At 36.8% G+C, this 72,089-nt stretch overlaps 2 protein-coding genes and 1 pseudogene across 2 annotated transcripts; all 3 read left to right on the forward strand.

Annotated features, from left to right (window-relative positions):
• Positions 1-12,626: 12,626 nt before the first annotated feature.
• Positions 12,627-13,246, forward strand: LOC149154933 (uncharacterized; the record flags this gene model as incomplete). The annotated part of the gene is made up of 1 exon (XM_089444261.1): positions 12,627-13,246. A coding segment is annotated over exon 1 (468 nt), but the record flags the coding sequence as incomplete, so codon positions are not given.
• A 1-nt stretch (position 13,247) lies between these two features.
• LOC149154934 (uncharacterized) lies at positions 13,248-13,629 on the forward strand (annotated as a pseudogene).
• Positions 13,630-46,271: 32,642 nt separating this feature from the next.
• On the forward strand, positions 46,272-47,369 carry LOC149154935 (uncharacterized). The gene has a single exon (XM_089441424.1). It carries the CDS (start codon positions 46,495-46,497, stop codon positions 47,074-47,076), a length of 582 nt encoding a protein of 193 aa, XP_089297550.1. The 5' UTR covers positions 46,272-46,494; the 3' UTR covers positions 47,077-47,369.
• The last annotated feature ends 24,720 nt before the right edge of the window (positions 47,370-72,089 follow it).

A 72,089-nucleotide genomic window follows, 5' to 3' on the forward strand; every position in this document is an offset into this window, starting at 1 on the left:
CATTCCATAGTACACACTTTTTGTTTTTAGCATCGTTTTTCATGTTTTTTTCGGGGCTTTTTGGCTAAAGTTCTCGTTTTGAGTTTATAGTTCTCGTTTCAAAGTTTACATTGTTTTTTGCTGTTTTTTGCTGAAGTCATGGTGTGGTTTAACGAGGAAGATGTTCCCCAAGGGGGAGGATTCTGTAACAGCCCTGGTGAAAATTTCATGTAATAAAAGTTAACAAAGAAAAAATAAGACCACAATTAAGGGACACTTATTCCATGTTGAATGTTGGGCAAAGATATCCTAGTGGGCATCACTTGATGTGTGTTTTGGCTAAGTAAATTGAAAAAGGAAAAGGCGTTAAAAGACAAAAAGGCATTTTTGGCATATTTATTTATGAAAATAAAGGAAATTAGGAAAAAATGAAGGTAAAATCTCATGGGTTGCATGTGAGGAGGAAATTGAAGGAAAATAATGGATAATGAAGAAATTAGAGGCCTCATGCATAAAAGGGCTTATGAGGATCAATTCATGGCTTTTGTCAGTTCAAGTTTGGAGCTCTCTCATTATTCTCTCTCTCACTCTTTTGGCCACTTAGAGTTTTCTTGGAGCACTCTAGTTTGGATCAAAGAAAAGAGAAGGCAAGGAAAGAAAAGGAAAACCATGCAAGGATCAAGGAAAGGAAAGAAGGCTCAAGCAACTTCAACGGGAATACTTGCAGGTAACCTTTTGCATGTGTGATTTCCTAGCTGGTTTGGACATGCATGGATTTTCATGTTGGTGTATGGTTCTCTTATTGTCGGGTTATCATAGTGGATTTCAACCTAACCTAGATTTTTTCTAGATGCCATAGTATGTTGGGATGTTTATTTCAGTTTTTGAGGTTTGGTTTGTTAGATGGATTTCAGAATCCGGGGCGAAGGTAGTTTGAAGGTTCGTTCCCAAAGAACTAGGAATCCCTTGACCAGTTTTTGCAGGATACATGGTAGAGCTTGAAGGAGTGGTCTCGGTTTAGGGCCTAGTGATCCAGGTTTGGATTGCAGTAAAGTCTGAGTGACAAGGAGATGGAAAATTCCTCAAAGATAATGATGGATTTCGGATGGCATTCCAAGTTCTGTTCAGTTGTGATCGGAGCACCGATTTTGGTGTGATCACAGTTGGATGAGGGTGGAGGTGGTTTAACCTCTAGATTCCCTTGATTGTTCTTGAATTGGTTGTTCTATGAGATCCCATATTCATGCTTGGAATATGGCATGTGGGTGACTGGCTGAAAGAGAGATTTGGTTCATCCATGTTTATGGTTGGGTGGTACATGGAAGTCCCGAACCTGTTCAGATTTGCCTATGATTAATAAAAGCTAAGTTATCTTACTTTTTCATTGATTTATATGTGGATTTAATGGTTGTCATATCTCTGATATTTATATGGTTCTATGCTGGTTATAAGCATGGTTGAATGATCAGTTCATGTCATAGTTATTTCAGATATTTACTTGTAACTATTAAATGGATGGATGCAAGACCTAATTGATGATGTAGTAGTTCAATGGAGAAGGAGGTGATCCTATTGGATATGTTTCATAAGTTGTTTCAGTCATTTATGCTTTGTATTGTATCTTAGACCTGTAGGTTGCATTGATGCCAATTGTTTGACAGAATGTCAGTCCCGGTTGGGGATGCTCAAGCCTAGTCCTGAGGGTGATCTTTTATTGATCAGTATGGTTATCATATTTTTAATGATTTCTGAAAGTTACAACAAGTTCTTGGCAGAGGCCAAGATTCCGAGCTAGAAAAGTGGCTCAAATCTCGAGTTCGCTGGCACAAAACTGGTAATTTTGGACCATAGTCGCTGGCAAGCAAGCCTGTGAGAGTGACTTTAGGTTGTTGGTCACTCCCTTGAGCATAGAATGAGAGCGATTATGGCCTAAAAGTTGAATAATAGTTGTGGGACCCAAGGATAAGCTGTCTGAGTGGCTAACTTGTCTCCTGAGGGGTCTGTTGATGATGTTGGATGGCTATATGTGATGTTTTGTCGATTCCACTTCCTTAAGGTGACATAGGAGGTTGAATTTGATTGTAGCAGCATCTCTCCTCATGTTTACCCTGATTAGCATGGTTACTTTGGGTAGACTTGGGAGGGGGTGTTACAGAAAACCCTCAGTGGTTTAGACCAATTTCTTTTTGTAATGTCATCTACAAAATTATCTCGACCATCATTGTCAAGCATCTTAAACCACTCTTTCCAACCTTGATATCTCCGGAGCAATATGGGTTTGTGGAAGGATGTAAAATTCTTAACGGTATCATAACATCCCAAGAAATGGTTCACTCCCTCAAGTAGTTCAAAACGCCCAGCATGATGATCAAGCTAGACCTATCCAAATCCTATGATCGCCTGAGTTGTTCCTACTTAACAAGGATATTGTTAGCCTTTGGTTTCCAGCAAAGATGGGTAAAATGGATCCTATTTATGATGTCAACCCCGGTGTGCTCCATATTACTCAATGTATCCCCTTCCTGAAATTTTAATCCTGACAAAGATATTGTTAGCCTTTGGTTTCCAGCAGAGATGGGTAAAATGGATCATATTTATGATGTCAACCCCGGTGTGCTCCATATTACTCAATGTCTCCCCTTCCTGAAATTTTAATCCTACCCGGGGCCTTTGACAAGGAGACCCTGTCTCCCCTTTCCTCTTCATCTGCAGTTGGTAAGAATTCCTTTCCCTATGGTCGAGCCTGCTTGCGCAACCTCTTGTTGTTGAGGGTATGGGTAGGTTCCTAAAAGCAGAGGCCTAATCTACCAACCTAAAAGGCCTCCGACCCTGGGGTCCTGATCTACCTATCACCCACCAACAATTTGTAGATAACATTATGCTTTTTTGTCAGGTCTCTCTGAGGGAAGTTCAGAAAATTAAGGAAATCCTGCAAGAATTCATGATGGCTTCAGGCACGATGATTAACAATGAGAAATCAAACATCTTCTTTTTCAACACCCCTAGATCCACTCAAGTTTTCCTGGCTCGCCTAATGGGTTTTGGTATAGGAACTATGCCAATGAAGTATCTTGGGATGCCTCTAGCTTTTAACTCCCTAAAAACCTCCTACTGGAAAGACCTCCTAGTAAAGATCCAAGCAAAGTTGAGCGGGTGGGTGTTTTAGGTGCTTAACTTAGCCAACAGAACAGTGGTGATCAAAGTAGTCCTCCAATCGATTCTGATATATCAACTCTAAGGTATGGTGGCCCCCAAAACTTCTTGATCATCCATGGTGGATATATTCAAAAATAATTATGGCAAGGGGCTCAAAGTGCACGAAAGTGGGTATTGGTATCATGAAGTATGATAACCCTTCCAAAAGGGAATGGAGGATTAAGCCTCAGGGACCCATACATAGTAAACCAAGTTATGGGAGAAAAGATGTGGTGGAGATGGATAAAAGGGCGAGTAGACTTATGGAAAAAAATCTGGACCCAGAAGTACAGTATGCCAAGCCAGATTGAAGACATCCTCAGATACAGAGACCCTCCATAAGGATAAGCTATTTTTATTTTGGCAACAAAGAATAAGGACCTTATAGAACAACAATTCTTCTGGGAAATAATAAATGGACACATAACACTATTTTGGCAAGACTCATGGCAGCAAAGAGGAAAATTATTTAGTCGGCAGGACCTTGGAGAGATTTTATTATACACTACTAGCAGGAACTATCTTACGGTGGACTAGTTTTGGAAAAATGATCTCCAATATAAAGGATGGCAGAAATGGAAGAATATGGGAGATTGGCACAACTCTCCACCCTCGGAATAATGAAAAGCTATGGAACAAGAACTCCAATCGCGAAAAATAACCTACCAAGAGGGGGAGGACATATTGAGATGGGGATACACGACCAAAGGAACCTTCAGCATCAAGGAGGCTTACAAACTCAAAGGAGAAGAGAAACAAAATCACCAATGCCCCCTATGGAAGAAAATCTGAACAAGTAAACACTGGTTGAGGATAATCCAATTCCTATGGTTGGTCGGCCATGGGAGAATCCTAACTTGGAATCAGCTTCAAAAAAGAGGCCAACAAGGTCCTTCCAGGTGCATTCTTTGTGGACTACACACTGAAACCTTGGAACACCTATTGAATTCATGCCCCTTTGCTAACCAAAAGTGGAATCAGCTCAAGAATGTTTTCGGACATCTCGACAAAGATCCCCGGAGTATTAAAGAAACCATAATCCAATGGCGCACAGGGATCTTCTCGAGCATAGTGGTCAACAGAGCTTGGAACCTAACCTTGGGTTTCTTAGTTTGGGCCCTATGGAAAGAAAGAAATAGCAGAATTTTCAAGGATAGACAAAATTCTCAGGAGGCAATATGGGAAGGGATCACCCAGAACATAAGAGAAACTATCATATTAGAATGATGACATATGGATGAATGGAAAGCAGGTCCAATTGAAGTGAGTATTCTGAAGCAATTGAATCTAACAGCAAGCATGATAACCTCCACCTCATGGAAGGTTATGCAATCCCCTACATCATTAGCACTTTCCTTTACAAGGCCTCCATATGGTTTTATCAAACTTAGCTTCGACGGGGCCTCAAAAGGGAACCCTGGAAATGCGGGGTTTGGAGGATTATTCAGGGACCACTAAACAAGGACCCATCTCATCTATGTCGTTGATTGTGGGTATGCAAGCAACAATGAGACTAAGTTCACAGTGGTCAAACAAGGCCTGCTTGTAGCTCGGAAAGCGGGTTACAAAAGACTAGTGATCGATGGAGATTCACAATTGGTCATGGATATAGTTAAGAAGCTAAGCCAAGGCTCTCATTGGGAGAAACTGAGTCACAACTGGTGTATAGCCCATTTGGCACAGGAGGTAGGAGAAATCATGCCAACATTTGACTACATAATCACCTCACATGTCAGACGGGAGGGGAACATAGCAGCTGACTTCCTGGAAAATTGGGGATGTGGGCGCCCAGGTAAGACAATTGAGATGGCTTGGCAACCCAATCTGATGGAGGAAGAATTGATTCAACTCCAAGGCATATTATAGAAAGATAACAAAGATAATCATCAGCAAGAGGAGAACAGAAACCACTGCCCCGGTAGTAGTGCGAGCTAGCCTAATTAGATGTATGAGGCCATGAATGTGAGTTAGGTCCCCGCCACCTTCTGCATGCAGCCAACACTTGGAAAGGTGACGGCAAGCATGTAGGAGTTAATGCATATGAGTGGGGAGAATTTAAGGCAAGGGGGAGTGGGAAGAGGGTCATTTCGACTGTGGAGGAGCTGAGCACGAGAGAGGAAGGTCCTAGGGAGGTGGAGTGAGGTATAGGTGCTAGCAATTATGGGGGTTCTACGTTGTTGGGGGATGACATCTGCTGCAAAGGGGAGCGCTCTCTGGTATATTTTACTTCTAATTCCTGTAAATCATATTAGTATGGAGGCGAATTTCCTGGCCCCTGTCAAGCTTCCAGTTTTGGGTTGGGGGGGTAAAGAGTTGGAGGAACGCTAGAGGCTTGGCCTCGTATGGAACCAAGGTGGACCAGTTGTAATTGTTATGTTTGTACCAGTGTCTATGAAGTTTGGAATTTTCCTGTTGAATATGGGGGTATGTCGGGTAGAAGAGGAGGAAGGGAGGGTGACTAAAAGGGGGACCCCAATGGGTTTAGTTGAGTGGACTGAGGGAGAGAACCTTAGAATGGATCTAAACCTTTGGTTTCAAATTCCTTGAACTAGGCTTATGGTTACGAGGGAAATTCACCTCAGAGACAGGGAGAGGTTGTGTGTCCTTGGGTGGGGGGGGATTCCATCTGACTTGGCCCAACCCGGAGCCAATTTCCTGTTTTAAATCTGATGCTAAAAGGTTCTTCGCAACGCGTTCAAAGGGAGTGGGGCTCGGACCTGAGGGATACTTGTAACCTCGTCCAGCCATAACAATTTTGCTTGACCAATTCACTTGAATTTTGTTGAAAACTGGAATTCTATGATGGAGGATATGAGGTATGCGAGAACAAATCCTTACTGCTTGGTCCATCTCTATATGAAGTAGGGAAAGGATGGTCATCATGAATTCATAAGCATATAGGGGTGGATTTCAATCAATGACAGACAATGGAAGTAGGCTCTTACTTGGTTTGAATCTCGTGACTGTATAGCAGGTATGTTGGAGGGACGAGACCACTGGTTATGTCGAGTTCCCATCCTGCAACCCAAGATTACAATAGAGCGGAAAGGCTAAGGAGGAGAGGAGAAGTTGAAGGTCTGAGAAAGTATGGCGTGAGCGAAGGGGCCTTGAAACAATGTAGTAGGGAACAAAGGCCATGAGAAACAAAGGAAGAGTACTCAGGCTCAGGACAGCCGGCCTAGTTCGTCCAACGGGGCGATAGGGAGTGGCCGTGGACGTAAGGTGATAACAAGCATCATCGAGGAGGTCACTCAGGAATACCATGCTAGCAGCTCGAACTTGGTAAAAAATCTAATTGCAGAGTGGGAGAAGGAAATTCGCCAGACTAGGGAAGAATTTAAGATGGAACTGGATGAGTGGTAGGAGGTTGCACTAGACCCCGATTATACGAGGGGGATAGTAACTCAATATCATCAAACAATTTGACTGTTTTGGATGATGAAAAGTATATTGGCAAAAGCCATTGATCATTGTCCTTCTGACCAGCATGCACATACCCATTCAGAGCAGCGTGAAGGCACTCGAGGCAACTCGGAGAAGTCGAAGCTCATGAGGGTTTTGGAGGAAATTTAGTTTAAGCTACAACAATAGAGCAGAAGACTGAGTCAAATTGAACAAAACAACCTGTGCATCCCTCACTCGGAACTTCCTAACTCCAATGTGAAGGATCTTGCCCCAGTTGACTCGGATGATGAAGATCAGTGACAACAAACTCTAGTTATCTTTTTTGAATGCTTTTATATAGATATAGACTTGTTTACAGTTATATTTATTGTTATCTAGTGCATAGGAAGTACAAAGGCACTGAGGTGTATATGGCATGGCTTGACATACTTAAAATTTTGTGTTTACAGATGGCTTATTCTGCAGATAAGTGACCAACTGACCTAGTTTCCCACTGGGCAGGTTAAGGCCACCTAACTCATGGTTATGTGGATGTAAACTACCTTATTTATGAAAATTAATAGAAAAAACCACTAAGCTTACAAAAAGTATATATATTTAATAATCTACTATATTAAAATTTATTAATATATGTTAATGTCTTATATATATATATATATATATATAGATAGATATAGATATTATATTGATAATAAAATTTTATTTGATAAATATCAAATGTTATAAATCATTATTATTTTAAAAATTAAAATATAAATATTATAATAATAATACCAAATAAATAAATGTAATTATTAATCTTGTCTTTATTTATTTATTCCTAAATTTTCATTCCATTTTAATTTGTATTATTTTTTATGGGATTTTTGCCTAGTTTTTATGCTCTTTTAGTGGGAGTGTTAAGGTTTTGTGCATTTCATTAAATTTTTACGGGACAAAATAAAAATAAAAATAATAGTTTAGAATGTTATTATGACTCTATTCAAAATACTTGCTAGTTTTATTTTTATAAATATAATAATAATAAAATTTGAAAATGCATTTCCTCAATTATATAATTAGGCCGATAGGCCTTCCTATTGAAACAGACTTTCGTCGTCCTTTTCAATCTCAGATTGACACCTGGCATCCATATTCGGTGGGCTTCTATTTATTCTCAGTGCCGAGAACTTCCGGGTTTCCGTCCGTTTGGTAGCATCTGTCGTGATTTCTGTTTATTCGCGCCGAGAACTTCCTGCTTTCTCTGACTCCGAGCTCACATCTCTACACCGCCTTTGACCTCCAATCCAGATAGACCAAACCGTTAGATTCACCGCCTCCTCCAACTGTTGGAGTCTTCCATTACGACAATCTCGCAGCATTTACATTCACCGCCTCCTCCAACTGTTGGAGGCTTCCATTACGACAATCTCGCAGCATTTACAAACTTTGTAGCGGCTCCTTCAACTGACAGTGGCAATGAGACCACAAATAACCAACACAGGACTCGATGTGAATTTTAATGCAGGTACAACTCTCTGTTTCCCAGGTTCCCAGGTTCTCAGAATTCCTCTGTTCTGTTTAAATTGCAGGTTAGTGCTCTCGAAAATGGGTAGGCTGAAAAAGAGCGCTCCAAGGTACAGATTAGCATCACTTGAGGTTTTATGGTGCATTTCAGTCCTCAAGAATACAGTGGCTCCAATGAAGGCAACAATCATAATCTGCAAAGAGAAATGGTTCCAGTAAGATATCCTTTAACCTTGTGCTGATGATTCTTATGTAAGATTAACATTTTCAAATAACGCATCAGTTATCTCAAATCAGACAAAATTATAGTCTGAAGCATCTCACCTGTACAGTTTTAAAGATATAAACAAAGGAATTCCGCTTGACAAGAAGCCATTCTTTTGCAAAACAGGCCTTGAAGATCTCTATTTTTGGGACAAGATTCCTATTGAACACCAACGCTGCTCTGTGACCTCTGTTCTTAGCATACGGGACTGATAACTTGTTTTGCGAATCCAAACCTACATTAAACTACTTGAATCTGAATACAAATTCCTTGACAGGGACATAGCGATAAGGCCGCCTTTTGGCTGCCCAATATTGCTCTTCATCCTTCTTAGATGTAACCTGTAACCATGGGATATTGGCGAGGTAATGTAAGTCTAATGTACGATTAGAATTAGAAAGCACCGATTTGATGAAAGAAATAAATATTTTGAAATTTTATAACCTGAATACCTCTTGTAGGAAGTCTGCGGTGCCTGCCTTTTCTTTCAGGACATTTGAAACCAGGACAGCCCTGGAATCCCCAATATTCCCAATGAAAAGGTAATCTCCCTGAGATCAGAAACAAATAACAACCCTCAAAATTTGACATTGAAGTTTTGAACTGCAGTTCTGAAACATGAACTAATTACTTATTATTAGAAGGATTAAACATGAACTAATTACTTAACTCTTTAAAATTTAACAACATAAGAGATATTCATTTAAGACTGACATTTGGATGCATTCAATATTTAACTTCTCCAGAATACAAGTCCAACTGGGATTCACAATAGAAGACTGCATCTGGCTTTGTTTGCTTGCTTGCTAGGACATTATGTGCCAACAGGTCTTATAGTTTTCAGATGTTAATTTTTTGGGCATTGAAAATGTACCATATTTTTCTTATAAATCTAAAACAGAAGGTATGTAGTTTTACCTCAGTACAAGGAACGTCTATATCTTATTTCAAGTTAAACAGCAGAAAACAGGACGAAACAGAAAGAAACGAAATTTCATTCATAACTAATACATATAAAATATATCGACTAATTGCAGATTACCTGTTTAACAACTGCAACTGCAGTGCTTCCACTGCAAAAGCAGTCTATAGTCGGACGAGACCTCAATTCTTTGTCCATTACTTTGTACGCTTTTAGGTAGGTATATTTCCAGGCAGAAAAAAGACTGGACTCCTTTGTTGAACTGACTTGGCCATCACCACCCAAGTCATTTTGGCCATTTTTTGCCTTCTTTTTGTTATTGTATGTATCGGTAGCATTGATGTTGTTTGCTTAATCCTTGAAGGATTGCCAAAAAGAATGTAGTTTCACTGGTAATGAATCCCTGACCCTACGGGCAACAAGATGACCACAAGGACCATGGCCATCAAAAACCCCACAGAAGATTGAATCATCTGAAACAAAATCCTGTGAATGATAACAAAAGAATAATGAAAATATGAACTTTTTATTTCCAATTAGGACACAGCAAAATTTTGCTAAAAATTTGAATATTATTTGAACTGAAAAAGAACTCTGACCCATGAAAATTTCGAAACATTTCATTTGTGAACTCATGAGAAAAGAAGATTCACAACATAAATGGCAATGTCCAAGAGTCACATAGTAGCCCTTGTTCCATTCATTACTAAGGGCTAGGATCCTTCTCGCACTGAATAGTGCATGCACATTGTTGCTACAACATACATGTAGATTGCATATGTTACATTCTACATTCTAAAAAATACCCTCTTGCATGAGGCACAGAGTGCTGTTTATTTTCTGCTGCTGTTTAGGAAGAGATTAGTGGAGAACAGTAAGAGATCAAAAGATACAAACAATTCTCAGTAAAACCAAAGACACACATATGAAAATTTAGAAAACTGAAGTTCTTATTTTTTGAAGAGCAGCATTGTTGGCTTTTTATGAAGTGCATGGTGAAATTTTTCTGTCTTCCTTGGAAATCCTTGAATGGTTTCGGTTGCCTTAGCTGATAGTTATTGGTAGGTACTTCAAAGAATTCAACACTACATGAGTTCCCTATTGTTCTCCGTCATCTTCTAACCAGATATTGCCAAAGTTGCAGTTTGCAGTGTAAATTGAGAATTTACATCTCAAACTACCATGGGGATTAATCTCCTGACTCTCTCTTGATGATTAGAATTATAACATGTGGGCATTCATGCCTTCAACGACACTAGTTGAGACTGATCTATATCGTCCATATGCAGCATGCCCCCATGGAGATCGATGTAACAACCATCAACCTCAACCTACATAGTGTATGCACATTATTTTTTCATGGCGATTGATCCTATGATTAACTCAAATGCCTCCGTCATTGTCTGCAGAAGCTAGCTCTTATGGGGGTTACCTTCTGAATTGTTTAGATTCCACACATCATATCCACAAAGGATTGGATCTCTCACAATGGCGAGGTCTTTAGTATTTACATATAAACGTCTTCACTTCAATTAACGCCATGACCAAATCAACAAAAACGACTCCCCCAAGTTGTCGGCAATTTATGTCGTATGGCAGGACAGAGTGACAAACCTCACAGCCCACTGGATATATAGACTCTCAGTTCGAAGCAAACCTCAAGAGGACAACAAGTAAAAGGAAAAGGTCATAAAGGTTGCAGGGAAAACGCTAAATATGTAAGCAATTGTGAATCAGGATAGCATAAGTTTATTAATCTTTTATTAAAGGAAGCCTCTCTTTGCACTGCAGCCCCTTGAGGTATGTTTCTGTGAAGCATTCCAATATATATCTATATATATAAACTGCAGATACTAAATTATCTAGAAGTATGTTTCTGTGAAGCATTCCAATATATATATATATATATATATATATATATATAAACTGCAGATACTAAATTATCTTTTACCCCATCACCGGGTTTAATAATTACATATGACCAGTAATGGAGAAAGCAAATGCAACAGCTAAAGCTATATCATTCAGCCATGAAACTTGCTTTTGTGGATGGAATCCTCCGAGAAGACTTAGAACAAAAGTTCTGGCCCTTTTAAAGGCATCGAATAAGTGGCTACTAGAAAAATTGAGCATAAAGAACAGTCCTAAACCTTGGAAATACTTCAACGTATTCAAAAAAACTTGTCTCATCTAACGTCTTCCCTTTTTTGAGGTTAGAGACATGAATTAAATGCCACACACACATATATATTAGTCGAAGAGGTTAGTTCAGTTGGCTATGGCCAATGTTTTTAGGCATTTAGCTAATTTTGTGATAGCAGGTGCCGGATTAAAGCCTTTTTGATCAGGTGTACTAGTCTATGTTCATGGGTTTATCAAGAATGCCATCCAAAATGTGACAAAGTATTCTTCAGGTTCTCATTAAGTTTTGCTTCGAAAAATATATAGATAAATACCTCAGGCTACCAAAACAGTGCCAGAACAAGAAAAATATAACTAATCACATAGTCTAGAAATCATTATGTTATTAGACAATAACAGTTAGAATTTATATTCTAAAAAACTGTGGCTAAACCATATAGCGTAGGTTTACAAGAAATATATAGTTTTAGGCAGACATACCCTAGAGTGCACAGATAAGTATAAATTATCCAAAATATATTGTGGAGGCCTATCCATTTCATTCTACTCTGAATTCTGCATGTCTGCTGCTTAACATTTCATTGAGTATATATCTACAAATCAGTGATTTTGGGATCAAATCCCACAAAGCAATTCTAGCAATTATATACCTGCTCTTCAAATTCCTTCAAGCTTTTGAAAGCAAAACCAATGAATTATCAATATAATTTTACCATAATAAAAAAACAATTAGAAGGCGTTTAGCTAGCTCAAATTGCTCATCCGTTAGGTTTGAACCAACATCTCTTCTAGAGAAATTCAACAATTCTAATTTAATAATCCTATCGGCCTCTCTTTGTACCTTTTGGGACAATTGCTAGTTAATAATCACTAAAATGTTTCGGATTTTTTCTTTGTTTTCTGTCCTTTTTTACCTTATTTACAATTTTTTTTGTTTTTTCATTATTTTCTCTGAATAATGTATGTTATGAGAGATATGTGTAATCCTCAAACCTATTACCTCTTAAATCTTCTCCACTAAAACCAAATGTTAATTTACTTCATACATTATATCTTCACGCTTTATATATAAACACTATTGTACTCCACCATTCCTTTACTCCCTACTTTATAATCATTAACAAAATATAAATAAAATTATCTGAGCTTATCTCCTTCCTAGCTCTTTCTCATTCTTTTCCGTTACTTCCTTCATTCCTTCTTCACATAGTTTCCATTAACATTTTACAAATTAAATACTTGTAGTGATTGAATAACTGACATTCCTTACGCGAAGGCCAAATGCTAGTCGGTGCATGCGTTGAGCTCATTTGCTCCCTTGGGTGGTTATCCTCGTAGTGGTGAGCAACAACAGTGTCGCAGCAATGGCGGACCGGAAGGGTTTCAGAGTTGCCGAAAAGCATCGTGCTCAGCCCGGGCAGAGCAGAGGTACCTTGGAAAAGAACCGCGTTCACGCCGCCCAGGCCAAGGGTACCATGGAATCGCACCATCTTCAGGTTGGTCATGGCAAAGGTGCCATAGAAAGGTATAGTGTTCAGGCTGGACGGGGCAAAGGCGCCATGGAAAGGCATGTTCTTCATGACGGGCAGGTCAAAGGCGCCGTGGAAAAGCATCGTGTTCAGGCCGGACAGGGCAAAGTCGCCGTGGTAAAGAATGTTGTTCAGGCCGGGGACGTCAGAGGCACCGTGGAAAAGCATCGCGTTCAGGCTGGACAGGGCAAGGGCGCCATGGAAAGACATGCTGTCCAGGCCGGGCATGTCAAAGGCGCCGTGGAAAAGCATGCTGCTCAGGCCGGGCAAGTCAAGGGTGCCCTTGAAAGGCAGAGTGTTCAGACATGCTGTCCAGGCCGGGCATGTCAAAGGCGCCGTGGAAAAGCATGCTGCTCAGGCCGGGCAAGTCAAGGGTGCCCTTGAAAGGCAGAGTGTTCAGACATGCTGTCCAGGCCGGGCATGTCAAAGGCGCCGTGGAAAAGCATGCTGCTCAGGCCGGGCAAGTCAAGGGTGCCCTTGAAAGGCAGAGTGTTCAGACGGGGCAGATCAAAGCTACTGTGGAAAAGCGTACTGTCGAGACTGGGCGTGGCAAATCTGTTGTGGAAAAGCATACTGTGGAACTATTGGGCATGCGCTTTTCTGGTCCCTGGACGTCCCATGGGGGTAAGTAGCAGATGGATGAAGGCGACACTCGTATAAAAAGGACCCTTTTTTGGTGGGGTTATCTTTCCTGTGTGTAAATAATAAATAAATTTTGGGAAAGAACATGGTTGATATGTTCTGCAAGTATATATTTGTAGAGGGTAGTAGGGCATCTCTATTTTAATGGTAAATTTTTTAAATATTTTGGAATTCGATGAACAGTAGAAGCTAGTTTAATTGTTTGATCTGGTTTCAGTTATTAAATTTTGGGATATTATTAGAATTTTTTATTAAATTTTGAGATATTCATCTTCATTTCTTCTATGTTAGATACGTTGAGTATGCTTTAACATCTGACTTAGTTTGTTTTATATGTTCAGAGTTATTGAATGCGCAGCGTATTGTTCTTCTGTTTGATATCAGCGTATTGTTCTTCTGTTTGATAGGCTGAGTATGCTTTTAACATCTGATTTAGTTTGTTTTATATGTTTAGAGTTATTTAATCAGCAGGGCATTTTCATTGGATTTTCTTTTCTAAATCTGATGATATTAAGTAATGCCCACACAAATTTTAGATTTTTCATTCCCAAATATCTGATTACTATTCTCATGAATTTAGTTTTGTCTTGTCCCAAATATTTCATTACCATTGTCTTTTCTTGTTTTGTTTTGTATGAAGGATAAATGCACAAAGCCTTTTTGTAATATCGTCAATTTATCATTTTTATGGGATTTCCTTTCCTAATCCTGACAATATCATGTAATGAAAAGTTTGGATTTATCTGTACCAAATATCTCATTGCTATGGTCATAATTTGGATTTGTCTTTGTCCCAAATATTTCATTACTATTTTCTTTTCTTGTTTTGTCTGGTATGAAGGATAGATCTACAAAGCCGGTTTGTAACCTTGTCAATTTTAAGTATCATTATCTTTCGTGGTTGAAGATTTGGTTCATTAGTTTTAAATTATGTGAAATCCAACTTTGAGCATTATGTACTCTTATTATTTCTGTTCTAAATATCGGATTGATAGATGTGAATTAGCAAAGCTTTGCAGGGTTGTTAAAAGATATTTTGATTTTATTTAGTTAAATTAAGTATATTATTTTAAGCAAGCACATATTATTTTAAAATATAAGAAAAAAACAACAAAGTTTTCAAAATAGATTATTAGTGAAATTACCAGAAAAATCTCTAACATAGATATTGATAATAGGTAAAAATACCAAAACAGGAAAAAGAGATTCTTTGAAGCTAAGAAGTGAAATGCTTTAATGATCAGAAACTTGGTGAATGCAAAATCACATATCTTTTAGGTTATTTTCCATGTTAACTACGCATGCTAATTGCCACTTAAGAATATTATCAGAAAATTTTCAGAATAATATATCAAATCAAATGTTTTATCATTTCAAATTAATTTGCAATAACTCAACTTCAAGGAGTGTTTTGTCATTTCAGATTAAATGCAATAACTAACCAGGCATACTAATTGCCACTTAAGAATATTATCAGAAAATTTTCAAAATAATATATCAAATCAAATGTTTTGTCATTTCAAATTAAATGCAATAACTCAACTTCAAGTAGTGTTTTTTCATTTCAGATTAAATGCAATAACTAACTTGAAGGTTTTGTCATTTCAGATTAAATGCAATAACTAACTTGGAGTGCAAGATAATTGAACTAAAATTACAACACAGTTCCTAGTTGGCTAAGTGGTATCTCTATAAGTAATGCTTAGCATTGAAAACTTAAACTAGTTGTTCCCGGTATTTCCTCCGGCCTAAGTATTATGTTTATACATGATGGTTAGCATTGAAAACTCCAAATTAACTTATTACATAATTTTGTTTTAAATCAACCATCATATATTTGTTTTTCTATATCGTTAAATTTCATCTCTTGAGTATTATTTTTCCAGGAGTAAAAAACAACTCTCATTTATTAAATATCAAAGTTACATACTTTGATCTCTTAAGTATTATGTCTGCATTGAAAAATCCAAACCAGCTGATCACAGAATTTTGTTTTAAATAAGGTGGGTAGAAATAAGTGATTACACAGGTACAAAGTGTTTGACCATGGTTTTTATAGCATTGCTAAAGCTTTGTTAACTGTCAAGGTTATTCTGAAATCAAACCACGGAAGTGTATACAAAAACATTTTTTTTACAAGTCCCCGAAAAACTTTTCCAAAGGCAGAGCTTGCAGAAAACGTCCATTCCCTATTATTGTAGAGATGTTGCAGCAGCATCTATAACACATGCCCTTGTTTATATATATATTAATGAGGAGTATTAAAAAAATATATGCTTTATAGTTTTATATTAATTAGGAGTATAAATGTAAAAATTGAATGCTTTATGTTTCTTTGAATTTATAATAATAAATAAATTTAATAAAATTATTTTTGGTAAGAAAATTTATATATATGTTTAAAAAAAATTATTTGATTTTTTTAAGTTATTTTTTATTTTATTTTTATAATTCTATGGTATTGAAATAGATATAATATAAATAAATTATTTATATTATGATCTGTTTATATAGTTTTTTAAAAAGACATTACAATTCAAAGTATAAGTATATAAATATGTATTTTATAAAAAAGTAAAATGTAAGTATGTTTTCATAATGATTTATTAAAAGAGTTTTTTTGGTAAGAGGAGAAAAGGCATACTACAATTCAAAGCATTTAAACATGAATTCTACAAAAAAAATAAAAATGTGGATATGTTTCTCCTATTGTAAATCAAATTTTAGGACTCATTAAATTTAATTAGTTCCTTCCATGTGTTCAGAATTTAGTTAGTTTTTTTATGTGCTCAGAATCCTCTAACATCATTAGATTCCCCTTGACTTGGGGGCTCCTTATGCATCTAGGAATTTTCATAGGTACTCTCTACCATTCGAAGTAGTTCTAAAGCTCTACACGGGAGAAGCTTGCGACAGGAAAGGGATTTGCCATACAAACCTTTTTGATATTAATTTTGGAGATCTTCGTGACAACTGCTACATCCGAACCAATGAGAATACGTTCATTCTTAGGTCGGTAGCAATATCGTTGTTTCTGCGAATTTGAGGAACACGACCACTCATTCTTTTTGTCAAGGCTGCCGCATACTCTTCCACCACTGTCGGGACTGTCGTGTACCCACAACTAATTTCTCACCCACAAGTTTTCTCTTGGCTGCTGAAGATTAACCATGTTATTTGCAGTTCAGTTCCATGGCATCATCTAACATAATCCTTGCTAAATGATTAGATGTCGGAAATCGACATGCTATCTGAGAGAGTTCCAATGAGTTCCATCTTCGTTATGTTTCATTTGGTTTCCATTTGAGTTCAGTCTAGCAGTACAACATAAGAAAGAGGTGCACTCAGGCACCGAGGTACCTACTTCTTGGGTTGCCATTCTTGTTTGAAAGAACCCAGCAAATGTGAAGCATTTGCATTCCTCCTCTCAAAATTTCACAAGATTTGCTAGTAGCAAGTTCTAGCCTCTTTCATGCCTCTCGTAAAATCTAAAGGAAATTGGGTTACGACAACAACTACCTTGTCATGGAACGTCTTTCACGTGTGGCTTCTATGGATTCGGGATGTACATCAAGTGTTTGACGGAATCTACCCACCAAATTTGAGAGTCACTCTAATACCAAGATGGCGGTAGATGGGTCTTCTCTAAATCCTTTGATGAATTTTACTATTGAGGAAAATACAGAGACAAAAGAATGGGTTTCAAATCTAGGGATTGGATTTGTGCAACAAGACGAGTTGTGCCAAGATGACATGTTTAGCTTTGTTGAATTATTAGTTGTTGAAGACCAGCAAGAGCAAGTGGTAGTCAGATTGACCGATATAGTTATGGAGTTGGATTTCTCATTCTGGATAGCCCAAGTAAAACAAATGTTGCGGAAAACGGAATTTCTTGAATCTGAAAACAATCAGCTCTGTTCAGAAATACACACTCTATCTGCCAGAGTTTCAGAGGTGGAGGGGGATAATTTATCCCTTGAGAAGATGTTACATGAAACCAAAGAGCAAGAAATTCTCCATCCTCCAAATGGTGTGCTGCATGTAGAAATTCTTGACCTTAAAAGCAAGCATGAAGAAATATGATCCCAACAAGCCACCTTCAATCAAGAAACTAATACACATCAATTCTTGGGTATAAGTGGTTCGAGGGAAGTAATAAAATCCTACCCCTCTTGCAGTGGTTGAGGAGGTGATGCAAGCAAAACTTGTGGAAGAACGTAACAAACGAGCAAGAGAATTGAATCTCAAGTTGAGAGGTCTCCCTTTATCCCATCCCTCTCTGAATCCTATGGAAGTGGGGGCTAGGTTCATTTGGGACACCCTTAACCTCCCCGATATAGCTTTGGACAGAGTCTGGCTAGGCTACGACTTCATTCCCTTCCTCAGGTTCTGGACTGCATCTAATCGACTCTACGCCCTCAAGGCTAAGCGAAATTTGTTTTCTCTTTCCAACAAGATTTTCTTGGACGAGGACCTCACTCGAGCACAAGTTGTGGAACTTAAACAATCCAGAGAACATGCTATGGCAGCACAACAGGTAGGGAAATGGGTAGTTACCAGGAATCTTTGGGCAGTCATTCGGGACTCCTTCCCACCTAGGTGGAAACCCTAAACTGGGGGTTCCAAATGATGGACCTGCTTGGGGAGGCGACAGGGTGCATCCATTTCTATTTGTTGTTGGAATGGCAATGGATCTTTTTGGTCATCGTCAGGACTCTTATATGACGCTCTCAAATCAGCGAACATCCTCTTCATGACCGATACTCATGCGAGCCTTGTTCAACCCCTCCCAGATATTGCAGATTACAATTGGATCTCAGTTTGCAGGCAAGAGACGAGGAGCTCGGGAGGGGTTAGAGGATCTGGTAGAGTTGCTTGCTTGGCTAGTGACTCACTCCAGAACAAGGTATATTTAGTAGCAGAAGATGAGTTTGTCATGTTTATGTGGATTTGGATTAGCATCAAAGTCTCTCCTCCGAGGGATATCTATATTGCAGTTTATTACTTTTCCCCAGCCTCTTCACCCTTTTCCATCCATAACGGCTCAAATGGGGACACCTTTATAAACGTGTACACTGACATCACCCAATACTCTATTGTTGGGGAAGTCATCCTCCTAGGTGACTTCAATGCTCATAATAGAGATCTCCAAATACCTCTCCATGACCTATCAGAAGATGTGTTTTGTACCCAAGAGATAGATCCAGATTTAGTAGGGTTTCACCAGATGTCAGATGATGCTTTGGGAACCACTACAGTTTATGGCAAGAATCTATTGCAGTTGGGGGAATCTCAAGAGTTGTTGATTCTAACTGGTCTCCCCTATTTCCCAGATTCTCACTTTTTCACATGTCGACCATATGGCGAGGGTGCGAGTGTAGTTGATTATGCCCTCGCTAGCCATAACTTGCTCCCTTTTATTCGCCATTTCTTGGTCTCCCCCATCCCCCTTGCCGATCATGCACTTCTTTCCTTCTCTCTCTGGTTTGACCCTCCCCTTCCACCCCATCCCTCCCCTCGGGGCCCACCCTGAACTACCATTTGATTTGACAAAGGAGACCCTAACATCTTTTCCTCTACCATATGTAAGATGCTCTCATTGGAGATCTAGTTCTCCTTGTTTGATTATGCTTCTACTAAATAGACATGTCTTTCATCTTCTATTTGGGAAGCAACACTCAAATCCTTCCCCCACTCCACTCGTTCCACTTCCATCTCCCCTAAAGTTGGATGTTGCCCCATTAACAAGCGGTACGATGACGAATCCAAGACTCTACATCAAGAACTTTGATATGCTTTCACCCACTCTCAACCCTTCTACTCTGAGATCAAAGCTACTTATCGTCGTCTCCTTCATAGCAAGAAACAACTATTTGTCTCCTCCCCACTTTCTCCCCTCCTTGCCCACTCCCCTAAACAATTTTGTCATACCATCCTTCCCCGGCGCTCCCCTCTTCCTCTTGACCTCAACCCTACATCCATATTCTCTCATACTTCCAACCTTTATGATATTTTCAGGTAGGTCCATATTCATGTTACATCCCCACCCTCTTCCTGTTACCTATTCTCAGACAGATATATTAGAAAGGCCATTTGGGTGATGAATGGAAGCAAAGTAGTCGATGAGGAAGGCTACCAAGCAAAGTTCTTTAAGCATGATTTCTGTGCTTTGATTAGCTACTTGGTTGATCTCTTCAACCATCAAGCTTGTGAAGGTTTTCCACCAACATGGTCACACCACATCATCCATCTGATCCATAAATCAGGTTCCAACTCAAATCCCAATAACCACAAAACAATCATGGTGGGCCACACGTTCTTGAAGTTGTATGCTATTGTTCTACATAGGAAGCTCTCCAGTGACCTTGAGCAAAGACAACTCAAAGCTAGGGGATAGGCGGGTTTTCGACCGGCTCATCAGGCCATTGACCACATATTCACCCTTCATGTCGTGATTGAGGAGGCACGACTTCGCTCTTCTAAAGCCTATTGTTGTTTCATAGATTTTCAGAAAGCTTTTGACTCTTTCCCGAGGGAGGCCTTGCTCCCGAGACTCTGAGATATTGGCATCTCTGCAACCCTATTGACCGTTATTATGCACCTATTTGAGTTTGTTCTTAGTCGTCTTCACGCAGCTCATGGGATGTTTGATTTCATCCGAAGTACTATTGGGGTTAAGAAAGGTTGTCCATTGTCCCCTACCTTGTTTGGGATCTATATTGATGAGTTGGAGGTATTTCTATACGAGCATATCCAGGACAATGATGGTTGCCTTCTTCACCAGGTTTTGATATCTATTCTACTCTTTGATGACGACGTGGTCCTCCTCTCCTCATCCCCAGAAGGATTACAGAGGCAGTTGGATGTCTTAGCTCTGTTTTTTGATTATCGACAATTGACGGTCAACCTGGGTAAAGCCAAGGTTATGATTTTTAATGGGGTGAAGAAAACCTCAAACCTTCACTTCCTATTCAAAGGGGAAGAGATTGAGATCACCATCACGTATACTTACTTGGGGATGTAATTCTCAGGTCCCCGCTTCATTTTGCGACCAACACTTCAACCTCGGATCAACAAAGGATACAGATCCTTGGCCCTTCCCCAAAAACAATGCTTTTGACATCACTTCTAGGACATCTCGTCCAAGATGAGCTTCATGGACATCTTGATCCATCCCACTATTCTATATGGCTCAAAGATTTGGGGATTAACTTTACTTGATTCAGATTGGGATTCAACTGAGAGAGTCCAAATTCTTATTCTCCGTCACATCATTAGATGCAAACTGACAATACCGCAAGACATCATCCTTGCAGAGTTTGGAGCTCAACCCTTTCAGCTTGAGACGATCTTCAGATTGGTTTCATTCTTGCATTGTGTCCAGGATTTTATAGACTCAATAAAGAGTAGGGATCGATATCCTTACTCGGCATATTGCTCTTCTAAGACTATTGTCAGTTCTACTCCCTCAGGCCAAGACAGATGTTGGTTTACAGGGGTTTCAGATCTCTTAGAGTCAGTGGGAATTCAATTGGATCGTCTCCCTCCTTTTTGATATTCATTAGATGCTCCTGGTCACCTTTTACCTACTAGACAGGAGCTAAACAAGATCATCAGGGACGATGTCTAAAGGCAGTTCATCTAGTTCACCTGGGTCAATCCTCTGAGAGGGTTGCACCCAAAGATGGCTTTCTATGCTCAACACTTCTAGGAGTTGAGAGACGGGCTCATTTTTCAACCCCAATATATGTTTCACCACTGGATGCATGCTCTTTGCATTTCTTTAGGCCAGTGCAGAGTAGGTTCTCATAGATTTTGAGTAGAGACGAACCACCAGGTGGATATACCAAACAAAATTTGCTAGGTATGTCATTTACAGGAAGTGGAGACTGAGGTGCACTTCATTCTTGAATGCCCTGTTTACTAAGAGATTAGAGGAAGGTTTCATTGTTTGTTTAGATATTCTTGGACCCTCACCGACTTTTTCAGGTATCCCGATCAAAGATGTTTTACCCTATATATGCAGGAGGCTCTCAAGTTCTGAGCGCATATTCTTCAGCCTCCCATTAGACCAGACCCCACACAGAGGATCATGAAATTTTTCAGGGTACTACCTTCAGACAAGGGCACCAAGAGACCGATTGATACCAGTACGTATCTAGACTCTAGATCAATGAGGATCTGTGGGACCTCACCCCGCCACACGAGATCTCAGCAGCAGATCTATCACAGATTCATTCCTGGGAGACGGACTAGGTCCTCCAGACCTCAACAGCGCATGAACCCCCCAAGCGACGATTTAGTGGACAGTCTGCACTTTCCACCAACTCTTCATCGAGCCAGCAAACTTTGTTGAGTTTCTTTAGTGCTCTTCATTCAGCCTCAGATGTTAGGAGAGATGGGTTTGATCCTTAGACTTATTAGCTCTTGGATCTTCTCTGGTAGGGCCAGATGTTGATTTACTTCATGCATTGTATCGTTTTTTAGGAGATTGTTTGGTTCTCCCGCTTTTTATGGACATCATCGTACTCAATAGTCCCTTCGAACTACTTTGTGGTCATTAGTTGGACATAAATATAATTATTTTATCTTATCTTCTTTCTTTAGCGGTAACAAAAGGAACAGATTGTGATAATGTTAAGTTTATGAATCACTAAACTTATTTGATAACTTTAAGTTATCATAAGTGGAATGCATTCTTAAATAATTCAAAATGGATTCTTATAATTTGATATTGATTTGTTGATTTATTGGAAAGGGGAAAACGAAATTTGGGATCTATATGGGGCACTTTAGAATATATATCCGAAAAACTACAATGTAAAGTAGAATGTAAAACCTTCTTGTTTGATGCTTTAAAGTGCATTTATGGGGTCTTGGACCTAAAGGGAACATGTCCTAGATCTCTCCAGTGTATTCCACATCTCAACAACTACATATTTTAAAAAGGGGCACCTAAAGGAAATTGATATATGAAAATAATGTTTTCAATAAGGTAATGGGACAAGCCTTGTTGAAACAATTTCATGTTCCATAATAAGGTTTCTACCATGAGGAGTGGAGAGATTGTAGAGCGAAGAAGAAAGATCAACCTATAGGGTATTGTTGAAGATCATAGTGTCATGGAGCTCCATAGTGGGCTTGGTGATCTCAATATTATGTCTTGCACTCTTTATCACTTAAAACACATCTATATAATTTATTGTGGTAAAAAAAAAATTCAACAACCTCTACAAATTGATTTTGGAATGATGATTTATTTGGTGACGACCTTTGTGTTAATGGCACTTATATAATGATTTATGATGTGTACATGTTTTTCTAAGACAAGTTTTCAATAAGCGTCATGGAGGAGATCAACACAATTTTCTTTCAATCTTAACTGGATGGAATGTCATGTTTCATTAACATAAGACTTGTCACATGGATAGTTAATCATATGAATCCTTTTGTGAAGATAGGAGTAATTTTGATATTTCATTGATTTAATCATATATTTGAAGGTATTATGAGGATTTTGGTGTGGTTCCTTGAATGTGGGGTAAGACATCCTTAAACCCATTCTATTGTTATAATAATGGGTCCAATTTAAGAGACACAAATTTATAAATGAGTTTATTAACAAACCACTTTTTGTATGCATTTTACACATTTACTTTCAATACCTTGTAGAGATTACTCTTTCCCTATCATAGACATTCATTATTAAAAATACTCAGTAGAACATGTAGTGAGTGTGTCCACCATGTTAAATTTTGGTGGAAGATGACCATCTTTATTGGGTTGCACTCACACAAGCAAGCTACTTTAAGGAAAAAACCTCCAACCTAGGCTCCATGGGCCATATACAACATGAACAAAGATTGGGAGGTTGCCTATGCTCTAGAAAATCCCTAAAGCATGCAGAATCCATGATGTTTTTCATGTCTCTTATTTAAAGTAGAAATTCAAGAATGAAGTGGTCATTTGATCACTTAGACATAGAATCCAATGATAAATTATGGAGGTGGACTCATTTTGGACCATGAAGTTATTTTAAGGGTGAGGGTGAGAACTATCTTAATACAACAAATCTAAAAATAAGATCAAGTGGAAGGAATTCACATAATATCAAGCAAAATGGGAGTTTGAACGTTGTCTAAGGGAGCACCCAAGTGTGTAGACATTGTAATGCACTATTATTATATGTATTTATTTACTTAGTAAAACAAATCCTCCTTTCTCCTTTTATACTTCAGTTATAATTATGTTTAGGTCATTTGATTATAGTACTTTCTAAAATAAATGGTTTTGGGTTCAAATGTTTCTCTCATATTGATTTATTTTATAAAGTGAACTCTCTTTTCTTCATATCCATTATTTAAAAATCACTAGAGAAAGTTGATATGATCCTAGGGATACCATATATGGGGCTAAAAGTATATGATATGACTTTAAGGGGAACATATATGGGGTTAAATATATATCATATGACCCCAAGAGGATAATATATGGGATTAAATGTGTATGTAATGGGGCAAATGTATATGTAGTAGCAATCGTCCTTAAAAACTAACTGCATGTGCAATGTATGAATATGTATATATAGAGATAATGTAGTCATTATTGAAGGACACATGATCTAGACATTTAAATGTATTGGGGTATTTGGAGGAGTTTCTCCTATTATTTCAAGTTCTATTTTGTAATTTATATCTCTTATCTAGATTATAGGTGTGCTCCACTCTCATATCTTGTGTACATGGTGTGTGCTTAGGTTTATTATGATATGTTCAGAATTTACGCATTCCACATTTACATTTTCATAAGTAAAACCTGGTAATGGTTACTGAGCTTGAATTTGAATGGGTTTGCTATTACAAACAACATGAGGTCTAATTAGGACTTCACATTGGTAAATGACCATGTTATTAAGGAGGGCATTTTACCTACATTAATAGATTTGGCACTAGAAGGAGAGATGAACTTATATAGCTGATAGGAACATTCACCAATCACATAGTTTTCATTATGAGCGTTCAAACAATTATTTGCACCATAGTTGTATACCTTCCTAAGATCACAATTTAGTACAAAGCCCATTGTGGTATTGCTAACCAAGAGGTGAACATGTTTCATCATCTTACTTGAGTATACACTCTAGAAATTGGATAGCTTCCTATTGCTCCTTTTCTTTCTAGATTTTTTTTTTCTGAAGAAGAGAATTTGTAATTTCCATTAATTTCAGAAAATTACATGTTGTAGATGTTGAACGCATATGCTGTAGTGTGGGTAAACCACTTACAAAAACAATACTTCAGGAGAAGTATGCAGAAAAGCCCTCAGACAGGGCAGCAAGAAAATGGGTATGTAAACCCCAACAGGAGTATACCCTACCCATACAAGCGAAAAAAAAAAACAGAAAATTAACAATAGCTCCTGTGGAATGTGCAGAAAAATTCGAAATGGCTGCCAAAGACAAAGGGGAGAGGCACGAAATGGTAGAGAGCAGCCTAGGTAGCCACACCTCCCCCATCTCCTCAACTCTCCACCTAAAACCTCAGAAACCAGTGGAAGAAAACCACCCATATATCCAAAGAAGCCAGAAGAAAAGCAACCCAGAAACAGCCATAGAAAAGCAGCACGAATCGATGCAGAGACAGACTCTACACCTCAGATCCCTCAACACTCTCCATAGTTGCATTGGTAGCTAGAAAAAGGCCAAAAAAGAAACCATCGCTTCAGCAAGGGAGCCCAACAGGTCCCAACCAGTGCTGAGGCAGGTCGGTGCCGGGGCAGAGGCGGCTAGGGCAGCTACCTCGCCCCCACGAAGAGAGTCAGGAGGCCCAAAACAGTACTCTCGCCCCCGCACCTGCGGCTCCGCACAAAAAATCAAAGGCCAAAAACCCTTGGTGAAACCGCCAAGTCAGAGGGTCGGAAGGTGCGCAGAAGACCGCCGAGGAACCAGGGGAAACACGCCGCCGCCGCCCAGCTCAAAGCACTATGCAAGACACCAGACCTCAGCCGATGATGCGCAGAGGATGCAGAGCAGGCTGCCAACCCGGGAACACCAGACGAGGACGATGAGATGGGTCCGAGTCTCGCTGAGGAAGATAGAAGAAAGGCCCGGCGCAAGGGAAGAGAACCGCAGGAGAGAGGGGAGCTGTAGGCCGAAAACGAGTCCATGCCACAGGCTACCGGATCCGCATAACAACAAACCCCCAAGCTCCTTTTCTTTCTAGATGAGAAAGAGCTCCTAAGAATTTCATTCAAGCTAAAGATATACTATTGGCTGATATTATATATAATTATAGTAGACCTTTCTCTTGATGATATTCTTCATTATTTAAATTAAATCCATGTAACCCCTTTCTTAGCTTCACCCTCTCACTCTCCATGTTTTACAACCCATAAGAAAGAGGCCAAAATTACTAGTAGAGCTTATGAAATCTTAAAGAACTTGCTCACCAAATGGTTCAAGTTAACCAACCTTTAGTTCCTACATGGAGGTACCGTGGTGCTTTGAATATATTAGGGTTGCTTCATGCGCCTAGAAAGAATTATTCCCAAATTTAACGTTAACAAGCCATGCATCCTAGAAGACCACGTAAAGAAAAATTTATGTTGCTATCTGATTGATGAATGTGGAGCTCGAAGATGTAATGTGTAGGGTGTATCCATACACTTTTGGATATAAGGTATATACATGTTATTTCATCTCATATGTAGGATCCATCATGAACTAGAATAATTTGAGAAGGAATTTATTAATAGTTTGATGAGGAAAAGACTTCGATGCATTGCTAAAAGAGTTGATAGTTATTAAAAGGGATAAAAAAGAATGCACTAAAGACGTCAACTAGTGTTTCACTACTATTTTAAATTAATTTTCTTGCTAAACCCAAAATAGTTAATGGTGTTGAGTTAAATAGTATATTCCTACTTTGATAAAAAATAATATACTAAAGAATTGAACTAGTGTTTCACTTCCATTTTAAATCAATTTTCTACTAACTCCCAACTAATGAATAGTGTTGTAGTCAAATTATATACTTCTACAGTGGTATGGCTATTACCATGCTTGTGGAGAGAATGGAAAACTTCTCTACTTGATAATTTTGAAAACAATAAGAATATTGAGAAGAAATGTACATTTAGGTAGGGAATCGAGGAGTTGAAGATGCCAAATCTTGCACTACTGTTAAGAAACTACTTTGACACAAATATATTGGGTGGGCTCTTAGGGTTCGATAGGAAAATTTGTATGTTTTCCTGGATTTTAATTTTTTGTGTGGTATTGTTGATTTTTCTCGAGTTGTGAACTCCAACGTTCTATCCTGCGCATTGTGGGTGCAATTGTCTTCATTCATCGTGAATCCCAATTTGCCCAACTAGATACAAGAGGGGGAAAGGGGTCAAGGAATTATAACCCCAAAATCTCTTTAAAAGCTCTTAGGGTTGCAATCTAAGTCCAACTTCCAGCAAGCCTAAATTTTACCAAATTCCAAAGTTTCACAAATCCAACTCTAAATCCCTTTAACCTCTTGAGAAGCGAGCTTTGTCTCACTATTTTGCCTCCTTCCAATTGTGATTTCTTGCAAAAGAGAGAAAAAGGAAAACAACATTCTAGAGCTCAATATGTATATAAACATGATAACATTTTATTTATCCTTATATATAAGAAGATTGACTACAATTTGATTCATGTGAATATGAGAGTTTCTCACAAAGACTCGAATTCATTTATCCCTTTGACCATCTCTCATCCAAGTCTAACATATTCATAATCTTCATTAGGGGGAAAGTATCTCATAACAGATAGGGAGGCCACTTTCTAGCAATACCTCTCATATGGCTACATTTGGCTTGTTTCTAGAAATCTACCCTAATTGATTATTTAAATATGTATCGCAGGGATACATAGGCATAATAAATAGATTCTTTCAAATGGATATTTATTTCATGGGAAAAACAAAAGAGCCCACATAGGATGCTCCTGAATCAAACTCCCATAGAATATAATATTTTTATGGACTCTTATCCACGAGGTCTTCAACAATTTTTCCATGCTTTTGAATCTCTGTAGCACTCATCCAAGTTGCATCTTTAGCTGAGAGGTCCTTCAACTTAACCAAATATTCATAATTATCCTTTTTTCTTGTCCTTTTTTTTTAATCAAGGATCTTTTCAATCTGCAACTTCTTGGTTGTCAGTAGTTGCTTCATCCATTGAACCTCCTCTTGATCATCCTCCTCCTCCATTTCAGGTTCCATGTAAGGATAGAAATCAACAACATTGAATATTGGGGAGATTCCTATATCAGTTGGTAGCTCAAGTTCATAAGAATTAGCTGAAAAAATTCTCAGGATCTTGTAGGGTCCTATATTCTTCACCATTTCAGGTTCCATGTAAGGATAGAAATCAACAACATTGTATATTGGGGAGATTCCTATATCAGTTGGTAGCTCAAGTTCATAAGAATTAGCTAAAAAAATTCTCAGGATCTTGTGGGGTCCTATATTCTTCAATTTTAGCTTGTTATATTCATTTTTTAGAAATATCTCCTTTCTTAAGTGTGTCAGGACTAGATATCAAATTTCATAATGTAGTTCTATTTTCATTAAATCTTCCCTTTGTTTATATTTTTGGTTGTTTTCTTGTAGTTTTCCCTTGACATGCTCCTATAAATTTTTCATAGCTGAAGCAAACTCTTTTGCATTTGTATTTATCATTTATTTTCTTCCCAACATTCTAATTTCTAAGATGCCCCTTGGATGCATACCATTCACAATTTGGAATGGGATTTTTCATGTACTTCTATTAGGTGAGTCATTATAAGCAAATTCAGTTTGTGGGAGAACTTGATCCCACTAATTTCTATGCTCAATCACCAAGCTCCTTAGAAAATTTCCTAAGATCTTGTTTACAACTTCAATTTTCCCATATGTTTGAGGGTGATAGGATGATTTAATGAAATATCAGTTCCATGATTTTTTCCGCAACATCCTCCAAAAATTCCCAACAAATTTAGTGTCTTTGTGTGAGACTATACTCGTGGGAAACCCATGCAATCTCACAACCTCTTTGAAGAACATGTTTTCAATATGAGTGGCATCATTAGATTTGGAGCAATGTACAAAGTGTGTCATTTTGGAAAATTTGTCAACAACCACACAGATAGAATTGTTTCCCTTGTAAGTTCTAAGTAGACCCAAAACAAATTCCATGCTTATAGAATTCCAAGGTCTACTTGGTATAGCATTCCAGTTTGCTTCCCTTTAGCATATTGGAAAATTTTACATATGTCTACAAATCGTTTTACATCAGAACTCATACCTAGCTAGTAGTAAGAAGAACCCAAATAAGCATAAGTCTTGTCATGTCCAAAGTGGCTAGCTAATCCTCCATTGTGTTTTTACTTCAGTAGGTTGTCTCTCATGGAACATTTTGGAATGCACAATTGGTTGCCTTTGATCAACAATCCCTCCTGAATCATGTAGTTGATCCAAGAACTTCTAATTATTATCATAGAATGCTCACAGACTTCATAAAATTCTTTAAACTTTGAATCTTCCTTGTACATTTCTTTGAGATGTTCAAATCCCGACGCATTCACCTAGAATTCTTACAAAATCAAACATCTCATGCTCAAAGCAACTGCAACTTTGTTAGAATTTCCATTAATATGCTTAAAAGCAAAAATAAAGTTCTATGGTAAATTCAAACCACTTGGCATGCTTTTGATTTAATTTCTCTTGCATGGTTCTAAACTACAAGGCATGGTTGTTAGTATATAAAATAAATTCCTTGGGCATAAGGTAATGCTTCCATTTCTTTAAAGATTGAATTAATGCATAAACTTCCTTGTCAAAGATAGAATATTTCAGTTTTGTTCCATTCATTCTTTCACTAAAATAGGTAATGGGCTTGTCATCTTGGTTGAGAACAATGCTTAGAGCCATTCCACTAGCGTCATATTTCCCCTGAAAGGATTTGTAAAAATCAGGCAATGTTAGGATTGGTTTCTCTATTATTTTCTCTTTCAACAATTTAAATGATTTTTTAGCTACTAATTCCCATTTAAATGGTTGACATTCCCTTTTAATGGTTTCCACTCTCGGTGCACAAATATGGCTAAAGTTTTGAATTAACTTTTGATAAAAATTGGCCAATCCATGTAAGCTTCGTAGTTCATGGTTATTCTTTAGGGAAGGCTAGTCTTTAATGGATTTTACCTTCTCTAGGTCCATTTTCATCCCCTCTAGAGAAATTACAACTCCCAAATAGACTATATCTATTTTTAGAAAAGATTTTTTTTTTAATAAGAGCTATTCTTATTGTAGCATTGTCAAAACAAATCTTAAAAAAATGAAATGCTTTTCTTCTATTCTATTGTACACAAGGATATCATCCACATAGATGATTATAACTTTTCCAATGAAATCCTTAGGATCTCATTCTTGAGCCTCATGAAGGTACTTAGGGCATTAGTTAATACAAAAGCCATAACCAACCACTCATAAAACGCATCATTATTTTTTAAGGTTGTTTTCCACTCATCACCCTCTCTCATTCTAATATGGTGATAACCACTTTCTAGGTCAATTTTTTTTTAAATTGTGCACTGCTCAAACATTCCATTAAATTATCCACGTGAGGTAGAGGAAATCTATACACAATCATTATCTTGTTTATTGCCATGGAATCAGTGCACATTCTCCTACACCCATCTTTCTTTGGGCTTGAAACTATTGGTACAATATATGGACTTAATCTTTCCTGAATTAATCCTTTGCTCAACAACTCTCGGACTTCTTTTTTTATTTATTCATTTTCCTATGGTGTCATTCTATAAGCTACTTTATTTGGTAGACTTGCTCCCAGAATCAAATCAATCTGATGGTTGATACTTCTTACAAGTGGCAAGATGTTAGGTAATTCATCAATAGTATTATCAACAATTTCATTTAACAACGTTTGAATTTCATGTAAATAATCCAATTTTTTATTTGTAAAAAATACCTTGGGCTTACCAATTAGAGCAAAGTGTACCTCATTTTCCTTTTTGATCTCTTGCAGAAGATCCTTCCCACCAACATTAGCACACTTGGGCCTACTTATTCCTTTTCCCTTTCATCATTTAATCGTAACAACACGTGGATATGACCATCCATTTCAAGGGTGTATGTATTTATCCTTCCATCGTGGACAACTCTCTTGTCATATTGCCATGGTCTTCCTAACAAAATGTGACAGATATCCATAGGCATAATATTACATAGCACATCATCTCTACAACCACCAATATGAAAATCTACTTTACTTTGTTCAATGACGAAAATTTTATGTCCTTTCTACAACCAGGACACTCAGTATGGAGTAGGATGCTCCATCCTTTGCAATCTTGGCTTCTCCACCATCGCTGTAGAGACTAGATTGTCGATACTACCATTTTCAATGACCAATTTGCAACATTTTCCTTTGGATTCATATATTGTCCTAAATAATTTCCGCCTATAATTTGGTTCTTGAATCTCCTTCTCTGCTTCAATCAAGACTCTTTTCATCCTCAAGGATTCACCCTTCTCAGAGTTTCTTCTTGTGCCTTTGCATTGGATGTCTCTTCTTTGGCTTTTGTAATGCCAATTCCTCTTTGATTTGTTGTCTTATTTTCAAGAAAATTCCACGACGTGTTCCTTTCCTTTCTACATATATAACACCTTATTTCTCTTCCTCTTCCCCTGCCTCTGCCTCTCGAGAAGAATCTTCTTTGCCTTGCTTCTCCTCCTCTAGGTAACAAATTTCTAGAGTTTTTTTGTTGACTCCTTTGGAATTTGGAATCTTTTGTTTTGAAAGTTCCCTTTTCCTTTATTGGAATCCTTCCTCTACTTCTTAGGGTTTGCTTTCTAGCCAATTTCTCCTCTTCTCTTAAAGCTTCCTGGTAGGAATCTTCCACTGTCTTTAGGGAAGAAGCCAATCTCATCCTAGATATCATACCTTAGGCCATATATATATTTGGTCGCGTTTTCAATATATTATTCAATATGGCATGCTTTGATGTTCAGTCTATAGAATTATTCGGTGTACTGCTTTACTGTCACGATTTTCTGCCTCAAATTTTTGTAATTGTATAAACAAATTCAACCAGTAATCCTTAGGCATGAAATTTCTTTTAAATTTAGCCAATGTCTTGTCCCATTTTTTAATTTTCTCCTTTCCTTTCCTTCTTCTATCATATTGTAGTTCATCCCACCATAAGGCTATGTGTCCCTTCAACCTGACCTTTTGGTCCTCTTCGACATCTTCATAATCGAAGTATTTATCAATTGTATTGATCTAATCAAGCAACACATCCACATTCAAGTTTCCATTGTACAGATTCACTTCCATCTTTGGTTTGGATCCTACCTTGGTAACCAATTTTATTAGTTATTCCTCTTCTCGTCCTCCTCCTAACACTCCTTCTATCTCATCTTATGAGCTCATATCTTCACTCTTACTAACATCTCCCATATCAAGTTCCCTTCTCTAAGTTGCCTTGATGGCTTCCATCCTTGCTTGGATGCACCTCAACTCCAATTCTAATTCATCATTTTCCATATCCCTCTCGAGCTCCTCATTTGGGCAACATGTTTGTTGCAGTTGATCTACTAGCCCTTTCAAAAACAATTGAGCCTCAAGCTCGAATTCCACTTCATGCAGATTTGTTATGTGGGATGTTAGGGTTCGACAAGAAAATTTGTGTGTTTTCCCATATTTTAATTTTTTTCATGGTATGGTTGATTTTCTATGAGCTATGAACTCCAATGTTATACTCCACACACTATGAGCGTAATTGTACTCATTCACCACTAATCCCAATTTGTCCAGCTAGATAAGAGAGGGAGGAAGGGGCCACAAAATTGGAAGCCCAAAATCTCTTTAAAAACTCTAAGGGTTATGATCTAAATCTGACTTCCAGTGAGCCCAAAATTTTTTGAATTCCAAAGTTTCACATATTCAACTCTAAATCCCTTCGGCCTCTTAAGAAGCAAACTCTATCTCACTATTCTTCCTCCTTCCAATTACAATTTTCTGCAAATGAGAGATAAAGGAAAAGAACATTCTATAGCCCACTATGTATGCAAACATGATAAAATTCTATTTATCCTTATATATTAGAATATTGATTACAATTTCATTCAAGCATATATGAGAGTATCTCGCAAAGACTTGAATTCATTTTTCCCTATGTCCCTCTCTCATATGAGCCTGACATATTCATATATCTTCAATAGGGAGAAATATCTCATAGCAAAAGTGGAGGTCGCTTTCTAGCAGTACCTCTCATATGTCTACATCTTGCGTGTTTCTAGAAATCTACCCTAACTGATTATTTACATTTGTCCCATAGGGACACATATGCATAACAAATAGATTCTTTCAAATGGAAATTTCATTCATGGGAAAAACAAAAGAGCCCACTTGGGATGTTCCTGCATCATACTTACACTACCTAAGCCTTTAAAAAAGAACCTACAAATCTAGGTATTGTGCTTAAGATGGTAAATAAACTATCAAACAAGGTTCTTTATTTGAATAATATTTCAAGTGAGTGAAATTCCAGTTAGAGAAACTTTATAGATTTTCCTAGAAAGGCCATTATTCCCTCCAGACCCCCATAAACTCCAATTATAAATCTAAACTTGGATGAAGTAGGAATGCATAATTAATGCACTTTTCATCATGCTAATCATTTTTAAATGACTTAGACTCAGTGGATTAATTCCATGACCTTAGTAACAAATTGACTCCTTGATCAACAACCATAATTTAAAAACCCACCCAATAAGCTAAGATCAAATAGGTTGCAGAAGAGGATGATTCAACAAATGAAGCAACTATGTTTCTTTGTGATTCGTCTTATGATCTTGGGGATGCTATTAAAGAGGAAAGGTTGTATGTGAATTACTTGCCACTCAATTAATCTTAAAAACTACATTTTAAGCTATAAAGGACATGTGTCAACAATTACCCTTCTATTGAGACCTAACATAATCAACAAGAAAACTATAGCCTCTCCTCAAACCTACAAAAACATAGTCCCATATTAGCCCAAGAATCCTATAGCCTCTACTCAAACCAACAAAACCATGGTTACAATGTCACTCTTTCGGACATGGAATACAATGTTATTGAGGACATGAAGAAAACTTTAAAGGTAGACGTCTCCATGCATGGCATCAGAAGAAATATCTATTAGAGATATTAAATTTTGAAAACCTTCATAAATTGCCCAGATCCACAATAGAAAAAAATAGCTAATTACTTAAATAAATAATGAACTACTAAAATAAAAAGAAAGTACAAAATAAGCATGCAAAAACAACACAAAAATTGAGGATAATTGTAGATGGCATACACAAACATTTGAAGTCACAATCTCCTTCTTTCGTCCTGATCTTTAAAAAATTTAATTACAATATGCATCACTATCTAGTGGATTAAAGAGTATCATCTAATGTGATTCCTTATTCTATCTACAAAAATATCAATGTTGGTCCTTCTTAATGTACTGCATGCATTATTCATTTATAAAGACCATATGTGAAATTCATTGGAAAACTTAAGGATGTCATGATTAGGTCATCTTTAGATGCTCAAGTTTGTCAAATTATGAATATCATTGTCATGGATATCCTAAAAGCTTCTAGTTTGTAGTTGACTAGGTCATGGTCACAAAAATTACAGGGATATTTCACCATGGATTGGTCACACGTGTGACTGCCTTATAAAGGGTAAAAAAATCAAATCAAAGTTGACCATGAGGATCACATGAAACATAATGGGACATAAATGTAAAGGAAAAATGAACCTCTTAATTTTAGACAATCAACTTTTCGGAAATATTTCCTTGAAACTGGTTTTTCGGTGTTATGCAACCCAATGATAACCTCTAGAATAAGAAATGAATTCTAAAATCATTTGCTACATATGAATTAATAATCATTATTGTATTATATTAGAGCTAGATAACATTATTTCTTCTAGCAGAATCATAAATACTAACATTTTAACTTTGTTATTTGATGGCTCCAAGTCATAAGAAGGAGCTAGGACAGGTTGCATCCTAATTGATGCACATACCAAGAGAACTTAAATTTCCTACATGCTATAGTTTGAATACACCAACAACACAATTGATAATGAGGCCTTTGTTCATGGTCTTAAATAAGTTGATATAAAGGTAAAATAAAGTGCTTGAAAGTGTTAGGCGATTTAAAAATATTAATGAGACATGTAAGGAATTTTTTACAACATATTTCCCCAATTTCAAGAATTATGAGTCAGATATTTATAATTTGTTCAAATTTGATTCATTTAATATTACTTCCATCCATGACTCCAAGAATGTATCTATTGATACTTTGGTCAAATTTGCCTCTAGGTTTGCTCCATTAAATGATGAATTTATATTGAATTCAATTTTAGGCCCCTTATACCAAATAATAACACAAGCTAGAGGGTTTGATTATGAAAAAAAATATTACCAAACTCCTCAGTAACAAGGACACTTTCAAATATGTAATTATAGATGACAAGGAGCATTCAAAATCCGTGCAAAATTGTAAATATGACTTAAGAAGTGATATAGACAATTCCACACCAAAGGAAATCCTAATGTTGGAAATATGCTTGATCTTCATAGCAAATTTAGAAAACTTCAACATCTACAAAAACAACTCTTCTATGAGCTATGAGTTGTCAATTTGGTCATTAAAGAAAGTCCCAAGAATATCAATCTTGGGACTTCTTGTTTAGAAGTAGAAAATTAAGCATACATTTATTTGTTTAGAAAGTACACAAATGTATTTTCCTACATTTACTAATGCTTGCATACTTATGATATGAAGACCATTAAACATGTCATTCCCCTTAAAGGAGATGCAAAGTTGTTTCAACAAAAATTATCTAAGCTGCATCCAAGCCTTGAACTATTGGATGCAAAAATCATCTTCAAGGTTCATCATTCCACCTAGGCTACAAATTTGGTCCCAATCAAGAAAAAGTTAGAATAGATTAGGACATGCCTAGATTTTCAAAATCTAAATAATGTTAGATAAGGATAACTACTCTATACCTTCAATGGAGTAGATTTTATAGCTTGTTTCTTGGTATGAAATGTTCTCATTATTAGTTTTTTTTTCTAGTTACAATCAAGTCTTGATAGTTGATTTTAGCTAACTGGAAACAACATTTCACACAAAGTGGGGAACATTTGATTACCAAATAAAGCCTTTTATTTAGTGAATACAAGAACCATGTTTCAACAAGGAATGGACATAACTTTCAAAGGACTAATAGGTCATGACATTGTGGTTTACCTTGATGATATCACAACACCTATATTTTTGAAGGATATTTTTGAACAGTATCAAAATAGAGTTTCAAAAGTAAAATTACTAGGACATATCATATAAAAAGATGAAATATTTTTGGACATAGAAAGAACCAAAGCCACCATGTAGATTTCTAGGCCCAACAAAAAAAAATCAATGCAATCCTTCTTTAGTAAAATAATTTTTTTCCCTAAGGTTTGTAATTGACTTTGTTGAAATTGTAAAATCTTTGAAGAATATGATAAAGAATGATTTTATAAATGAAATTTGGTTGTGAAGGAAGCATTTAAAAAAACATTAGAGGAAATTTCATCCTAAAAGTGCTCATGAAAATTTTCACTTAATTTCCATGTTATAATAGGTAAACCAATCAAAATTATTTAAATTTAAAAAGAGGTACATGTAAATACTTTGGAGGGAAAAGAAGAAAAACTATTTTTTTACTTGTTTTATTAGTTTATCGCCTTATAGGTTTACCCAAATTTCAAGTGTAGACACTTGTTGGATGCGAAATTAAATTCCACATCCAATGAGTACCCGTTATGCATACTTTTGAGAATACCCACATTGACAAAAAATGAAGATACATTTAAAAAGTGTGTTCAACTTGATTTTTTAACATTTTTTTATCAATTTGGGTCTTCTCAAAAGTATGCATAATGGGTATTCGTTGGATGTGGAATTTAATTCCGCATCCAATGAGTGTCTACACTTCAAATTTAGATAAATTGATAAGGAGATAACCAAAAATACAAGTAAAAAAAAAAATGTTATTTTCCCTCCAAAATTCATAACTCTTATTTTATTATTTTAACTATTATTTTATTATTTTTCCTTAGGATGCCACTTTTACGCTGAATTTCCTCTAATGAGGATGCAATAGTCACTAGCTTAGTATTAGAGAATATAAATTTCAGTAAAAAAAATTCATTATATGCATTTACATTTGAGCATTCCCTTATAGCAGTGTTGACATAGAAGATGACCAAGGGAATGATTGTCGAATTTCATTCATGTGCACTTGTCTATAGGGAGCTAAGATGAACTATCTAGCGATTGAAAAAATAAGCGAGAATTCTATATTTTTAAGGTCGTCAAACAATTCATACCCTATATTCTAAAACCCATACGAAAGTTATTGTACTCCACCCTAATGTGAGATCACTATTTGTACAAAAATAACTTGGTGAATATAGGGGAAACAAATGATAGCCTTTAAGACATATGATCGAGAATTTAATCCTACAACTATACTTAGGGGAAAAGCTTTATGCACATTAGTAACTAAATCATTGGATGCAAATGAGTCATTGGAAGAAGGCTAGGAAAATGAGATGTCTCTTTATGTGCAAGTTGTCTTATATGTTCCTTCTAATACAAGCTCCTAATATAATGAGATAAGGAAATAATTGTAACATGGAACTACTCCTAGCTATCTAAATTTGAGGCAAAGGAGAATGTTAAGTCTCAAGTCTTCATAGTACCAATTGAATAATGATATCTTCTTGTGTAGAAACTATTACTTAGTGCTCCTACATGTCGACCCGCCATTTCACAACCCAAACTTTCGAAAGGAATTCTCACTATATACATTTGCATTTGATCATTCCCTTTCGACATTGCTCAAATGAAGATCAAGGGAATTAGTGTCTTCTTCCATTCATGGGCACTAATCTACAATGAGCTAAGCTAAACTATATAGTAATTCATAAGAACATCTTCATTATGTAAGGTCATCAAACAGTTCAAACCCTATATTTTAAATAATCATACTAAAGTGATTATACCCCACCTAGTTTTGAGATCATTGTTTGTAAAGAAATAACTTGGTGGGTGAAGAGGAAACTAGATGACAACGATCCATGAATAGGATCTAGGGTTCAAGCTTGGAACTATAGTTAAAGATGAAGGTCTATATAAATTAGTAGCTAAAGCTTTGGACCCAATTGATTCATTATAAGAATGCTAGGAAAATAAGATATATATTTGTGTTCATTAAGTATTATATGTTCTTGTTGATACAAACACTTGGTATAATGAACTAAGGCAAAACTTTCAAAATGGAACTACTCCTATCTATATGAATTTGAAGAAAAAGAGACAGTCTAGGCTCAAGTCTTTAGAGTACCATTAATTAATGACATTGTGTTCTACAGAAACTATGATCAAGTGCTCTTAAGATATCTTAAGTAAAATTATGCTAACAAAGTCCTCATAGAAATACATGATGGACCTGTTGGGGACACTTCGCTACGAAGACAACAACTGAGAATATTTTTTTATTTAATTAAAAAATGTTTCTGTGTCCTATCCTAGCTTCAACAATCAAGAATTTAGTTGCTTTGTTCAAGAGAAACTTAGCTAGAATGTTAGACAAGGTATCTTCTAGGCAATCCTAATTCCTCAAGATTTTAGAATTAAAACTAAAAACTTACTATACCCTTTAATACTTTGATTTCCCATTCGGAGAAGCTACCATGTATCTAAAGATCATCATTTATAACCTATTACCTAAAACCATTCCTATGTTGTCTCCATTAAAATAAGCATCCTTTCCAATGCCCCATAATTCTAAAAGAAAGTGAATTTGGGCAATCATAAAACCCAAAGTTCAAAAACCATTTATATAAGCAATTTTCATGCCAAAATCTAGCCAAGTGACACCAACATTTACATGTTGAATTAGAATATTTAAAATGAAGTAAAAAATATAGTGCAAATTATGAAATGTTTTGTAAAAAAAAGCATTATGAATTATGCAATATACACAAAACTGAAAAATTCTACATCTATCCATGTATCGCATATTGCATAGGGTTTTCATAATGCTTTAAACAATGATGTTGTATATATTGGCTTCAAAACAAATTTGTTATCCATACTTCATTTACATTTCATAAAAATAACAAAATGCCTTAATCAAATAAGTTGTATCCATTTGTAGTTTGGAAACAGGTCACACAAGTTAAATTTTCCATAATAGCATTCAAAGGAATAGACTTGGAAATCAATTCATTAAACAAAAATTATAATAAGAGATCAAAAACCAATTTATTTGACCATCAAATCATACATTTTGATACTAAGATAATAAATTGGATAAATCGAAGAGTGGAATTTCATTTAGGTGTGAGCCTAAAAAATGGCAAGTATTCAAAGTGATTACAACTCAATTGACCAAAACCAGTGCAAAAAATTCTTTGGCATAATGCCAATATTTGGATAATTGACGTTGCTTCAAAATAAGTGTTTTTTCAGTGCCCAAATTATTATTTTGTCTTATTGGCTAGGATACTACAATGAAATGAGAACTATTCTACCGAAATTAAAGAAAGATGTTAATAAATGTGTAAACGTTGCAGGACTGACTCAACTTGGGAGAAACTCAAATTATTGAGTCAACTAGAGGCCACATTCAAGCTAAAAACTCATGATAACATGATTACGTCAACAAGGATTGAACAACAAAAGGATTTTATCAACACAAAATTTGAGAATTAGTACTACTAAGTATTACATATTTCATCTTTGAAGCATCTACAAGCTGGAAATATGTGTTTCATGTAAGTATTTTGGTCGCCTATGGGTTAAATCAAATGGGTCTAATTATTCCTTCTAACAACACCATTCTACTAAGGTGTGTAACTTACATATCTATGTGAAAATATATCATTATGTGACAAGTAACATTCAAAGATGTTGCCCATAAATTCTCCTTCATTCTCTAATCTTAAACATTTCAAAGGTTTATCACATTTCTTTTCCACCCATGCCCTCTATTCTTTGATTTTTTCAAAGACATGATCTTTATTTTTTGAAGAAATACATACAAGTATACCTAGAAAAATATTTAGTGAAATTCAAGTCAAAATGCACCTTGCACATGGTAGTGATGGCTTATTTAGGGAATATAGGGCACTCTAGACAAGTTTCTTTAAATATTTGTTATCCAATATTTTCTTGTTGCAAACACTACTTAGTGGCAATTCCCAATCACATGCCCTTCACATACATTATCAAAGAAAACAACTTTAATCAATAATATTTCTTATAGCAACCTACACAATTTGAATGTGTGGGTTTTCACAGTGGTTAATCATGTTGTTGATGCAATTCTTATGGATGTACACTATGTAGAGTTTTTTAAGAGCTTTGAACTAAAATGTCGAAAAAACTATGTCCCTAACGATGGGTGGAGTGTCCACTCAAAACATCAACCATTTGAAAACTCTACACAGTTTGCGTCTAGAAAAAATATATCAACAACACAACCTACACAATTACCTAGTTATTAACAAAATAATACAAACTACATCATTGTAAATCCATTCATTCAATATGTTTGTACTAATCAACTTAACATCAAAAATTTTATCGTTCACTAATGTATATTATTGAACAAACAATTTGATTAAAAAAAAATTATTGTGCCAAGAGGCAGTCTAGAGGGAGCAGATGTTGTAGTGTCTATAAATAAGAGAAAACATTTAGTATTATTTCTTTGTCAATAAACGTTACACCACAACATAAGCTTTTAAAAAATGCCTCTACCAGCTACAGCATCTACGCACTGCCAAACTTCAGGTGCCACCTCCATCTCTTCTTAACATTTTTTAATATGTGTCTTATAAATCAATCACATAAATGTATTGATTGCCGACACATTTCGAACCAAGCAATGTGGTTCATCATCTAATCGTCCTAATGATGAACAACATTTGTTGGTTTGAAACGCGTTGGCAATCAATACATTTATGTGATGGAACTGAAAGACAAATATTTAAATAGTTCTACTCACAAAAGCCTCCATTTAGATCTTCATAACATTGTTTTATAGATTCCAAAACTAAATTGAATTTCCAAACATTTTCAATCCTATATAAATTATTAATAATTACATACAACACATATACAACACATTTAATCACATGCAACAATACACATACACATGTCTAAAACTAATTACCAGTTATTTAACATGAAGTGTTCTCTTATAAATTTTATACATTTTACACCTCCAAAAACTAATTACAAGTTATTCAACATAAAGTGTCCCCTCATAGATTTCATATATTTGTTATTTCACCCTATAATAAGTACTTTTTACACCTCCAAAAACTAATTACAAGTTATTCAACATAAATTGTTCCCTTATAAATTTTATATATTTGATATATCACCCTTCGAGATTGATTCAATGGACGAGTTATCACAACCTAAAAGTGTTCCGTGGCAGATTTTTATGTTTTCATTAGGTCACTCTTCCACACTAATTCAATGGACGACCACTGGGTTACTTTGAATTATTCATTTGCAATGGAAGTCATATCAAGTTACTGCATTTGCTTTGCAATGAACCATCAATGACCATGGGATGAACATGGAAGTCATATCAAGTTACTGCATTTGCTTTGCAATGAACCATGAATGACCATGGGATGAACATGAGTTAGGCCGTGACAGTTCATTCCAACTTGATTTATTACACACATGTTTTTGTAACAGATGGTGTAAGATGTATAAAAGCACACATGTTTTTGTAACAGATGGTGTAAGATGTATAAAAGCATGTGCAATGCTAGGTGATTTTTTTTAAGTGGGAGTATTTTAATTCTTTATGTTAAGATGGTTGCAGTTATCTCAAACTAATTCTCAAAACCAATAAGTTGGACTATCAATCCTTATAAAATGAAGTGATGTCAATTTTTTTTTATGAAAAACATCAACTTTATTATTGAAAACAAATTTTTTTGATAGAATGCTACATTTTTTTCTTCGTCCCGATTCATCACCACTTATCATGATGGTGACTATTTTGGGTGAATGCTATGTATGGTAGATTCTCATTTTTTCTGTTATGTTGGTTGAGCGGAGAGGTTCATTCTACATCTCAGTATGAGGAGATGTGTAAGTATGTCCATCCGTTTGTGCCCTCTTTAAAATAAAAATTATATTATAAATAGAAAAATAATGTCCGCTATAATATATATATATATATATATATATATATATATATATATATATGAAGTTTGATCCCTTTCGGCTTTTATATATATATATATATATATATATATATATATATGAAGTTTGATCCTTTTCGGCTCATGTTAAATCGATCCGTAGTTAAAATGGATCTATGCTGGTTATGCTTCAATTAAGATGCTTCGCATTAGGTCATTGCTAGCCATGAGTGTGGTCTAGATCCTTCACCCTGATTTACACACTAGATTATCAGTGATATATGTTTGTATATGTAGTGAGGCCTGGTTCACGAACTACATCATTGGGATTTGATATTAGATGCTTGGGGAAGTAACTACCTATGTTTTGTTTTAAAGGGTGTCTAGACAGAGAATTTTCTTGCAAGAATCTAGCAAGAAATTTTACTGTGAGAATGTTTAAATTGTTCTTTTACAGCCGAAATGAATTCAATATCATAAAAAACCCGTAGAGCACTCTAGAGCACCTAAAATCTTAAAGATTAACAACTATAACTTAAATTTTCAAAAATTAATGTAACAAGTTTATACTACACCATTATAAAAAAATATACCATAAACATTGATAGAATGAACAAACATACACACTCATCAAAACAATGCAGAAAAATATTGGGGCATAATTTGCCCTTCAATAGATTTTACAATGCATTTGAGTCAACGAGACGGAGACTACAGCCCAGACTGCGAATAAAATATCAACGACACCAAAAATAAAAATGTTAAGGTCAAAGAAGATTTAGTGTCCGTTATTAATCCTCCTTTTGTAACTGCATGCAAGTTTACAGCTGTATATGATAAAACTGCAGTGGAAGAGTTTTCGAATCTTGAGAATGCATATCCGCACATTGACCTGCTGTGGTGGCCGTTAGAGGGGCAGATTCTTTTTTTTGTGAGTCTGCTTTTGCTAAAATCATAGAGACTTAGTATACCCGATTTGCAGGTGGTTGGTTATGCTCTTGATGTTATAGTGGCAGCGTTGAAGTTTGATCCTGGGTCTCCCTTAGATTAGGCCAGACAATTATCGATTCACCATGTTGTATAAAAAAAAAAAAAAAAACACATCCGCACTGACTCCCTTTACATCGAATGGCAGTGTTGAAGTTTGATCCTGGGTCTCCCTTAGATTAGGCCAGACAATTATCGATTCACCATGTTGTATAAAAAAAAAAAAAAACACACATCCGCACTGACTCCCTTTACATCGAAAAAAACCCATTGGATAATCTTTCCATTAATCTTTGAACCTGATTTTCCTATCACCTTTGGTCTTCTTTTTCGGTCTCATCTCATCGTATAAAGATATAATCTTATTAATGTCGTTCCGGACCAGAGCTCTTTTCTAATTAAAAAATGATTGCATTCCTACTACCCAGATAGTCCATAAAATGAAGAGAGGGATTGCATTGCCTATATATATAGTTTTTATGGCCGAAGGTATAAATGCATCTAGTAAACAACAATGTTTTGGAACACCTGTTTCAACATAATCACTCTGCCACCCATAGATAACCAGGTGCTTCCAGCATTCCAGTTTCCTCTAAAATCTATCAATCAGCCACTCCCAATCTTGGTTGCCATATCCATTTAGTTTAATTTTATATCCTAGGTAATTAAAACCTTCAACAATATGTATAACTGGGACCCAAATAAATCTCTGGTTTATGTTTTTACTTCCTTGTCATTGTCATCATGTACCAACAGAGACTTACCCCATTCATGCATAAATCAGTTGCTGATCCAAACTTGAAAAGGATCCTGTGAATATGGCTCCATTCTGCCACCGATGCCTCCCCCAAAAAGTAAATCGTCAACAAACATCATATGGGTTAACCACTGATGCTTGGACACTTTAATCCCTGAGTTATAACTTAATTCTTTTGCCTCCCGAATCTACCAGCTAAAACAATCTATCACCATCAAGAAAAGCAAGGGCGAGAGAGCGCAGCCCTGTCTCAACCCTCTTTGTGCATTGAAAATTTGAGTTGGGAGCGCATTTATAATAACCGCGAAATTTGTGATCTGAATTCAAGCCATGATTCAGAGAATAAACATTTGTGACCTGCCCGATTTCATCAGCACCAATTTCAGAAATTCCCAATCGATACAATCATAGGCCTTGATAAGGTCTACCTTCAGCAAACAAGCTCTCAGTTTCCGGGGCTTGATAGAGTGCATCAGCTCCTGAGCAATACCAACAGTATCTTGTATTTGCCTACTCTCCAAAAACCCAAATTGTTCCTTCGAGATGAACCTCGACAAGATCGCTTTGATTCTACACGCAATCAGCTTTGATATCAGCTTGTATACCGAATTACACAGTGAAATTGGTCTATAATCCATACAAGTTTCCAGTTACTCTTTTTTGGAATCAAAACGATAAACGTGGCATTAACAGCCCCCGAGATATACTCCTTGTTCCTGGAGTCTTCAGCAGCCGACAGCAAATCTGGCATCAACAACTCTGTGAAGTGACAAAACAGTTCAATCCCCTACCCATCTGGTCCGTGACTCTTTTCTTTTGCACATTCCTTTAATATCTCTGATATCTCTGCCCTTGAGATCGGGCGTCCCAATAGTTCATTGTCCTCCACTGAAAACATGCTAGGTACCAGGTTGATGAATTCCATATGGGCCAAAAATTCATGTTCTTGTGCTGTATACTGACCTCTAAAATGTGACACAGCAGCCTGTTCAATTAAAGGTTGAGAAATGTGTATACCACCTTCAGAATCCTGAATCTTCCTCATCGCATTATGCTGCTTCCTGAGGTTCTATTGCATATGGGAAATCTTGTGTTTTTGTCACCCGCCTTGATCCAGGTCGCACAGCTTTTCATCCTAATATCTTCTTCCTGTGATCGCCAGATCTTATTCCTTTTCCCTTCTTCCTGTGATCGCCAGATCTTATTCCTTTTCCCTTCTTCCTGTGATCGCAAGATCTTATTCCTTTTCCCTTCCAGCTCTATTATCTCTCCTTGTATCGGACCGAGAAGTATAGAGGATCCCCAGGGTCATTATAAAACCTGAGATTTTCCTCAATCTCACTTAAATCTTCTACTCCTGCCTCTTTTATCTCCTTTATCCATATGCGAGCCTCCCTTTTCAGCATATTAAGTTTCTGGCAAAAAAGTGTCATACCGTCCTGTGTAGCAGAATTCTGAACCCCATTCCAGCACCTGTAAACCAGATTCTTAAAGACCTCCATCTGTAACCATTTCGGGTTAAACTTGAAAGGGTAGATCCTCCCCTTTTCCATGCCTTCCCATCTTAATAAAATAACCTGCTAGTGATCGGAAATGAAGGAAGGAATAATATCAGAGTTGACACCCACCAAATGGTTAAACAGTGATTGTTTCATAATAAATCGATCCAACCTCTTGGAATTACCCTCAGTCCCTTCACGATCGTTCCGCCATGTAGGGCCAATGGGTATTGGTGCAACGTCAATAAGATCGTGTGCTTCCAACATTCCAGAGAAAAAAATTGATAAACAGTCCACCTTAGATCTGTCCCGCCATATCTCTCCCGAACCCAAAGAGAAGTTGAGATCTCCAGCTATTATCAGCGAGCTCAGCCCGAGAATTCCCGAACCAGAAATCTTTTCCCAGTAAGATTTCGTGTCATTATAAGGGGCATATGAATTGATTATGCGAATCCTCTGGATGGAACCCGCTAAGTAACCTGTCAAGATAATCCCTGCATCATAATTGTATGCTTTCAGTGAAATCTTGCTTGCATTCCACATAACCCCAAGACCCCCAGATATTCCATTCGCGTTTGCAGCACATACATTCCAATCTGAACAAACCGACACCATGGCTTCCCATGTTTTTTCTCTTCGCGTTTGTAGCACATACATTCTAATCTGAACAAACCGACACCATGGCTTCCCATGTTTTTTCTCTTTTGGTCATCGTTTCTTGGAAGTTGGAAGAGAATCAAATACGGGTTATGTAACCAGATAAGACCCTTGATGGAGCGTAATTTGTGGGCACCTCCCAGTCCTCTGATATTCATAGATATCAATATCATGGGGTCACCTAAAAAATGGGTGTGTCCCCTCTAAGAACCCAATGACCATCAACATCAAAAAAAGGTTACATTGTTTTCCTTCCTCTCTCTTTCTTGTTTTTTTCCTTCTATTTTCCTCGCTTCTTCCACCGAGTTTCCATTAACATTTTACAAATTAGATATACCGATCCTTCCTATAACCTTCCTCCGCCCCCCTTTTCTTATAATTTTCCTTCGACTTTGCTCCCTTCTTCCACAGGGTTTCCATTCCTACTCGTTTCCTTCCACTTTACTCCACCTTCTACAGGATTTCCATCAACATCATACAAATTAAATATGCAAATTTTTCCTTTAGCCTTTCATTGTTTTTCTTCTTCCCTCTGTCTTATTCTTTTCCTTCTTCCACACGGTTTCCATTAACATTTTACAAATTAAATACAGAAGACTTGTGGTTATTGCAGAACTCATTTGCTCCCACAATCGCTACTGGTCTGTGGGGCGTTTACCTCCTAGTGTTGGGCGTGAACATTGTCGCAGCAATGGAGGGTCAGAAGGGTTTGAGAGTTGCAGAAAAGCATCGCGTTCAGCCCGGGCAGAGCAGAGGTACCTTGGAAAAGAATCGTGTTCAGGCCGGGCACACCAAAGGCGCCGTGGTAAAGCGTGCTGTTCAGGTCGGGGACGTCAGAGGCTCGGTGGAAAAGCATCGCGTTCAGGCTGGACAGGGCAAGGGCACCGTAGAAAGGCATGCTGTTCAGGCCGGGCACATCAAATGCGCCGTGGAAAAGCATCGCGTTCAGGTTGGGCAAGTCAAGGGTTCCGTTGAAAGGCATAGTGTTCAGACGGGGCAGATCAAAGCTACTGTGGAAAAGCATCGCGTTCAGGCTGGACAGTGCAAGGGCGTGGTGGAAAGGCATGCTGTTCAGGCCGGGCACATCAAAGGCGCCGTGGAAAAGCATACTGTTCAGGCGGGGCAAGTCAAGGGTTCCGTTGAAAGGCATAGTGTTCATACACGGCAGATCAAAGCTACTATGGAAAAGCAAACTGTCCAGACTGGGCGTGTCAAAGCTGTTGTGGAAAAGCGTACTATGGAACAATGGGACATTCGCGTTTCTAGTCGCTAGACGTCCTTTGGCGGTAAGTAGCAGATGGATGATGTGGTAGTAGAGTTCATTTCCTTTGTTATGCTTCTGTTGGGTATGCTTTAATATCTGGTTTAGTTTGTTTTATATGCTCAGAGGTACTGGATGAACATGATATTTTTATTTGATTTCCTTTCAAAGGTCTGATGATCCTATGTAATGGTCACACAACTTTTGGATAGACATAAATTTTGTGTTCCAAATATGTTATTACTATTGTATTTTCTTGTTTGGTCTGACATGAATGATAGATCCACAGACATCATCAATTTTAAGTATCGTGTTCCAAATATGTCATTACTATTGTATTTTCTTGTTTTGTCTGACATGAATGATAGATACATAAACATCATTAATTTTAAGTATCATTATTTTTCTGGTTGAAGATTTGGTTCACAGGTTTTGAATTATATAAAATCCTTTGAGCATTATGTATTCTTATGAGTTCTATTTTAAATATTGGACTGATAAATGTGAATTAGGAAGCTGTATTGCTAATGGTGGTGTTTTTTAAAGATATTTTTATTTTAATGTTCATACAACTTTTGGAATGGTCAGTCCCACATATCTCATAAATTTTGTGTTCCAAGTATGTCATTACTATGGTATTTTCTTAGTTTGTCTGATGTGAAGGATAGATCCACAGACATCATCAATTTTAAGTATCATTATTTTTCTGGTTAAAGATTTGGTTCACAGGTTTTGAATTATGTAAAATCCTTTGAGCATTATGTATTCTTATGAGTTCTGTTCTAAATATTGGACTGATCATGTATTCATATGAGTTCTGTTCTAAATATTGGACTGATAAATGTGAATTAGGAAGCTGTATTGCTAGTGGTGGTGTTTTTTAAAGATATTTTTATTTTAATGCTCATACAACTTTTGGAATTGTCAGTCCCACATATCTCATTGCCATTGTCATAAATTTTCTGTTCCAAATATGTCATTACCATTGTCTTTTCTTGTTTTGTCTGATATGAAGGATAGATCTACAGACATCATCAATTTTAAGTATCATTATCTTTTCTAGTTGAAGATTTGGTTCACTTGTTTTGAATTATGTAAAATCCTTTGAGCATCATGTATTCTCATGCATTCTTATGAGTTCTGTTCTAAATATTGGACTGATAAATGTGAATTAGGAAGCTGTATCGCTGGTGGTGGTGTATTTTAAGATATTTTTATTTCAATGGATGAGTTTGAGCAGATCATAATTAAGTGTAAGAACATCTAATTAAACTAGTTAATTATTTAAATAGTCTAATAGAAATTTTTTGGTTAGTTTAACGAAATTGCTTTCCATCAAACATTTTAGGCATGGTATATGTCATCGCAAAATACAAAATACATAATAAAAATAAATAAATAAATAAAAATTGATATAGACATTCATAATAAGTAAATAAATAAATAAAAATTGATATATACATTGATAAGAAGTAAATTATAAACTCCTTAAAAAAAAAGTAAATATGATTTGTTTGGAAAAAAAATTAATGATATAGACATTGATAATAAGTAGGTCATAAACTCATTAAAAAAAAGAGTAAATATGATTCTTTGGATTTGAAAAGTAAATTGTTTGAATGATCAAACAATTCTCCAACATATACATTAGTAAAATTACTATCAAAATCTTGAACATAGACCTGGATTATATATCAAATCAAATATTTTATTATTTCAAATTATTTTAATTAAAAAAGATAGCAACAACCTAAATGAAATTTTAAACTGTCATTTTTAATTTCATACAAAATTACATCTCCAAAAACAAAACAAAAAATTTAACTAAAGCTACAATATAGTGTTTTACTTGAGCTGGAGTATGTCCCAAAACTGTGTTTGTTTGGTTAAGAGTTAGTCTTCTTCGGACATAAGGAAATAGGTTAATAGCCTAAGACCCAAAAGCCTTTAGCAAAAATGAGACCCTGCCCCTTATGCCCATCAGCCTGTTCAGGCCCGGCACATCAAAAGCGTCGTGGAAAAGCATACTGTTCAGGCCGGGCAAGTCAAGGGTTCCGTTGAAAGAAATAGTGTTCAGACGCGGCAGATCAAAGCTACTATGGAAAAGCAAACTGTCCAGACTGGGCGTGTCAAAGCTGTTGTGGAAAAGCATACTGTGGAACTATTGGACATTTGCTTTTCTAGTCGCTAGACGTCCTTTGGCGGTAAGTAACAGATGGATGATGTGGTAGTAAAGTTCATTTCCTTTGTTATGCTTCTGTTGGGTATGCTTTAATATCTGGTTTAGTTTGTTTTATATGCTCAGAGGTACTGCATGAACATGATATTTTTATTTGATTTCCTTTCAAAGGGCTAATGATCCTATGTAATGGTCACACAACTTTTGGAATTGTCTGTCTCACATATCTTGTTGCTATTGTCATAAATTTTGTGTCCCAAATATGTCATTACTATTGTATTTTCTTGTTTTGTCTGATATGAAGGATAGATCCACAGACATCATCAATTTTAAGTATCACTATTTTTCTGGTTGAAAATTTGGTTCACAGGTTTTGAATTATATAAAAAATTATGTAAAATCCTTTGAGCATTATGTATTCTTATGAGTTTTGTTCTAAATATTGGACTGATAAATGTGAATTAGGAAGCTGTATTGCTAGTGGTGGTGTTTTTTAAAGATATTTTTATTTTAATGCTCATACAACTTTTGGAATTGTCAGTCCCACATATCTCATTGCCATTGTCATAAATTTTGTGTTCCAAATATGTCATTACTATTGTATTTTCTTGTTTTGTCTGACATGAAGGATAGACCCACAAACATCATCAATTTTAAGTATCATTATTTTTCTGGTTAAAGATTTGGTTCACAAGTTTTGAATTATATAAAGAATTATGTAAAATCCTTTGAGCATTATGTATTCTTATGAGTTCTGTTCTAAATATTGGACTGATAAATGTGAATTAGGAAGCTGTATTGCTAGTGGTGGTGTTTTTTAAAGATGTTTTTATTTTAATGTTCATACAACTTTTGGAACTGTCAATCCCACATATCTCATTGCCATTGTCATAAATTTTCTGTTCCAAATATGTCATTACCATTGTCTTTTCTTGTTTTGTCTGATATGAAGGATAGATCTACAGACATCATTTAAGTATCATTATCTTTTCTGGTTGAAGATTTGGTTCACTTGTTTTGAATTATGTAAAATCCTTTGAGCATTATGTATTCTTATAAATTCTTATGAGTTCTGTTCTAAATATTGGACTGATAAATGTGAATTAGGAAGTTGTATTGCTGGTGGTGGTGTATTTTAAGATATTTTTATTTCAATGGATGAGTTTGAGCAGATCATAATTAAGTGTAAGAACATCTAATTAAACTAATTAATTATTTAAATGGTCTAATAGAATTTTTTTGTTAGTTAAGTGAAATTGCTTCCCATCAAACATTTTAGGCATGGTATATGTCATCGCAAAATACAAAATACATAATAAAAATAAATAAATAAAAATTGATATAGACATTCATAATAAGTAAATAAATAAATAAAAATTGATATATACATTGATAATAAGTAAATTATAAACTCATTAAAAAAAAGTAAATATGATTCGTTTGAAAAAAAAAAAAAAATGATATAGACATTGATAATAAGTAGGTTATAAACTTATTAAAAAAAGGAGTAAATATGATTCTTTGGATTTGAAAAGTGAATTGTTTTAATGATCAAACAATTCTCCAACATATACATTAGTAAAATTACTATCAAAATCTTGAACATAGACCTGGATTATATATCAAATCAAATATTTTCTTATTTCAGATTATTTTAATTGAAAAAGATAGCAATAACCTAAATGAAATTTTAAAATGTCATTTTTAATTTCATACAAAATTACATTTCCAAACACAAAACAAAACAAAAAATTTAACTAAAGCTACAATATAGTGTTTCACTGGGCTGGAGTATGTCCCAAAACTGTGTTTGTTTGGTTAAGAGGTAGTCTTCCTCGGACATAAGGAAATAAGTTAACAGTCTAAGACCCAAAGGCCTCTAGCAGAAATGAGACCCTGCCCCCTTACGCCCATCAGCCTGTAGCCGCCAGAGATAGTTGTCCTCGCTGCTGGTTTGACCACTCAGTTAAGATAAATTTTCCTACCTTATAAAAAAAACATAATACTTTACAATATAATTCCAATTAAACTCAAAAATATCTCCCAACATAATGATTAAAATTGAAAACTTAAAACTAACTGATCACATCATTGGAAATAAACTAAGTATTCTGTATATACATGATGGTTAGCATTAAAAACTCCAAACTCGTTGTTCACAGAATTTTGTTGAAAATCAACTATCATATTTTTGTTTTCTTTATCATTAAATTAATTTCATCTCCCAAAAGTTTGCCAAATACTATGTTTGAGCATCCTAGTCTGCAAAATTATTAAGGTGTCTGACCATAGTTTTTATACCATTGATAAAAACTTTATTAACTATCAAGGTTATTCTGAAATCAAATCAAAGAAATCTTTACAAAGACATTTTTTCAAGTCCGCAATAGAATGGCCCAAAGGATTCTTCCAACAGCGGAGCTTGCAGTCATTCATACCCTAGCAGTGTAGAAATATCAAACACATTTAATAAAGAAATATGAAAGATAATAAATAAATAAAAATAAAAATTATATTTTGTATTAATTTTTTTAATAAATGTGTTTATTGTAAATAAAATTTTATACTATTAATTTAATTATTAGTAATTAGTATGTGGATAGTAGAGATTTGATTTCCATAGAATATTTTAAAATGTTTTTAATATTAGTAATATATTAAATGTTGAAATTTATTTTAAAAATAATTATATTTTTTTTTTTCTCATTTTAGTTAAATTATTAATAAATAAAATGTCATATACACATGAATTATAGTTTTTTGTGCATGCGGTATTAGTAAGCCATGATATTGACCTATGGTATTGTCACAAAACCCATTTACAAATTAAGTATCTCCATAATAGCGAAAAAAATCATGTTATATATATATATATATATATATATATATTTAACTCATGTATTAATTATTTTTATAATTAATAATAATAATAATATTTTTATAATTAATAATAATAATAATAATTTAAATTAAAGTTATAATTTATTTTTAACCATGTGAGATGTATTATAAGATAAGTGTTATGCTGTAGGTGTAATTTATAGACAAAATAGTTTTTTTCACCAAAATTCACCAAAATAGGACATACAATTTCGAGATTTTTTGTTGTTTAAAATACAGTTTTGAATACGTAAATACAGTTTTGAATTATGCAGATTAAACAATTTAAATTCAAGTTTTTAAAAGTCTTTGTGATTTTTATTAATATTAACCAAAAAAATGGTTGTGAAAATGACCATTTGGTCTATAAGTTAGACTATGCCTTATGTCTATCAATTTTTATCAGTGATTTAATTTATATGGCTGCACTAGTTAAAAGTATAGATGCAAATATTGAATGACAAATAAATGTAAATATTGAATGGCTTATGTTTCTTTGAATCTATAATGATAAATTAATATAATTTTTGGTAAGAAAAATTATGACATTCTTGAATGATAATAGTAGAAGAGCTTGAGGGTATTAAATAGTTTTTAATAGTTTGAAGTGGGAAGATTAAATGAAAAAATGCCTTGCTATTAAATTTGTTATATCAAGGCATTTTTTCATTTAATCTTCCCACTTCAAACTATTAAAAACTATTTAATACCCTCAAGCTCTTCTACTATTATCATTCAAGAATGTCTTGATGATGGATCCCTATTGGGATTTGAAAGGTTGATAAAAAATGGTTATTACTGTGGGTTAATAAATTAAAAGATATAAACCACAGATGTCTTAAATCCAAGAAAAATTATATATTTTTATTTATGTTTAAAAAAATATTTTGATTTTTTACCCATGGTCTCTCCATAATCAGTAAAGGCTACAATAGACATGCTTGCATTCTAGAGTCATCCTTGTCATGTTGGAAAACAATACAAATACAAACAGTCCACCATGTCTTGCTCAATATGATCCCAAAAATATTCTCTCTCCAGCAATACCAATGTTATATGTTCTCCTAGGTGACCATCCCAAGGTGAGCCATGACATTCCTTCAAGAGCTCCTTGTTGAGACTACTTGACCTAGGCACATAGATATGCTCACCAAAATACAAGAATCAATCTAGGAGCCAAAAATATCCCGTTTTTCCTTCCTTCGCCTACTTCAAAATGTTCTTTGTGGCTTGATCAAACTATTATCCCTCCTTAATCATGTTCTAAAACTTTATCACTATGTGAATCTGACTTTCATTGGGTATAGGTAACTCCTCTTCCTAAGTGTGGCAACTTATGCCTTCCTACTCAAGGCATTAGCTACTACATTGAGTCGATTGGGACTATTGTCAATGGTCAAGCCAAACACCGCTAAGAAGTCCTACTAGCATGCCTATTTGGAGGACAGCTTAGGTTGTGTGGAAAAGTAGCCCATTATATGTTGTCAGTTTAACCACAAAATGTCTTTCTCAACAGGTAGTGCCTCCAAACTTATAGGCAATCCACAATTGCAATCATTTTCTTGTCATGAACCAAGAACCTCCTCTCTTGATCATGTAACTTCTAGCTCTCAAAAGCTCTAGGGTGCCTAACCTCTATGTCAAAAATACTCCAATGGAAAGGTCCAACACATCTATTTGTACCTCGAATGCATGTTGAAAGTTTGGTAGCTTCAATATAGGGGTAGAGACAATCTGACATTTCAACTCAAACACATTATTTCTCCTCTCTGACCAATTCCACAACTTTTGCTTCTTTAATAAATCTATCAATGGTGTGGCAATCTTGGAGCATCCCTCCACAAACCACCTATACTAGTTGAACATTAGGAAGACTCTCACATCATTTATATTGCAAGGCTCCTCCTAATATTCAATTTCCTTGACCTTTATTGGGTCCATACAAATGCATTCTTGCGCAATCTAATGGCCCAAAAATGGTGTCTTGGTTTATGCAAAAATGCACTTGGACTTATTGAAGTATAGTTGATGTTCCCTCAAACCCTTGAAGACAAATTCCAAGTGTTTCTTGTGCTCCTTCAAACTCTCATTATACACCACAAAGTCCTCCAAATACACCGCAATAAAATTGTCAAAGAAGGGCATGAGAACATCATTGATCAATGTGAAAAAAGTGGCCATGGCATTGCACAAGCCAAATGGAATGTAATAGTCTCGGGTTAAGTTTCCATGTAAATAAATATAAGACCAAGGTCACACGACACGCATTCCAAGCTGAATGTTGGGAAAAACATCCTAGTGAGTGCCACTTTTGGTTTATTTATGGCTAAGGAAATTGACAAAGGCATTGTCAAAGGCAAATTGGCAATAATTGACATTTTATTTATGAAATAAAGGAAAATAGGAGAATAGGGAGATGAAAGGTGACAAATTTGCATGACGAGTAATTTGAAGGAAACTAAACAAAATATATGCATCAATGATAAAAAGGCTTATGAGGATCAGTTCACAAACTTTTGTTAGTTCAGTTTTGGAGCTCTTCTATTCTCTCATACTCTTGCACACCTAGAGCATTCTTGGAGCACTTTGGCATACATTGGAATTGGAGAAAGAAGGCAAAGGAAAGTAGGAAAGTGCAAGGGAATAGTTGGATCAGCAGCTAGAGTTGGATTTTTTTGCAAGTAACTTGTTACATGTATGATTTCCTTGCTAGTTTTGGCATGCATGGTACATGCATGTGGTTTCTTGATTATGTGTTGTCATTGGCATGAAGAATTTCCTAGATTGACAGTGGTTTTAACCTTGTCTTTCCATTTCCTAGATAGTCATGGTGTTGTGGGTTTTTCCACTTGATTTTTTTTAGTTGGTGCTCATAATTCCTTATGGTTGTCGGTTGGAACAAAATGTTCTAGAAGCCCTAGAACAACTTGGTTTGAGTTACTAGTCCTTGAGCCTAGGTTGGGACAAACACACTTGATCCCTTGGTTGGTTGAGTTACTAGTCCCCGGAGTAGGATTGGACAAACACTTTGGAGCCCTGGAAGGTTGTGGGTTGAGTAATCAGTTCCTGCAGTTGTGGTTGGAACAAATGCTCTAGATCCCTGGATGGCTTGGGTAAAGAATGATCTTGTTGGTGTTAGTGATGTCTGACCATCAGGTGGAGTCATTAGTTGAGGGTTGATGTGGTTTGGCCTCTGGAAGCCCTAGTTTGGTTTTATTTTGGTTATTCTATGATATCTCACATTCATGCTTGGAATATGGCATGGGGGTGATTAGTTGAAAGAAAGATTTGGATCAACCCAATCTATGGTCAGGTGGTACGTGGAAGTCCCTAACTTGGTTGACATTTTGATATGTTAATATGAGGTATTTTCTATTATGATCTATGAGCATATGTATTGATTATGTTTGTGATATTATGGTTGGTTTTTATGGTTTCTATGTTGGTTATTTGTTGGTTATATGTTGGTTATGTGATGTATATTGTCTATGGCTCTTGGTATGTTTTGATTAGTTGATGAATGGTTAATGAATGCATAACCTAACAAATGTTATTGCAACTATTATGAGAGGGCATTAGACCTTCTTGGTGAATCTCAAAGAAGTTTCAGACTCTTATGTTTAGATATGCATTCATGACCTGTAGATTAAATGTTCACCATATGTTTGAGAAAATAACTATCATGGTTAGGCCTAGTTCGGTCAAGTCTTTGATCAAGTTTTGTATGAACCGATTTTTCCTGATGTTATTTATAGTGTCTCAATCAATTCTGGGCAATGGTCTGGAGGCAGGCCTAAAAAGGTGGCACTGATTCCAAGACCACATGCTCAGAACTAAAGGAATTGGGTCACAACCACACCCAGGCAAGCTTATGCATGCGGTTAGAGGCCTATAACCGCATGGAGGCATTGTCATGCATGTGGTTTGGGGTTAAAGTGTGTGAAAAGAAGTCTTAGCTTAGGGTTTGGTCACTTGGGGTGGTTCTTTGGCCCCTGATGGTTCCTGTAGTCCTGAGGGATGTTGTGTGATGTCAGTTTGTCATCAGTAGTTGGCCCTGCTTCCTTAATTGGATCTAGGAGGTCAGGTCATGTCATAGTAACTCTTGTCTTATGTTTACCCTAACAGGCCAGTAAAACTGGGTAAATGTGGGAGGGGTGGTTACAGATTGGTATTAGAGCTCCTAGGTTCAAACACTTGGACTAGATGGGTAGTGCATGTTGTTATGCATGCATAGTAGATTAGACATGCATCATGATGTTCATTATGTTGTTTGTGTTATCATGACGTTGTTGGTACGTTATGGGACTGATATGTTGGTCAAGATGGAGCTGGAGATGCAGATCATAAGAGCGAGGTTTTAGCACTAGACCTCGAGGTAAGAGCAGATCATCATACAGGTTTGTATAATGGGCATGCAGGTATGTTGGTTAATGATTGTTATAAGCATTATGGTTATGTACATTTCTGTCATTCTATTTTTGTTCTAGTTACATGCATGATAGATGCTACTTGATTAGTATGGTCATTTGCACATGCGTCAGATAGTCATGCATGGTAGTTAATTTGTTGTTGTATGTATTGCGGTCATATTCATGATGATTATGGTCACAACAGTTAGATATTGATGTTATATGTATCGTGCTAATATGGATTGACATGTGCATATGGTTATGGTTATGATATTTAGGTATGAGTTGATATACTTGTGATATTATGTCGTACTAATCTAGACTGACTTGTGCAGATGTGATAGCCTTCCCTGAGATACATTGAGGTATGAGTTTGATTATGTTGTTTATTTGGTTTATCTAACATGGTATGTTTACAGGTTGTTTGAATGTTTGAATAATTGCATGATAAGAGTATGTGTCTATAAGATTGCATGAAGGAATAATCTTGTGTTAAGACGGTTGTACTAACACAATATGTGCTAAGACAGCTGATATGCATATGAATGCAAGTGGGTGCCAGTTGTAGTATTATGATTAATGACTGTGAGTTGATTATGATATGGTTGTTAGTCTTGGTAAAGGTTGATTACAAATTAATAGACATGATGTCTTAATCTTTGGAACATCTTACTGGCATGTGTGAACAAGTTGCATGTTGATTTTTATAGCATCGGATGTGCTCTAGTCTCGAGATTTTGCAGAGAGACTAAGACACATGCATTCTCTAAGACCCAAAAAGCATTTGGGAAAATTCCACCTAGAGATGGTTTAATTAAAATAATTAATCATTTTTAATGTAGTCCTAAGTCTAAACTTATGAAATGTTATTAATTAAAGGGTATTAATTAAATCTGGTGTGAATCTTCTAGAAGAAGATGAGGATCAAATCCCTGTTAATCTTAGCCTTTGATTATGTTTTAATGTTGGTCGTTGGTGCTCCAATGAGAGAATATAAGGAGCTTGATGGGCACTTGGAGAATACACCGAGAGAGCGAGATCTGGAGATCAAATTTCTCAAGAGTAGCAACGCTGAGTTTTCAGAGAGAGATCGAGTGATGTTCTTGCAGTGAGGGGAAAATATAGTAGATCAGAGGAGATTTTTCCAGTTATGGAAATTGAAAGGCAGAGAAGGCATCAAGAGATTTAGAGAGGTAGTGTAGTGCTTCAGAGGGAGTCCGTAATTTTGCTAGGAGCAGTCGAGATCTAGTGTCAAAAGTAGGGTATGAGACCGAAGGGCCAAAGAGTCAATTTCCAGTCAGCAAATCGATCAGCTGGAAGGGTGACATAGTTCCTAGAAGTTGTGATGCATATCTATGTAAGTTGACGCAAAGACTACGTAGAGGCAGTGTGGGGCTAGCCATTCAGAGCTTGGATCAAATTCGGATCGCAAGTGACAGTGTGAGAATATTTCTCACTACCTCTTTGCCATTTTAATCTCTGTATCAGATTCCCAGTTTGGGCATCTAAAGATTTGTACTCATATTACAATTGCATAATAATAAAACCCTCAATTGTTGCACCAGTTTTCCCAAGTTGGGTTTTTCCGGGGACATTGGTCCAAAAACAACGGTGTATTTGTGTGTGTGTTTATTTCTCTGTTGTGCAGTATTTTGTTTCCGCAGTATTTTATGTTGTGAAGGTCACAATAGATTTTATTTCGATGTGTACTATGTAACATTGTAAATAACTTGATTCATAAATTAACAAGTAGGAGAAATTTAATCAGTTGTTGCAGTAGAGAATTGGGTCACCGATTTTTCAAATGGTATCAGAGCACAGATCGTAAGTCAGAGAGCTGAGAGCATAAAAGGAGAAGCAGGTTTGAATTTTTGCATAGGAAACAATTGAAAACCCCAGGGGCAACGTATTTCCTTGGCTAGAAGGGTCAATTTTTCGTGGAAAATTTACTTCTCTGAGTGAGTCGACAGAGAATAAAATTTTCCAGATTGAATAGTACCAGAGGCAGAGGGAGTAGTAGAATTTTCCTTACAGAGCATATTTTCAACTGGGATGCAGATTTTTGCAGCAATTTGCTAGTGCAAATAGAATCGGGAGGAAGGAAGAGCACATATTGAGGGAATTCTTTCCTCAGGGGACTTCTAGCCAAGAAGTTCAAATTTTCCTAACAGAGCAGCAGTAGTTGTGTGCAGTATTCCTTACACCATAAGGGAGTGTGAATAGCTGGGCAGCAGCTGCGTAGAGGAGAAGAGGGGGAGTTCGACATTTTCAGAGAGATGGCATTAGCTGGGTTGAGAGATCAAGATCGGTTGGACAGAGCCTCCAACTATGTGATCTAGAAGGCTAGAATTTCCTACTTATCTGTATCACTATTGAAAAAAATACTCCAATGGAAAGGTCCAACACATCTATTTGTACCTCGAATGGGTGTTAAGGGTTTGGTAGCTTCAATATAGGGGTAGAGACAATCTGGCATTTCTACTCAAACACATTATTGCTCCTCTATGACCAATTCCATAACTTTTGCTTCTTCAACAAATCTATCAATGGTGTAGAAATCTTGGAGCATCCCTCCACAAACCACTTATACTAGTTGAACAATAGGAAGACTCTCAAGTCATTTATATTGAAAGGCTACAGTCCTAATATTCAATTTCCTTGACCTTTATTGCGTCGATACAAATACATTATTGCGCAATTTAATGGCCCAAAAATGGTGTCTTGGTCTACGCAAAAATGCACTTAGACTTCTTGAAGTATAGTTGATGTTCCCTCAAAACCTTGAAGACAAATTCCAAGTGTTTCTTGTGCTCCTCCAAACTCTCATTATACACCACGATGTCCTCCAAATACACCACAATAAAATTGTCAAAGAAGGGCATGAGAACATCATTGATCAATGTGAAAAAAGTGGCCATGGCGTTGCACAAGCCAAATGGAATGTAACAGTCTTGGGTTAAGTTTCCATGTAAATAAATATAAGATCAAGGTCATGGGACATGTATTCCAAGCTAAATGTTGGGAAAAACATCTGAGTGGATGTCACTTTCAGTTTATTTATGATTAAGGAAATTGACAAAGACATTGGCAAAGGCAAAGTGGCAATAATTGACATTTTATTTATGAAATAAAGGAAAATAGGAGAAAAGGGAGATCAAAGGTCACAAATTTGCATGAGGAGGAAATTGAAGTAAAAATGAAGCAAAAAGAAGAAAAAAGAGGCATCGATGATAAAAACAATTTTGAGGATCAGTTCACAGACTTCTGTCGTTTTAGTTTTGGAGCACTTGTATTCTCTCATTCACTCGTACTCTTGCAAACCTAGTGCATTCTTGGAGCATGCTTGGAGCACTTTGGCATACATTGGAATTAGAGAAAGAAGGCAAAGGAAAGTAGGAAAGTGTAAGAGAATTGTTGGATCAACGACTACAGTTTAATTGATTTGTAGGTAACAAGTTGCATGTATGATTTCCTTGCTAGTTTTGGCATGCATGGTACATGCATGTGGTTTCTTGGTTATGTGGTGTCATTGGCATGGAGATTTTCCTGGATTGACAGTGGTTTTAGCCTTGTATTTCCATTTCCTAGCTAACCATGATGTTGTAGGTTTTCCCCTTGATTGTTTTTTAGTTGGTGCTCATAATTCCTTATGGTCGTTGGTTGGAACTGAATTTTCTAGAAGCCCTAGAATATCTTGGATTAAGTTACTAGTCTTGGAGCCTAGGTTGGGACAAATTCTCTTGAGCCCTTGGTGGGTTGAGATACTAGTCCCCGGATTTGGGTTGGACAAACGCTTTGGAGCCTTGGAAGGTTGTGGGTTGAGTTATTAGTTCTTGGATCCGCGGTTAGAATAATCACTCTAGAGCCCTGGACAACTTGGGTAAAGATCGATATGGTTGGTGTTAGTGATGTATGATCGTGAGGTGGAGTCATTGGTTGAGGGTTGATGTGGTTTGGCCTCTGAAAGCCCTGGTTTGGTTTTTTTTGTTGTTGTTTCATGATATCCCACATTCATGCTTGGAATATGGCGCAGGTGTGATTAGCAAAAAGAAATATTTGGTTCAACCCAATCTATGGTCGGGTGGTACATGGAAGTCCCTAACTTGGTCGACATTTTCATATGTTAATATGAGGTATTTTCTATTGTGATCTATGAGCATATGTATTAATTATGTTGGCGATATTATGGTTGGGTTTCCATGGTTTGGAAGTTGGTTATATGTTCGTTATGTGATGTATATTGTCTATGGATCTTGGTATGTTTTGATTAGTTGATGAATGGTTAATGAATGCATGAGCTAACAAATGTTATTGCAACTATTATGAGGGGGAATTAGACCTTCTTGGTGAATCTTAAATAAGTTTCAGACTCCTATGTTCAGATATGCATTCATGACCTATAGATACATGTTCACCATATGTTTGAGGAAATAACTGTCATGGTTTGGCCTAGTTAGGCCAAGTCTTTAATAAAGTTTTGTATGAATGGATTTTTCCTGATGTTATTTATCATTCTAGAAAGTATCAGTCAATTATGGGGCAATGGTTTGGAGGTAAGCCTGAAAAGGTGGCACTGATATTGGGACCGCATGCTCAAAACTGAAGAAATTAGGTCACAACCACACCCAGGCAAGCTTATGCATGCAGTTGGAGGCTTATAACTGCATGGAGGCCTTGTCATGCATGCAGTTGGGGGTTAAAGTGTGTGAAAAGGAGTCCCAGCTCAGGTTTTGGTCAACTGGGGTGGTTCTTTGGCCCCTAAGGGTCTCTATAATCCTAAGGGATGTTGTTACATGTCATTTTGTTGTCAGTAATCGGCCCCACTTCCTTAATTGGATCTAGGAGGTCAGGTCATGTCATAGTAACTCTTGTCTCATGTTTACCCAAGCAAGCCAGTGAAAATGGGTAAATGTGGGAGGGGTGGTTGCATATTGGTATTAGAGTTCCTAGGTTCAAACACTTCGACTAGATGGGCTAGGTGCATGTTGTGATGCATGCACTATCATGGTTATGGTTATGTATGCATAGTATCTTAGACATGCATTGTGGTGGCCATTATGCATTTTGTGTCATCATGATGTTGTTGGTATGTTATGAGACTGATATGTTGGTCGAGATGGAGTAGGATATGCAGATCATAAGAGCAAGGTTGCAGCACTAGACCTCGAGCTAAGAGCAGATCATGATATAGGTTTGTATAATGGGCATGTAGATATGTTGGTTAATGATTGTTATAAGCATTATGGTTATGTGCATGTCTATCCTTCTATTGTTGTTTTGGTTACATGCATGATAGATGCTAGTTGATTAGTATGGCCATGTGCACATGTGTCAAATAGACATGCATGGTAGTTAATTTGTTGTTGTATGCATTGCAGTCATATGCGTGATGATTATGGTCATTGCGGTTAAATATTGATGTTATATGTATCATGCTAATCTAGATTGACCTATGTAGATGGTTATGGTTACAATTTCAGATATGTATTGATATATTAGTGATATTGTGTCGTACAAAAATGGATTGATTTGTGCAGATGTGATAGTCTTCCCTGAGATACATTGAGGTACGAGTTTGATTATGTTGTTTATTTGGTTTATCTAACATGGTATGTTTATAGGTTGTTTGAATGTTTGAATAATTGTATGATATGAGTATGTGGCTATAAGATTGCATGAAAGAATGATCGTGTTAAGATGGTTGTGCTAACACAATATGTGCTGAGACAGTTGATATGCACATGAATGCCAGTGGGTGTTAGTTGTAGTATTATGACTAATGACTATGAGTTGATTATAATATGGTTGTTAGTATTGGTAAAGGTTGATTACAAATTAATAGACATGATGTCTTGATCTTTGGAACTTGTGACTGACATGTGTGAACAAGTTGCAAGGCAACATGCTCGGTATTAGCATGACAAGGTAATAGTTGATTTGTTTATATAACTAATAGTTGGGTGACTATGTGTTGTAGCGGCTACAACCACCCTCCATAATTTTCCCTTAGCTTCGTTTTGGAGCCTCCCTACCAACCTTTCACAGCAGCATGTCTTGCCTTGTCAAGTACACAAGCTTCAGTGTTTTTCTAGTAGATTGCCAGCCTGTGCATCATCTTGTTGTATCCCCCTTACAGGTTGTTTCTCCAGACTTAGTCCAGCTGCAAGGTGAGAAGCTCCTCAAGAAATTGCACAATTCTGGAGGGGAACTATCCTTCCCTCCAAAAACTGCGCAATTATGTCTGGGAGTCTATTGGGCTCCAGAATTGCGCAAATCTGTTTGTCACTGTTCACTGGGAAAATTGCGCAATTCCTCCCAGCAGGGCTGCTCAACCAAGAAATTGCGCAATCCTGGGTAGCAGTTAGCTGCTCTACCCAGAAATTGTGCAAATCCCTCTGGGCAGCGAGCCCAACTCCCTCCCAAAAATGCGCATTTTTTCCTCCCAGTTGAGCAAACTATTGCATGTGCAATTGAGTTGACCGGTTCCCTCCGGACCGAGCAAAACTAATTTGCATGCATGGGTTGCTTCTCCCAAAGCAGCAAGCAAAGGCATCCCTTGATTCAGGGATCTACATTTTGCAGTTGGAGGTTACATGCAAGGATCATTTCAGAAACCTCCCACTAAGTGTCGCTCTTCCTAGATTTGTGGCATGTGCGTCACAACCTCGATCTTATCAAAACACATCAACCAGATGCTGCAGAGCTCATTTCTCACATCGACCTTGTAGCTCTGACATCCCACATTACATCTAGGAGTCATTGGCACATTCAGCTCAGCTATCTTGGAGTAAGTGTGATGTTCATGAATTGCATTGTGTTTCTGTCGCTTTTTGTGTTTCACTTTGTATGAGTGTTGTCTTCTTGATTTCAGTGAGTGCTTGTTGTCATTTACATGCATACTAGCTTGTACTAACACCGTTTTAGTTTTTGTTAGCATCTCACTGTTGTCACATGCATGAAACTATTTTTCACGAATGGTCGCCAATTCGGTGACTCGCCTCAGCCACATTCATGTTGTTCTATTTTCTGAATCTTTCATTCATTGTTTGCATGCACGATCATTCTCTTCTTCTTACACTCGGTATCGCCATGCATTCACATTCACATTTGCTTTCAGTTGTTCGTCGATAGGTTTGGGCAGCCTTGGCCCAGACTCTGCTTCACCAAGTCAGCATTGCGCAATCCTGAGAGGGAAGGCTATGTCTTCCTCTCAAGAAATGTGTAAGAATTTACAGGGTAAGTTCCTCAGACAGAACACCAAAGGACACCACTCACAAACAGATCACAGATCAATACACCAGTATTGTTGACGTGGTTAAAACCCTCAAAGAAGGAAACAGTCCACAGCCTGAGCCAACGTGGCCACTTCAGGCAATTTATTAATAAAAGAATGAAAATTTACATAAGCTTCTCTCATGAACGGTTACCCTACAAATGACCCTCCGTGCTCTTTAAATAGAGATCATGGACCACTCGGGTGTTAAGCCATGGATCAAGTGTTGGTAATATCGAGGAAAGAATGAACCGTTGGATCACTACATATCGTGACCATCAGATTGTAAGTTACAAAAGTACATAGTAAAGAAACACACTTTACCTAACTCTACACTAGACCAAGTTATACTTAACTATTTCCTATGTGTCGGAATATCCTAACATCCCCCCTTAAGAACAACTTGGGATAGGATTGAAGGATGTACAAATATGACACAATAGGAGAAGTAAGGAGGCATTAGAACCTATCCCCCCTTAGTGACAACTTCCTGAACTTCAACCATAAATCGAAGTTTAGTAAACTTCGCCTCTGTGAGAGCCTTTGTATAGATGTCTGCAACTTGATCATATGTTGAACAATATTGCACTTCAAGAACATGGTTGTGAATGAGCTTTCTAATGAAGTGCATGTGCAGTTCAATGTGTTTGTTGTGCTGATGTTGGACTGGATCTTTGCATAGTTGAATGGCACTTTGATTATCACACCAAAGTGTAGTCGGATGTTGCTGCTGAAAGCCAAACTCTGCAGGATCTAACGAAGCCACTAGGCTTCCTTACTAGCTTCTACGGCACCACGATACTCTGCTTCTACTGAAGAAAGAGAAATGGCACTTTGTTTCTTGCAAGCCCATGTAATAGGTCCTGAACCAAGAGTGAACACATAACCTGCAGTAGACTTCCGATCATCAGGGTCACCAGCCCAATCAGAATCAGTGAAACCAACCAATAGAGGAGATGCTTCTGCACTGTAATGAATCCCAAACTGAATTGTACCTCAAACATAACAAAGTATTCTTTTAGCTGCTTTCCAATGACTTTCATGTGGGTTTTGCATAAACCGAGCAATAAGGCCAACAGCAAAGGAAAGGTCGGGACAAGTATGGGTCAGATACAAAAGTTTTCCTACAAGTTGACGGTATAAGGTAGCATCAACTTCAGGGGAAGTACAAGTGACTGAAAGTTTGGCTCCAGACTGAAAGGGAGAAGGGGCTGGCTTATAGTCTTCCATGTGAAAATGGCATAGAAGATCACAGGCATACTTGGACTGGGAAAGGGAAATACCTTCCTTGGATTGCAAGACTTGAAGACCAAGAAAATAATGCAAACGTCCTAAGTCTGTCATTTCAAACTTATTTTTAAGGCTGGACTTCACATGGTTTATAAGGTTGGGATCACTACCAGTAAGGATAAGATCATCAACATAAAGAACAAGAATGATAAGAGACTTGCCCACTTTCTTGGTGTAGACAGTATTGTCAGAATGACACCTAGAAAAGCCAGTTTCTAAAAGAAAGCTATCCATTTTGGCATACCAAGCTCGAGGAGCTTGCTTGAGACCATAAAGGGATTTCTTAAACCGACATACAAGGCTGGAGTTTGTTTATATAAAGCTAGGAGGTTGTTCCATATAGACTTCTTCATGCAAGTCCCCATGCAAGAAGGCAGATTTAACATCCATCTGATGGACTTCCGATTTGAAAGAGGCAGCAAGGGAAAGAACAAAGCAGATAGAGTTCATTTTGGCAACAGGGGAGAAGGTTTCAGTATAGTCAATGCCTTCAACTTGTGAAAAACCCTTAGCAACAAGACAAGCTTTATGTTTATCAACTTTTCCATCTGGTCCATACTTGGTTCTGTAAACCCATTTGCATCTAACAAGTTTTCGTCCCTTTGGTAGAGGAACAAGATCCCATGTATCATTTGCCAATAATGAACAATATTCTTCATTCATAGCTACATCCCAATCTAGATGTCCTGAAGCTTTTGCAAAGGTGTCAGGATCATAATTCGTTGAAGCTTGAGCCAGTAAAGAAGAGGCTCTATCGAACTGAGAACGTGTACGTCGCTGATCTGTAGGATCACTGGCAAGAGCACCTGCTGCATCCCGAGTAGCACAGACCCATTTTGGAAGCTGAGGAGCTGAAGGAGGATCCTCAGAAGGTGGGGGAGGATTATAATCCTCGCTTTCATCATCTGAAGAAGAAATATTTTCAAAAGTAGAAGAGATAGAGAGAGGTGGCACATCCGCCGAACTAGGCTCGTAGGCCGATATATTTTCAGCAAACTTTACATCTCTTCTAATGATAACATTTTTGGACTTAAGTGGAATAAGTCTATATCCTTTGACATCTTCAGAATATCCAACAAAAATACATTTTTCACTCTTAGGTTCTAAAGCTTTATGTTTCTCATCTGGAATATGGGCCCATGCTTCACTTCCAAAAACACGAAAGTGACTTACATCTGGTTTAATTGAGCTCCATGCTTCTTCTGGAGTGATATTCTTTAAAACCTTAGTAGGAGTGTGATTTATTATGTAATTTGCACAGTTAATTGCTTGTGCCCAAAAATTAATACTAAGTCCTTTAGATTGAAGCATACAATTAGCCATTTCCTTTAAGGTGCGATTCTTCCTTTCAGCTACACTATTTTGTTGTGGAGTATATGGAACAGTATGTTGCATTTGAATTCCATTCTCAGTGCAAAGGTTGATGAATTTATTGTTAACATATTCTCCACCATTATTAAATCTTAGCTTAAGAATTTGATGTCCAGATTGTTTTTCAACAAAGGCCTTAAAGGCCAAGAACATGTTAAATACTTCACTCTTGAGTTTTAAGAAGCATACCCAAGTGCGTCTGGAGAAATCATCAATGAAAGTTAAGAAATACTTGTAGCCAGAGAATGAAACAACTGGAAGTGGACCACATAAATCACTATGCACAAGCTGTAAAGGGGCTGAGGCATGCCAAGAGGCACGTTTTTCAAAACTATCCCGATGATGTTTTCCGATTACACATCTGGAACAAACACCATCTCTGCAAGATACCATTGGAAGACCTTTCACCATATTTTCTTTACATAGATTCTGAAAGGAGCGATAGTTTAAGTGACCAAATCGCTCATGCCAAAGTTTGCTCACTTCATCATTATGAGCAACAAATACCGAGGGAAGATTTGATGACCCAAAGTTGTTAAATTTATACAACATTGTAGAATCATCAGCAATGCCAGTAGCTAAAATCTGTCTAGGATCTCTTAGGTCCTTAATTACAACATCGTGAGGTGAAAATTCAACGATTTTACCTTCACCTGAATGAGTTATCTGATATACAGATAGAAGGTTGCAGGATAAGGTTGGAACACATAATACATCATTCAATTGACCATTGTCTATATGAACAGTTCCAGTGCCTACAACACTAAGAGATCTATCATCACCAACATATATATTTTTGGTGTTACAATCATTTAAAGAAGAAAACATGGCTTTGTTTTTTCCATGTGATAAGAAGCTCCAGAATCAATGAGCCACTCATGAGAATTAGAAGAAGAAGATACATTTAGTGCATATCCAGACCGAGATGTTTGACAACCACATGCAGAAAGTGTTATTCCTGAAGATGAAGTTGAAGTTGAAGAGTGCTCCAAATGGATGTTATGCTTCTTCATTGTTGTTTCCAAGGCTTCCATCTTCTTAAAGCATTTGGATTCTAGGTGGCCATCTCGATTACAAAAGTGGCAATGTCTATCAGTCTTCTTCCCTTTGTTTTTATTTTCCTTATCATTTTGTTGAAATGATTTTTCATTTTGAGGCTGAAATTGCTTAAGACCCTTGTTTGGTTTAGGACCATTCTTTTTAGGATACAGCTTCTTAGGATTCTTTGAATTTGGTTGTTGTTGGGCAGCTAAGGCTTTCTTAAAAGAGTTTCCAAGATTAAGAAGACCAAGGTGTAAGAGTTTTTCTTCTTCTCTTATTAAAGAATCACAAAAGGCATCAAAGGAAGGGGACTTGTAGTCTTGTCCTTGAGAAATGAAGGCTTCTCTTGTAGAATGGAAGGTGGAAACAAACATAGAGTATGCTGGTCCCAACTTAGTAAGAATGGAATACATAAGGTTACCATCTTCTTTCTTAACCTTAACACCTTCCAAGAGAAGTCTAAGGGTCTTGAACTTGGACAGAAAATATTCAATGGAAGAAAAATTATTGGGGTCCAATGTAAGTAACTCATTTTCGAGTTCATGGGCTCTAAGTTCATTTTTAATTCCAAAAACTTTAGTGATATATTTCATTGCTTCATTAGAAGTATTAAGTTCTGCGATATGGAATCTAAGGTCTAGAGAAATAGACATCCCTATCAACCCACGTGCTTGATCTTGCCTATTTTCCCATTTGGCTGCCTTATCTTCATCTTTCAGTTTGGTTTCTTGGCCTAAAGCTATTCTGTAAAGACCTTTACTTCTAAGTAAATCCACAATGTAGGACCACCATTGGAAGTAGTTGGTGCTATCAAGAATAACTTGGCATGGACTTTCCATTTTAACAGAAACTAAAGCTATAGATGCTGAAAATAAGTGTTCCAATGGAAAGATCTCGAAAAAATAGGCTGATTAAAAAAAAACAGCTTTGAAAACGGCTTCCGGATGAAGAAGTTATGGCTTTTTGAAGAAAAGTTGTTGAAGATGCCGACGAAGTGCAGGAATGTGCGGAAATGAATGATAATGTTATATTTAAAAAAAATCCGCCCCCTTTCCAAACTTAATCTAATTAGCTCAACAAAAATAACGACTTGAACTCAAGACCTCTATTCTCATAAAGTAACTTTGGACCAAGTGAGCTAGATTAAAAGGTTAGTAATTTTTGGAAAAGAGGAAGGGTTTTTTTTTTTTTTTTTTGAGTCATTGAAGCTTTGGAGTGCGTGCTTACTTGAGAAAGCTCTTTTTTGCCTACAAAACAAAAAAACATAAAACCCAACACCGACATACAAAAAAACAAACCTTGTGGCTTGAAGTTAGCTTTAGTCGGAAACTAAATATTTTCCTCAATGTTTCTGATTTTCCGAGATCACACTAAGGCACGACAGAAAAGAGCATACGCATGAGAAAAATCCTTCCTTTCTATTTCTGATTTTCCCAAATCACACAGAGTCGCGAGGCAAAGAGCATACGCTGAAATAAAATGTATAGATCTGGTAAAAAAAAAAACAAAGAGCTAAATAAACCGAAATAAACAGAGAGAAAATAACTATAAACTGCAAATAAACATTGTATACCTCCAGATCTTAAAAATGACGTAGCTAGGGCTACCGGAAACCTTTTCACATGAAACGAAAGGGGTTCCTCACTGAAAAAGATACTCCTGACACAATAGAGTAGTCCTCTTGGCCCGAAAGCAGTGAGAAACAGTAGATCTAGGAAACGACAGTCAGATGCAATTCTACCAGCTTCAGATTTCGATCACCAACGGATGCGGCCCTCAACTTTGCTCTGATACCATGTAGGAATTTATAGGGTATGTTCCTCAAACAAAACACCAAAGTACATCGCTCACAAATAGATCACAGATCAATACACCAGTATTGTTGACATGGTTAAAACCCTCAAAGAGGGAAACAGTCCCGGCCTGAGCCAACGCGGCCACTTCCGGCGATTTATTAATAAAAGAATGAAAATTTACATAAGCTTCTCTCATGAACGGTTACCCTACAAATGACCCTCCATGCTCTTTAAATAGAGATCATGGACCAATCGGGTGTTAAGCCATGGATCAAGTGTCGATAATACTGAGGAGAGAATGAACCATCGGATCACTACATATCGTGACCGTCAGATTGTAAGTTACAAAAGTACATAATAAAGAAACACACTTTACCTAACTCTACACTAGACCAAGTTATACTTAACTATTTCCTATGTGTCAGAATATCCTAACAAAATGTGTATTTCTACCTAGTGATTGTCCTCCAGTCTTTCATTGCGCAATTCTGAGGGACAGTGACTATTGGCCCAGAAAATTATGCAATGCAGTCACTGAGCCTACAACCATTGCCAGCTGAAATTGTGCACTATGCAATTCCAGCAATCAGCATCCATCCTGGATTACGCATTATGCAATTGTAGTAGCCAATCATGCCTCTCAGACAACTCAGATTTCCTTTTGCGCAAGTCTAGTAGCCAGTCTCCCAACCTCCTAGAAGAAATTGTGCAACCTTCACGATCAATCACACAGGTATCTTGCAAGTCAGTCCTCCAGTTTTTTTGGTTTTCAACTAACATATTGCTTGCCATGAGTGTTGCTATGTCTCAAGAAATCACAGGTGTTTTTATGTCTCTCAGCGACACAAGTACAATGGCCTTCAGGAGAGTAGAGTCAAAGGACACCGTTAAGAGCCTAATGGGATTTGCAACCAAGCAAGTGTCTATGAGCTCGCCTACCTATGAAGACATCAAGATGATATGGCAGCAGCATTACAACAAGTAGCATCATCAACAGCAGCCCAAGGCAGCACACTTGCATGTGAAGAGTGCAAGAGGAAGGTTGTGGACATCATAGAGGCGAAGCAAAGTTGCAAGCTCAAGCAGATCCACTTGTGATGAAAGCAACTCTGGAGACTCAGGCTATGAGGTGACGGCGTGACATGAAGATCACGCAAAGGCAAAGAATGGAACAGAGAAGGAGTTACATGTGCTGAAGAAGCAACTCAAGGAAGAATAGGAGCTGCATAGATGAGAGAATGAGTTGCAGCATGAACAGGTACAACAGGGGGCGCAACAAGCACTCACGGATGAAATTGCGCTCGTACAAGTTATAGATCCATCCCAGCAGCTGGGACGGAGCAGACAAGGTAAACTATGTTGTTGATCGCATGCAAGGGAATGCAACAACATGCATGTTGTTGTGTGCAAGCATGTGATCCCACCCATTCGGCACACTCACCGAGGCAAAGATAAGAAGCAAGTTTTACTGGAGCTGAACATGAACTTCGACAAGTTGATGTGCATGGCCACCAGCACATGCTTGGAGAGCAGTGTAGACAATATACATCAACATGTTGTCGGTCTGGTCGCACCAAGATGACCATGTGCATACTATCAGACGAGTTGGACAGAGGAGCCATATCAGTGCACCTGGATGCAACGAAGGCAAGAGTTCGCTTCAGCAAGATGTCACCATTGAGCGCACAGACACCATTGCGAACAACCAAGCTGGTATCAACTCACCACCTTCGACCATCACAAGCTTGTCAAAGAGTTGGTCTCACCACAATGGTCTGAGTGTCAGTGATGTCTTGCATGGTTTGCTCAAGCCATTTTGTCTCACATGGGCACATGAGCATTGCAATGTAACGCCTTGTCAAGTGGAAGTTCAAATGTCAATAGTTGGATGTAACAGTCATAGAGTAGGTGAAGAGTCATGAGGGTAGATGAACTGTCACAAAGAGGAATGTCAAGGGCCACCCCACCCTTTGCTATAAATAGTCCCTCATAACTCTTTGTAAATGCTTTTGGTCAGCCAAGCTTCGATAGGACTATCTTAGAAAAAGCTTGGACAATATTGTAATGCGCCTTGGTTTCTTCACTGCACAGAGCTAGTATATCTCTTTGGAGGAATGGGCGATTGTAGCTGTAACTTTCCACTATTGGAACTAGCGGATGTACATGGATGTATTGTATGACTGGAACTTACACTTCTTAATATAACAGAGCTAGCACGTTTTCATGCATATGTTGTTATTGTAGTTGGACTATTCTGGTTGATGTAGCAATATATGTTATTTAACTTACACATTTGTGTATGAACTATTTTGTATGCAATTGTATGAATCTTGTTGCAGATGTGTTTTTGGTTTAAACATCACCTTGGATTGCTCTTTATATTGTTTTCCAGCCGATGATGCAGTACTATTACAAGTTTCCAAGGGGTGCACTCACCTCACTCCTCATGTGTTAGAACCTCTCATGCACCTTCCTTGACTTATTGCAGTTTCACACCCTTGCTACCAATAGGGATCTTACTTGCTTCTGTGCAGAATCACAGTCAAGTCATTACCGTACGACCCACTGCTAGGACTCCTACAGCAAATGGTCTGAGGTCTAATTAGGACTTCTTACCAGGGAGATCCCTTGACATGTTGGCGGATCCAGCACCATCAACACTATGATAGCACATAAAAGGAGTTAATTGCAACAAGGTAAAAAGGTAAAAGAAAGGAATTGGGTGAGAATTTCTTTGGATATGTTTGGAAACCATAATTCCAAACGAATGAGTGCTTTGCATGAAT

Source organism: Pinus tabuliformis, chromosome 9 (genome assembly GCF_031772625.1).
Source record: "Pinus tabuliformis cultivar Carrire ecotype Pingquan chromosome 9, CPIR1, whole genome shotgun sequence".
NCBI classification, from domain to species: domain Eukaryota; kingdom Viridiplantae; phylum Streptophyta; class Pinopsida; order Pinales; family Pinaceae; genus Pinus; species Pinus tabuliformis.

Excerpts from the sequence above, each read along its gene's own strand:
- LOC149154935 (XM_089441424.1), top strand. The coding sequence starts at position 46,495 with ATGGAGGGTCAGAAGGGTTTGAGAGTTGCAGAAAAGCATCGCGTTCAG.